General features: G+C 40.1%; 5 protein-coding genes across 11 annotated transcripts; 2 read left to right on the plus strand and 3 right to left on the minus strand.

Moving 5' to 3' along the window:
* Positions 1-8460: 8460 nt before the first annotated feature.
* On the minus strand, positions 8461-12038 carry LOC116061478 (neurogenic differentiation factor 2-like). Its single transcript, XM_031315708.2, has 2 exons — positions 11661-12038; positions 8461-9846 (listed from the first exon to the last, which is right to left on the minus strand). Exon 2 carries the CDS (start codon positions 9831-9833, stop codon positions 8742-8744), a length of 1092 nt encoding a protein of 363 aa, XP_031171568.2. The 5' UTR covers positions 9834-9846; positions 11661-12038; the 3' UTR covers positions 8461-8741.
* A 5055-nt stretch (positions 12039-17093) lies between these two features.
* On the plus strand, positions 17094-42383 carry LOC116061327 (protein phosphatase 1 regulatory subunit 1B-like). Of its 3 annotated transcripts, none has more exons than XM_035997446.1 (6): positions 17237-17563; positions 24331-24414; positions 26805-26880; positions 30054-30182; positions 30298-30544; positions 42345-42383. In XM_035997446.1, the coding sequence occupies exons 1-5, from the start codon at positions 17450-17452 to the stop codon at positions 30429-30431; spliced, it is 537 nt and encodes a 178-aa protein (XP_035853339.1). In that variant the 5' UTR covers positions 17237-17449; the 3' UTR covers positions 30432-30544; positions 42345-42383. The 3 variants fall into 3 exon arrangements, with proteins under 3 accessions (XP_035853340.1, XP_035853339.1, XP_035853338.1); XM_035997445.1 differs by lacking the exon at positions 42345-42383 and adding an exon at positions 30646-32199 and having other exon boundaries at positions 30298-30583; XM_035997447.1 differs by lacking the exons at positions 30054-30182; positions 30298-30544; positions 42345-42383 and adding an exon at positions 27187-27828 and having other exon boundaries at positions 17094-17563.
* LOC116061328 (phenylethanolamine N-methyltransferase-like) lies at positions 32675-35349 on the minus strand. The gene is made up of 3 exons (XM_031315462.2): positions 35086-35349; positions 33993-34203; positions 32675-33128 (listed from the first exon to the last, which is right to left on the minus strand). The coding sequence occupies exons 1-3, from the start codon at positions 35255-35257 to the stop codon at positions 32690-32692; spliced, it is 822 nt and encodes a 273-aa protein (XP_031171322.1). The 5' UTR covers positions 35258-35349; the 3' UTR covers positions 32675-32689.
* Positions 42384-44319: 1936 nt separating the features above from the next.
* On the minus strand, positions 44320-47384 carry LOC116061329 (phenylethanolamine N-methyltransferase-like). 2 transcript variants are annotated; one of them, XM_035997444.1, is made up of 4 exons: positions 47141-47384; positions 46032-46242; positions 44649-45110; positions 44320-44614 (listed from the first exon to the last, which is right to left on the minus strand). In XM_035997444.1, exons 1-3 carry the CDS (start codon positions 47310-47312, stop codon positions 44672-44674), a joined length of 822 nt encoding a protein of 273 aa, XP_035853337.1. In that variant the 5' UTR covers positions 47313-47384; the 3' UTR covers positions 44320-44614; positions 44649-44671. The 2 variants fall into 2 exon arrangements, with proteins under 2 accessions (XP_035853337.1, XP_035853336.1); XM_035997443.1 differs by having other exon boundaries at positions 44324-45110.
* Positions 47385-55375: 7991 nt separating this feature from the next.
* aldh18a1 (aldehyde dehydrogenase 18 family, member A1) lies at positions 55376-69818 on the plus strand. Of its 4 annotated transcripts, none has more exons than XM_031315534.2 (19): positions 55376-55802; positions 55990-56099; positions 57735-57886; positions 58675-58824; positions 60520-60624; positions 60761-60919; positions 61739-61829; positions 62572-62696; positions 63144-63288; positions 63775-63848; positions 64070-64169; positions 64516-64736; positions 64960-65097; positions 65272-65467; positions 65673-65794; positions 65929-66115; positions 68648-68743; positions 68947-69192; positions 69262-69818. In XM_031315534.2, the coding sequence occupies exons 2-18, from the start codon at positions 56009-56011 to the stop codon at positions 69141-69143; spliced, it is 2349 nt and encodes a 782-aa protein (XP_031171394.1). In that variant the 5' UTR covers positions 55376-55802; positions 55990-56008; the 3' UTR covers positions 69144-69192; positions 69262-69818. The 4 variants fall into 4 exon arrangements, with proteins under 4 accessions (XP_031171394.1, XP_031171396.1, XP_031171395.1 ...); XM_031315536.2 differs by having other exon boundaries at positions 60761-60913; XM_031315535.2 differs by having other exon boundaries at positions 55995-56099.
* The last annotated feature ends 1538 nt before the right edge of the window (positions 69819-71356 follow it).

The raw sequence follows: 71356 nt of genomic DNA on the forward strand, positions 1-71356 counted from the left end.
TCTAAGGGTTTGATGTCTTTAAAGTCAGTGCCGAAAAAGGAGATGCAGCAAATAATTTACGTTTAAGTTGCGAAATGAGCCCTGCCGTTTTCTGTGCACAATTTTGTTGTTTGGAAGTAGACACAAATATCTCTCTCTCTCTCTCTCTCTCTCTCTCTCTCTCTCTCTCTCTCTCTCTCTCTCTCTCTATATATATATATATATATATATATATATATATATATATATATCTAAAGTGAGCTTACAAACCTCTTGTAAATTGGTACTTGGATAACCAAAATATTTTACAAAAGTCCATTGCTTTCTTGGTTTTAATGGCTTGTAGTGGTGAATTTAGTAATGATTTTATGATGTGATACTGCTGTGCTCTCATAACAGTTAGATCAAACAGTTGGCTAAAGCTTTTAGAAATCGGCTAAATAAATCAAGTTGTAACATGACTCTCCATGACTCGCAACAAGAAATTCCAAAACTGATGTTACTGTAATGGAAAAAAACATTGGACATCTAATGAAAATATAGCTAGAATATTCATTGTTTACACACATTGTGTACATGATATGTGTACATGATGTAATTTATGTAATTTATCTCCAAATATAATGCTCATGATATGTACAGTTAATTAACAGGACCAGATCTAAAACTACATAAAAATTCTTTTTGAATTGCTACCATTCTCTGCCACTTTGTGATCAGAGACTACACACGTTAAATATGCACAAATACACACATGGTCAAATGCACACTTAGAGGTCAGACCTACACAAAGTCGAAACCTGTGGGTGGCTGCTAAGTCAAGGCCAGCGACTAAAGAGATGTGTGTGTGTGTGTGTGTGCGTGTGTGTGTGTGTGTGTGTGTGTGTGTGTGTGTTGTGAGCATCTGCATGTGTGAGGGACACTGTGGTAGTCTCTGTATGTGTGTGAGAGTGTTTAAATTCAGTGACAGCTGTTCATTAGACCATTACAACCCCACACTGCTGATTCCTCTAAGCAGCAGACACCAGCAGAAAGAGATGATGGCACGAACTCTACGGGAAGGACAAGACACATTTCATAGCTGCAGAAAAACAGTCAAGCTATTTTTTGTCCATCTTTATTCTACAGATTTTCATTTTTATTCAAATATTTATAAAAAAATGAAAATGTTTCATTATATGCAATCTAGTGTCAATTAAAATAATTGGAAGCCATTCCTGACCTTCTTATCCTTCTTCTATTCTTCTCACTATTACTTATTGTTTGCTGTGCAGTGTGCACATCTGTTGGCTGTCGGCTGTATGTGAGTGGGACATTATGGAAATGTAGCCAGCATATATTTCACTGAATTTTAAATGAAATCTTTACACCTGGTAGATACTTGTCTTACTGTACTTACAGTACAGTCCTGTTTATTTTTAATAGTTGCACTTCAATGTTTTCATATATGGGAATGTTTTACCTACATCGAGGAAAACAGTTGAAATTATTTTTTCTGGTGACCAAGCAGCAAGACAATATTAGTGTTGATGTGACACAGAAATGAATAAAAGAAAAACTATTTAGAAAGACAGCTTTTATCCTGTCTTTATTTTTTTTTACTTTCACCTCCATCAAATTCATATAAGAAAACTATTCCGGGAGTCAGAGCAATGCCAGTGAACATAATACTTCTACTGAATGTTAGAGACATTTTACTCTTTATGTGTAAATAACTGTATTTAACCCTGTTGACAGCTAACAGCAACTGTGAGGCATTTATATATTCTTCTTGTTTAACAGCCAGTAATATGTTTAATTAATTTTGTAAGTCACATTGTAGAAATTGTGGATATTTAACTTTAAATAAAATGCTTCATGTGGCTCCAGACTATTACAGTAAGCTCTTCTGATATTAATAGTTATATTATTTACACCATGGCCTCTTGGACGTCACTCTGTTATGTGTGAGGTACAGGAGCAGCTCGGCAAGTCAGGGCACTTTGCTGCTATTAGATGGATTCAGAGAAAATGATACTCATTTACTTTCCCAGATTTTCTCAGCTGGGAGGAGATTTAAACCCACAGTCCCCAGATCGCCTCTCTAATCTTAACAGCTATCACCTCTGTGCTTCACCTTTGAGAATGATAACACCACACTTGGCAGTGAGCCTGGAAATGCATAGGCTACATAATAAACCTAACAAAAACAGTATATGGCGACTACTTTACACTGTTTCATCAGCAGAAAGGTTGACGACAGCATCACAGAGCCATCCATGCTCAAAAATCATGTCCACGTTTTGTTCTCAGTTAACATCAGTCCCAGTTATAACGTGTTAAAAACACCTAAACAAAAAAAAATTAAACGAGCCATCCAGCTGTTTTTCCTGACCTTCTAACTTGACCTGCATTCACATCTGGCAAGAATTCTCTACCACATAATGCTTAAAAAAAAAAAAAAAAAAATAGAAATTCAACAGTCTGGACTGCAGTGTGTCTTCAATCAAGACTTTCTCGAAGATGGCAGACAGAGAGACACACAATTGCAGGGTTGGGAACTGTTCTGTGTGTCGGGAGAACCAAATTGCATGGGCTCTGTGTGTGTGTGTGTGTGTGTGTGTGTGTGTGTGTGTACGCGCGCGTTGGTGTGTGTGCGCGCGTTGGTGTGTGTGCGCGCGTTGGTGTGTGTGTGTGTGTGTGTGTGTGTGGGTGACCAGCGATGAAGGAGCCAGGCGAGGGTGTGATGTACTTTAAGAATTTGAACGTGTTATATAGAAGTGACCATGTGCCATGAGTGAGAAAAACTGGAGAGAAGAAAGTAAAGAGAACAGAAAGGTGAGGGGAAAAAGTGATATGCTGGGACTGTGAAAGTGCTGTGTGAGGAAATAAATAAGTGATCAGTGTGTGATGAAAGAAAAGAGGGAGTTAATGTAAGTTTTAGTGTGGGATGAAGCTGGGATGGGGAAAGGGGAGAGGAAGGGGGAACAAAAAGAAGCAAACATGCCATGCAGAGAAGGAGAGGAGACAGAGGGAAAGAGGGGAAAAAGGAGCAGAGGAGCGAGGGCAATGAGCTGGATTGAATACCATCTGACAGGTCCAGCTGGGAGTTTGCCCACCCCGCAGCACCGCAAAACCCCTCAATATGGAGGCCAATTACTGCTGCCCGCGTGACCGTGGCATGGCAGCATCAGAGACGTAACCCTCCTCCTCGCCTCTCCTTTCCCTTTTCCTCTGCCTCCCCCCTCTTCCTCCCCTCCTCATTTCCTCACACTCCCCAAAAAAATAAATAAAAAACACTCCCACCATCTGTGCAGAGTGACAACAACCTCTATACCCTACCATGCACAACACAGACTGTACACTGCACACACACACACACACACCTGGGGCAAACCCACACATCAAACATGACAAATCCTCACTCATGGGCTCTATGCTTTTATACTCGACAGCAAGTCTGTGGGTAGTTTGGTTTAGATGTGTGTTTGAGTGTGTGTGTGTGTGCGTGTGTGTGTGTGTGTGTGTGTGTGTGTGTGGGTGTGTGTGTGTGTGTGTGTGTCCAAAATAAACACAGTAAGGTCTGACTTTCATACCTTATGCATGTTTTTTTCTCCCTTGTAACAAACAAAGACAGTTAGCCACAAGCAGGGATGGACATTCACGGTGCACACTGTCCAATCTCACACACACACACACACACACACACACACACACACACACACACACACACACACACACACACACACACACACAACCATTGTTCCACAGATGCAGTGGAATTTCACCCTATGCCAGCCTCATCGCTCTACACAGAGCTGGGGCGTGGCGCTCAGGCTGGCAGGGTGGTGATGATGGTGGGAGGGTACAGGGTGGGTGAGCATGATGCAGTGGCACCCGATGCCCATTGCGGTGGAGGTTCGTTGGGAGGACTCCCAAATTTAGCCCTGTGTGCACCCAGACATGCTCGTCTAAGTGGTGTTTTTTGTTTTTGTTGCCCTCTCTTCAACTGGTGTGTGGAATAAAAGGGGAGTGGATGACACATAAAACATGTTGCATTTATATCATAGAGCTTTCAACTGTCACACACACCCACACACACACACACACACACACACACACACACACACACACACACACACAGACACACACACACACACACACTGCACGGACTGTGTCACTCATCTTTTAATATTAAAATTGTTGTTTTGAGGTTTATTTCTGGTTCCCACCTCTGCCACTGCCCTCTCAGAACGCTCTATGTTATGATTATGACACTGATTAGACCTGTGAAATATTTTTCGAGATTAATCCCAAAATAATTAATCCTGTAAATGTTAACCTAATCTGATAAATGGGAGTAAAACTCTCCAGATGGAGATTTATGAGTAGGCCTGGGCCTACTTTGTGTTGTGTTTCCAGTGCTGCGATTTTAGCGGATCAGTTGATCATTTTTAAAGCAGTTAAATGGAGCTCTGTGCGGGATTATTTAATTACAGTAATTGCATGGTATTTTATAAACATTCATTCGAACAATTACGTTTGAATAGGATCCCGATTAATTGATTTTATGGACTTTAGTTACGTCAGTTAAGCCCAATTTGTCATAGATATTATAACCATTACATTATGATGATGTCCGCCCACTTGGCTGTTGTGCATCTAGGCTACTATTAAACTCGGAAAAATATGAATAAACATAGGGTACATCATAATAAGGAATTAATGAAATAATCCGTTTAGCCTGAGATCCATACAGGTATTCAGTGATTAACAAGGGTTAATTCACGTCAATTCAAGTCGTTCTTTTCTGTAATAATAATACAAATTATCATAATAACAATAGCCTAATAATCATATGCGTTTTTATTGAATTAATCCCACTTAGAGTTTTGGGTAAAACTGAATTTTCTCAATGAGGCTAGACCCACAGGTGAGTTTTACGGGTTAAAAGTTATACGCAGTTTAAAAGTCTGCTGCAGAAGCGACTGACAGGATTTTTAAAACACAGTAGAGATATCCGATTAGTTTCTTAGTTTTTGCGTGACCGGTAAAAAGGTCTCTTTTTTTCCGGGGCGGCGCGTGGACACTCAGCCTCCTTTAACGGCGAGAATAATGAACAGATGCTGAGTGAATTAGGAAAGAAATACTGGGTCCCTCCCACAAGGGCCACATTGGCAGGGGCCGCCTGGCTGCCACGTGGCGCAGCTGGCACCGGGGTTGGTGATGGTGGGCTTTACTGGTCTCTGGCTTTACTGGTGCTCAGACATTTAGCGACTTGGCACCGCGATCCGCCATCAAATCCTCTGCCAGCCGTCGCCCCTCCTCACTAAAAAAACTATCTGAGAGGTTAGAGCAGAAAGTAAAATCAGAAAGCGGTCTCTCACCTTGTCCTCCGAGGCCTGCCTTTCACACGGGGCGGGAAACTAAAATGGACTAATCATGAAACAGAGGGATGCTGAGAAGAAACTACGGTAGTTTCAGTATTATTAAAAGTATTATATGGTGACCTAATTCTATCCGACACAAAACTCCAACATGATTACATATTCAAATGTCTGCACTCACTCGTACAAGTGTCTGAGGATTTTTCGTTTTGCATTTATTGAGTGAGTTATGATTTCATAAAAAAAAGTGAAAACACGTCCATCTAAGAAAGGAAATCTAAATAGTTCATTTTCAAGACTTGAATTTTACCATACCAAAGTGTCTACATACTGTATGATACCTGCGGCCTCCATGACCAAAATGATAAATGTCAACTACCTTTAAAAAAAATGGAAGGGGTAACCTTAAAGTAGTAAATACATTCTTAAATCTTAAGTCTCTAAAGTATTAATGTTCGTCAAATTGGACAACAGTAGGCTATATTCAAGTTACTAGTTTTTGTAGTGGAAAACGCCCTGATTTAATTTTAATATAAACTCGGCTAATTTCTATAAACAAAATCAAATTGTTAATGGATATCCTGTTAATGTTAGAGAAAAGCAAACCTGTTATATTTGAGAACAGAAAAAAGTTAGCTGCAATATATAACTATATATATATATATATATATATATATATATATATATATATATATATATATATATATATATATATATATATACAATCTCTTAAAAATAATTTTTTTAAAACATCCTTTTGCTTGTTGATCCTTGATCAGATTTGCAGCCTTTCCAATTATTACATCAGGCTTTCAAATTTGTTTATTTGTTTGTCTATTTATTTATTATTGGTGGTGGCAGTAACCATTTTGACTGTGTATATAATCTGTGGTGTGTAAAGTGTGTGTGTGTGTGTGTGTGTGTGTGTGTGTGTGTGTGTGTGTGTGTGTGTGTGTGTGTGTGTGTGTGTGTGTCCATTATGCCATCCCTGGGCTTCTTCATTTCAAACCAACGGACCATTGATTCACCTGATTTTGCACCTGCCCAACTCTTTCATTGATCTGGTGAGTCAGATGGGCTATTTAGACAACAAGGAAATCAAATAAAAAAATATTAAAATAAATGGATATTTTGAATATAACTCATTGCCATGTAGAATCTGCTTACATCTCTTCTGTTCCTTTTTTTTGGCCTGGGTCAGTGCTGGATGGGACAGTTTCCACCCTGCGGTGCCCGGTGCTGATTTCCCCTGGACGTCCGCAACAACATATGGGACCCAGGGCAGCGGTCCAAAGATGGAGCCTGCTCCCACTACTGATTTGAGAAATCACCAATGATGTGACCTAGCCTACATAAACTCAAAGTGTCAACTATTTAAACATTGTTTAAAATACCAGCAATGTCCATCTATTGCAATTTTAAACAGCCTGTATTTAATATTTTCAGAACTGCCAGTGAAAATATAAGCTTTTGCAGTAAGGCTTTTTTAAATTTTGGTAGGACAAAAAAATAAAAGGTTTATCAAGCAGTCCATTATTTATTCATTTTTTGGTTAGTGCTGATATGTTAATGAATTACTTGGAAATATGTGAGTTGTTAACAAGATAATTGCACTATTTACACTCACCTGGGGAGTCTTGACAGGTGCTTGGTAATCAAACCATGCTGATGTGACCAGGCCCACATGTGCTGAGCACTTACATCTAAAAATGCACTTTGTGTGTGCATTATGTCAAGTCTCAGTAGCTGAGAGTGTGGCTGAGGCCTTTTGCTCACTTTCTAACTCATCTATTATATTGCTGAATGTACTGAAGGCTTTGCGTCAAAGAACACACAAAATGGTAAAAAAATGTCTGTTTGCTTTTAATCGGTGTTCTAAGTCTCTATTGGCTTCAAAGAGCTCATTGTAGTTTAAAATCATCTGGTGTATGGGTCAGTTGCTGTTTTGTTGAGTGTATCAATGACTTGAAATGTTTTCTGTTAAAACAAGAAAAAGAAACTGCTACATGAAGATAGTTTGTTGTCATTATTTCCAAACTTCCCTGTTGCTAACCAACAATTTTGCAGATCAGGTCCATCTGATCTGAATAAGCACAGCATCTCAATCTCACTAATTCAATAATTATTAGCCCATGTTGATCTCTAAGGAAATGTACCTTTAGCACATTTGACAGGATAAGGTCCTTATGACTTGTAAGTCCAATTAAGGACACTTCCAAGTTCAAAGCTGCAGGATGTCCAAGCTGGAGTGTGAGAATAAAACAAAAAGTGGTCTAAAAAAAATACGGTCTATTTCTTTGTCTCAGGCTTTTCAGAGTTATTACCATTTGTAGTGTGTATTCTGCTTATTCTATCAATTTCTTGTTTATTTTCTGTATAATAACTGTCAAATATCCAGTGTTTTCTTGGATGATTTCAGTACAGGCATTTTGTCAAATTTAACTTCAATTATTAGTCAATACACCATTTCAGATTTGTTTGGCTGTCAGAGTTCTCTGGCCCTGTTCTTCAGATATTTTAGATGCTACAGGCCAAGGCATTTATTTTTACTTAAATTAATAATTGTGTACAATGTGCCTCTTGTCATTCATGACAATATTTTGTATTTAACCCAGCCTATACATTCTTAATTTGTAAAATTAAAATTAAGTTAAATCTCAGGATTTCACCTTTATGCACAGTAGACAGGGTGGTATTTTGGATTGAATTCAAATAGCTTTACCAGAAAGCCAAGCTAAGCAAGATCACTTTTATCATATTCTTGGCATTAATGATATAGACTGCACAATCTCGACAGCTAAACCCTTCGATTTCAATGTTTGATTTAAATAAACAAAAAAACATAAGTAACTCAAATATTTTTTGAAATTCCAGTTGAAACCAGTATCCATTTTGTTTTTGTCACTGACTTGCAGCCAAAGACTCTCAATTACATTATTTTGGACGAGTTTTTTATTTGTGTGGAAGCTTTTTTTGAACCTAAATTGTATTTTTAAACTAAGATTATTTCATGAAAACGCCAGAGCCACTTTCTGTCTACGTGTAAATATCCACACAGCCCGAGAGTTAAAGCCCCCCCTTACTGTATGTTGACAAGAAGAGTTGTTCGATCATATCAGACAGTTATAAAACATGTTTTTATTTTTGTTGTATGTGTCATAACATGTTTAGGCCTTTACATCTGTATGTCAATTGCACTCATTCTGGATACAGGATATTACTGGACACACTGATAGGATGTACAACAGTATAGGGATGACATCAGTAGAATACAGAAGGTAATCAGAGGACTTTTTCTTCCATCTCTCATCCTTTCAGAAGCTTCTCTTGTTTCCCAAACAATATTACACGTTATAAGATTGTCATTATAAGATCAATGCGTCCGATTGTAAGGGCTCAGTTGTGGAAAAAAGCATTGAGATCCTCATACGGCGGCGCCCTGTCATGGTGCAAGTGCACGTCGTGGAAAGGTGGAATGTTTTCCGAGTGCGCGCCGCCACTGCGCGGCGCTCCCGAGGGCCCATAAGGTATGCTGTGGCTGGGCCGAGACGTGGTCAGTCCGGAATAATGCATAGAGTAATGATAGTTCCTGTCTGCCTCAGAAGGCTCCTGCTGTCTTCCGGACAGTCCGCCATTCAGGCAGACGGGCGGGCTGTGCGGGGCCTCGTAGTCCGGGCTGCTATAGTCAGGGGACGTCCCACCCGGCGGGTACACGGCCTCGTACCCAGGAGCGTAGGAATGGCTCCGCACATTAAGCGCACTGCTTCCGGGCTGATAATGAGGACTGGAGATGCGAGAACACCGGTAGGAGTAGGGATGGACGGAGAAAGGAGAGCTGGGCATGTGGAAGCGGGCTCCATCTGAACACGGTTCAGTCAGGAAGTTTCTGGTATTGAGCTGCAGACAGCCTGCCACCAGGTTGGTAGTGGGCTGGGACAGGCCTTTACACAACATCTGCACGTAAGCCACCACATCTGGCCGTTTCCCATTGCGTAAAATCTCCCCAAGGGCTAATATATAATTCTTGGCGAGCCTCAGAGTCTCTATCTTGGAGAGTTTTTGGGTTTTGGAGTAGCATGGCACCACTTTACGCAGATTGTCCAGCGCAGAATTCAAGTCGTGCATGCGCGTGCGCTCCCGCGCATTTGCCTTCATTCGACGCACCTTGGAGCGCTCCACGCGCGCCGCTGTCATTTTGCGTTTCTTTGGGCCGCGCTTCTTGGGTTTGTCTCCACTGTTCTCACCGTCGCACTCCCCTTCCTCAGCCTCATCATCCTCATCATCGTCGCCGGCCATCTCAGACTCAGCTCGACTGCTGCCTTCCAGTGGCTCGTCCAGGTCGTCGTCGTCGTCGTCGTCGTCCTCGAGGTGACAAGGCTCGTGCTCTCCGTCCTTGTCCTTGCACTCGTCGTTCTCATTGTCCGCCACCCAGTCAGCTGCGAGCCTCTGGACGTCCGGCAGGACCTCGCTGAACAGACGGCTCAACATCGTGGCAAGCAACCTGCAAGAGACACAGTCGACACTTTATATGGACTGTTTTGCTCCCTGCTGTTGTTTACGCACCCATAGACGCGCTGTCTTAGTGAGCTCCCACAAGGCCGTAGGGTGTATATGTCCCGTACCCAAGGCAAATAGACTATACTTAGCCTACACAAATTAAACGGCCTGTGGTAGCCTATTTACCATCAAGTTTATAATTTGTTTTCATGTTATCCTATGATTCCAGTTAATTAATATAAGGTTGAACTGGGGAAATTGGGCCTTAATACAAATCTCAGTTTTAAAGGTTTGTTAATGATTTTAATGATCCCCATCTTTTTATTATAACAACGATTTGAGGGGAGGGAATAGTCTTTTAATTTGTATGTATTTTTTTTTAATCAAATGTGATTATTTTAATGGTGAAAAAGCAACAGTCTGGGCCACCCCTCGGCCTCCACATGTGCCTCGGTCTGTGCCCTCCAGCAGTCCGGCACAGGGAGCGGGGCTGGCCTGCTGCAGCAGGTCCCCCAGGGACGCATCCCCCGTCCTATAAATTACCAACCTGGAGGAATTCCAGCACAGCCGAGACTCACTGGACCACAGGGTCCCAAACATTTTTATGGCTCTGAATTAACAGGTTTTTTATACAATCCGCTTTAAAATGACTTCATCCAAAAGAGCGCCACTTGAGAAGATTTCTGTGATTAAAAAATACCCATAATTATATACGAATAGTCGCAAATATTTCATTAAGTGTAATAATAATAATAAAGATGTCTTTAGGACCAGAGCCTCTGCAGGTTCCTGAAGCCCATTTATCACTCTAGACCATGCAGTCCACACACAAAAAACCCAAGCTGACATTTTCCTTTGCTAAACTTTAGTCCGTATAGACTCGCAGTTACACGTCTGAAAGAAGGCGATGGAGTGGACTTTACATATTGATCTACTGCTTAATTAGAAAAGTAGATTATATGTTAATCAAAGCTATCTAAAGGGCCACAAGGCGAGGTATTATATGATATTTGATCATCATTCGTTTAAAAGCTTATATTTCCCCTATTCAGGATTAATGGTCACATTGACCAATCATTCAGGCTAAACAGACAAGTTACTTATAAAAGCAACATTTTATATATATATATATATATATATATATATATATATATATATATATATATATATATATAAAATAGCTGTAACATCCCAAATCGGATATTTCCAATATTCTGAGCTCAGCTGTGCTGTGGAGTCCATCTTTTTTCTTCTAATCTTGTAAGCACAATGTAATTAATGCAAACCAATACCTTGTCAATTAGCCTGTGTATCTCTATGGAGAATTCTACCCCCACAGTGCTCTGACGCGCGTCGTGTAGGAACACACACACACACACACACACACACACACACACACACACACACACACACACACACACACACACACACACACACACACACACACACCTAATGTTTTTATTCTACGATTTTCTAATGACATTTAATAAAATACACTCTCCAGTGCTCATAACGTAATCTATCTATCTCTAGAGATCAATGTGGATTCGTACATTTATGCAAACAAAATCTATCAAATTAAACGTAGTTGGGTGACTAATATTGATAAAACCGTCGATAAAGAGCCCGAAGAAGAGATTAAAAGCTATTGTCGTATGCGAGAAAAAGATGCGAGAGATGTCAGAAAAAAAAATGAGTCCCTTAATTTGATACTCTGCCACTCTAATTCCTCCCTCACAATACAACATGCACAAAGACGAAAACAAATCTTGATCCATATCTGATATGTCTCTTATTGATTTGAAATGTGCAACCTACCTCCGTGGTGGAGCTCAGTGACGGGGCAAAGCGGGTTTGTTTACACCATCTCTCTCCGGGTGGGCATCACATCCACACGCCCTGCACGGATGCTTCTGCAGGCGAGGCGCTGTGTTCTGCTCTCACACCTCTCTCTCCTCTCTTGCCGCCCTGCTCTGTCTGCTGCTGCTGCTATCCCCAGCCCAAACGCGTGGAGGGATCCGTGTGGCACCTCAGAGGCAGGACTGGGTGGGTTACATACCAGCTCTGATGCCAGGCCCATATGGCTGGCACGTCATTGGCAAGAGCCATCACATGAGAGCCGGTGATTGACATGCGGCCGCATTCACAGAGACTGGCTTCCCCTGGGGGAGAGGGACTCGCCATCTGTCACTGAGCTGAAAGAGAAAATGGAATAAGAAGTGAATGGCACAAAAAAACCGCACTGGATTCAAACAGCTTCTGTTAGCCTCCATCTTTGGGAAAAAACGGGGTTAATCTCGTATAGACGGTTTATGAAAACAATCCCCTTAGAGAAATAATTATAGCAATCCTATTATGATCAATTTTAGAATGATATCAGTAAAATAATTTTGGGTTGTTATAGGATTACTTATCGGCTACTGATTTTGTTGGATAGGGAAACCAAATAATCCCCATGAGCCCTATGGGAAAATGTATTAAATATTTTAATTTTACAATTAGAAGAATTAACAGGCCATAGGAACATTTAGATCCCCATATAAATGTTACAAGGGAAAGCCGAGTTTCCAACATAAGAGAGAAAACTGTCTTCACAAGGCCTGGAATAAATAAGGGACCCGCCATAAAGATCAGAGTCAGGGTGCAATTGCCTAAACGAGTCAATTGAACTGAGCCAAGCAGAGCGTCTTGGTTTGGGTTGCCAGGCCTGGCACAGGTGCTGGTGGGCGGGCTGGTGCCAAAGGTGGCAGAGGCACAGATTGCACAGAGAGGCCAGAAGATGGGGCAGGACAAGAGAGAGGGAGAAAATAAGAATGCATTTTTTTTTTTTTTTTTTTTTTTAGAAAAGGTAGGCTTATCATCACCATAATGTTGGTGAAGTACAGTTTATTGGCTCCTGTCACATTTTCAATGAAACAACGAAAAATGTTAGAATAATTAGGTCAATGTATTTCTGGTTATGGTTGTCCAGATGAAGAGCCAGGGTCACACCCTGACATGGTGCCCCTGTGTTATTATCCTGAGGGACACAAATGTAAAGACTTGTCATTGAATTTGACTAATTTATTAGTCCCAAAAAGCCCATCCTCTTTAGTCTTAGTCTTTTTTTCCAGGCTGTAATGAAATGTATTTCCAGAGAGGCATGTGTTCTTTTCTAAGTAACAATATAAAGACAATACTAACAAAACAGTTGGCATTTTGTTTCATGTAGAACATTATGTCATTACTAAAATGATACATATCAAATTGACTAATGAGGAGCTAAAGATGCACATCTGTTTCCCCATAAAATACTGATTTCATTATGATGATTTAGTTCTAGAATTGCAAGGTTTTCATGTTTTATGTTACAAACCATCATGCAATTACTTTCACAGCAAAGTGTGAATCCAATACTATACTGACCAAATTAGTTGTGCTGTTTTTACCAACCACGAATGACAAAAAACTGTGTTTTAACTTTAGAAAGAGCTTCAACAATTAAAACCTAGATATGAGTCTGTTTTATGGTTTCGTTTTACTCAGATTGGCTTTGAATGGTTCATTTCAAGAGGAACATGTTGAGGTCAAGAGATGTTTTGAGTTTAAAATTAAGTATAAAACTTCAACTTTGGGTCATAACCGCTCGGCCTTGGGTTTCATAAGTAACCTTGAAATAATAAAATGTACTTTACATTATCAGTCAATTGTATGGTTAAGCTCACACAGGAGCAGGGTCTCTCAGTAGATGTGCTTTTCTGTAATTACGTGTGGGGGACATCTACTGGTGGTAAAAGGTTAGTGCATGTCTGGGTAAAAAGTGATGTAATTCCCTTTGCTCAATATTAATAATGGTATGGAGTGAGGCCTTTGTATAGTAATGTGTCGCAGATATTATTTTGCTAATGATAAATGATAACTTTGTGAGTGTTTGACAACTATGTCTAAATATCAGATGTTGTCAACCTATTTCCTGTATTATTTTTTTTCAAACTTTTTTTATTTAAGTTTACATTTTTACAACAGGTGACCCATAGCACAGGTCATGGTGAACAAGGCATAGTGAAAACAGTGTGTAATTTCCCTACAAGTCCCCTACCCACCCACAAACCAACCCAGTTCAGGTCCAAAACAGACGGGGACACACAACACAGACCCATGCACACTGACAAACACACACCAGTAAGGGCACATAACATACAAACAATAAAAGTAAAAAAGATAGATATGGCGTCAAGTGGAGCGGTCCAGAAGGAGCTCAGTCCTCCAAGTCAGGAGATAAGCTGAGGGAGTCAACGAGTTCTATTTCCTGTATTTTGAGGAGCTTTTACAAATAATAGGATATTGTTATTTGAAATGTTAGGTATCTCAATTAAATACAAAACGTTATTCCAGCCTGTTTAATTTAGAAATAAATGCCACTGTTTTTTTCCAGAGTTGTCTGATATAATATTCTAAGATCATAGGCATTCCACAAAAACATCTGATCTTTATATACAATTGTGGAAAGAAAATCCAACTTCATCCAGAATGCCTTCCACCCCATCCACCAAAGCTTTGAGCTATTACCATCAGGAAGAAGGTTCAGAGTGCCTCTGGCTAAAAAGTCATTATACAACAAATCCTTCATTCCCAATGCAATACATATACAAAACTCATGCTACTGACACATCACACACACTCTGCCTTCAATCAAAAGAAAATGTTCTAACATGGCAACGTATTAGACAATAAAGCTTTTTGAATTTTGAATCTTGAAACATTTGAAAACAAAATGTCTTAATTACATAATATCCATACATCTTCTTCCGCTTATCCGGTAACGGGTCGCGGGGGTAGCAGCTCCAGCAGCTATAATATCCTCCAGAATATTCAGATCCTCTGCTATATTTTGATCATGAACGTTTGCAAAGTTCATATAGAAACCAGTCATTTCATAATCAATAATACCTTTTAAAATGTAATACCAGTGGTGGAAAGTACTTAAGTGTATTTACTCAAGTACTGTACTGTACAAATTTGAGGTACTTGTACTTTACTATTTTATGCTACTATTACTACTACTAATAATTCTACTTTACATTATGGAGGCTAATATTGTACTTTTTACTCCATTTATTTGAGAATTTTAGTTACTAGTTACTTTTGCAGATTTAGATTATTTCTACAAAATATAAATCAACTAATACATTATGATGCATTTTTATGGATTAATCTACCTAGCAGTACAGAAAGTACTTCAGCTCCAACTTTACCAGCTGTAACATTAAAGTGGTGATAATCCAAATATATATTAGCCTAAATAGTATTCTAAAATTGGCCATTCTGCACAATGAACACTTTTACTTATACTCTTAGTACATGTTGATACAAATACTTTTTTACTTTGACCACAGTAACATTTCTGAATACTTCTTCCACCACTGTTTAACAGCAGTAAATCATAAGGGACTGTTGTAAGTAGGTTGGCGCCTCCTAGTGGTGTAATGAAATAAGACACTGTGGCAGACAGCAATGCTCACCACTTTACTGAGTCACACTGATAGATTACACTTTACAGTTATCTTTTGCGGTTATACTACTATAATCCTGTATATTATTTATCTGCAGATCTGAACAGTTTAATGCTGTCTGAGTGATTGATAGTAACATGGAATGCTGTGTATTTAAGTACAGTATATGAAAACCTCTTGTTTTATTCATTCTTCATATCACACCTTGTTTCAGGTGAGGCAGCATTTACGTGTTGTAAATGCTCATAAACAGGACATATGTTTGTTTTTCAAGGACACCAGTTGGACTGAGAGTGAATTGAGCCACAGATGGGCTGTGTTTTTTGTTTTTTACATTTCCAAGGTGGAAGTTTTACTTTTCATCTAAGACCTTCCACAGCAAGTCTGAGTTTGCTGTCAGCAGCAACTCTCCCCGGAGCTGGCAGACATCCAGAGCCTTTCTCAAGTTCACTTTGGCACAGGGTGAACCTGTGGGTGGCTTAAAAGATGGGACACCCTGGTCACAGGATAGTCAGCTGCTTCTCCAATCTAACTGCATGAGATCTTACAGAGATGAAATTACACTTTTTCTTGCTTGCCATGTTTCTCTTCCTTTCACCTCTCCATCCTTGTGTCACTTCATCCTCTTAATTCAATTCAAAGGGGCTTTATTGGAAACAGATGTTTAGATTGCCAAAGCAAGTGTGAAATAAAAAACAAAAATGTACGTACAATAAGTAAAGATCTACCAGATTAAAGTTTAAACCAGACTCTGTAACATTGCAGCATTGGAATCACATATATAAATGAAATCAGGTCAATTTGAACTAATATATACAGGCCTATTTACAGTGTGGACATTGCAGTTAAAAAAAATATAAATACAAATAAGTGAGAACGGTAACACTGCAACATTTCCAAGGTATTTTGAGGTATCTGTTCTGTATGTAGCCTATTCTCTCTCCTCTCTCATCTTTAAATGCACAATGGATTTACAACACTATGAAGCATGTATTTGTATGTAAATGGTCAGGAACTGTCTGCTGTTATTGATATTAGCCTACATGAAAAGCAGACATCATTTGATAGTCAGAGCAAGTTGTCTGTTAACCTCCCTGCAGCAAACATAATGTTTCCCTTTCTCTCTTTTTGTTATTCATTAGCATAGGAATTTGTACTCTCTTACCTCAACTGTCTCTCCTTAAACTTACTCTTAATAACTCAAATAGTAACTCTGTGCAACTATTTAGTAACTAAATAGTCACCAACACATACAGACACACTGGCCTACACTTACTGACTGCCAACACTCCACACTGTGAAGAGAAGCTGTTGCCATGGCAATGAATTTTCCAACTGACTACATGTAATATAGCCTTGGAAAAAGTTATCATTGAGTCTATCTTGAGAACACACAAATAGCCTACTGTGTTTAAAGAATAGCAATGGTAGCAGTTTCTTGTCTTTTATAACTGAATAAAGTAGGTGTGTATTTTACATTGCAGACCCTTGTGGAGGCTGTAGCCTACTATTTAAAAAAAAAGAGAGGCTACATTCAACAAAAAAATTCATTATTTATATCCTCATATTTCAAAGAAGCGGTTTTGAACCTGGTATTGAAAGCATCTCGTTTTTAGAAACGTCTTATTCTCAGCTTGTGTCAAGGGAAATTAATTTGGGCCACTTTTGAATTGCAGTTGCTGCGAGTCTTTCCGACGGCAACTGAAAGCATCACAAAGCCTGAGCACGTTCTGCTGCACGCACCCTACACTCCTCTCCTGTCCTCATCACACACAAAACAGGTCCCTGCAGACACGGCGGGAGCGAGAGACTTACTGACAATGTGTGTGTGTGTGTGTGTGTGTGTGTGTGTGTGTGTGTGTGTGTGTGTGTGTGTGTGTGTGTGTGTGTGTGTGTGTGTGGGAGGGAGGGAGACAGAAAGAGAGGCGCGAGAGAGGAGGAAACAGGCAACGCTGTCAAACGCAACTCAAGAGTCCAAAGAGACCAGAGGACTGTTTGGACTTCAGTTGCAGTTTTGTCATTTGTGGAGTCATACAGAGCTTACACAGGAAGTTCAATCGAAACGGGACTTCTTCGTTGGACATCTTTGGCTGTGGAAGTGACCGGCTGGATGCGATGGACCCGCTGCTGCCCGCAGACACGGAGGAAGACAAGGATGCGAGGAGGAAGATCCAGTTCTCTGTGCCTTCCTCCGTGCCCACCCAGCTGGACCCGCGACAGGTGGAAATGGTGAGCCAGGGCGTGTGGTGATGATTGTGTGTGTGTGTGTGTGTGTGTGTGTGTGTGTGTGTGTGTGTGTGTGTGTGTGTGCGTGCGCGCGCGCGCGTGTGCGTGCGTGCGTGGAAGAATGAGGTCAAACTTGGGTCATATACCAAAACCTGTTTCAGTGCTTTGTGTCATTGTTGTGCAGCCTAAAACATCTGTAACAATCACATGTACACACTACTTTTAGACAGTTATGGTCAAGCTACCTGGCAAAAATAGATAAAAGTAATGATACAAATTTGAAACATGTCTGCTACTAACTTTCATCCTGACTTTTAAGAACACAAAGTGAGTGTCACCCTCTGTATAGCATCTGAAGCATCAGACCTGGCCACTGACAGACAGTTACATAACCAGTCTCTTTTGCAGAACTCTGTATTTTGACATTGGGTGTTACTCTGTCTGTGGGCAGCACTGGGATTAATGTGAGCTCTGCAGTCTCAGTTTTTGGAGCCCTTAAAAGTGATGAGGAATCTCTGCCCTTCAAAAGGAGCGGAGGAGGCGGAGGAGCAGGAAGTGAGGGATAAAGCACCGTTAGTTATATTAAAAATGAGATTATGTGCCTGAGCAATAATGCCCCTAGAACATCTGTGAAACAAATTCTAGAAGGTCACATTGTTAGTCTTATTTTACGAGGAGGTGGTAAGTGTAATATATGCTGAAGGATTACAAAGCAAATGCAGGTGAAACATGCTGACATCAGAAGCTATCTTGGAGAAATAGTGCAGTGTGAACAGGAATAATGTTGGCCTGTGCAGAATGGATGCAGACTAGTATTTAGTCCAGCAATAACAGCCCATAAAGGACATTCGTGTAACACTGAGATAACTTTTGGATACAATTCCTCCAGCAAATAAAAGGTTTGTCCATTTCTTCCGCTTTTGAGTCAAAAGCCGTTCATGCCTCTTGGACAGATAGCCCCGAGGGAAATATTATTAGAGACCAGGTGCAATATCCTCATTTCCTCCCAAGATTTTGAGATTTCACGGGGCATCTGCTTGGAGAGCTTGTTTCAGGCTGGAATGCAAAAATAAACTAATAAATCAATAATAGCTGGCACTCAAATATTTCTCACACATCTGTTGTTTACAGTTCAACTTGCAGTCTCTCTGGCTTTGGACTACTTTCTTTACCCCTTCATTTCTTCATTTGCTTATTTTAAGCAACCCAAATGTGTCACATCTGAACACTATATGGGTTAAACCAACTGTTACTAATGTGTTGATTTAATAATCCAATGGAAATTTATCATTGTACTGGAACAAACTAACCGGGAAGGTTTTACATTAAAAGTGTTGCTCCTTACTTCCATAGTCTTCGATTATTAAGACCCTTTTCTACATACATTTAAACCCGTAAATGCTCATTGACAGCATCATTTGAGCTGAGTCAGTCCTTTATCTATAAGACGTTCTGGCAATTTGGCGTCTCAGGAAGATTACTGCAAATCTTCTGGCACGGATATAATGGGAATAAAAGCAATAGCATTCCCTGATAAAGCACGCAAAAGGTTCTTACGTCATTATACATCTTAGGATACATCTTCTTATCGTCACCAAAGCGACCCTAACTCTCCTTATAGGATCACCTGTTGCTGAAAATCCTAGTGGAGAAAAATCTGCTGCCGATTTGAGGAATTTCCTCAATGCTCAACATACCAGAAATCCAGCTGAGGGAATGATTCAGCTGCAAATTCATTTTGATAATGCATGATTTAGGCTGCCTGCATGATAACCCCTGTTTATTGTTTCTCTTTCTTATTTCCCCACTCACCATTGCAGTGCAGGCTGCCACCCTAACTGCCTAATGGTCATATCATGTGGGATGAGACTCAACTGTACTTGAGATGTGTCTGAAGGTTCTCATTTCAAAGGACTTTGACAGTAGCTGACCAGATGCATTTCTTCATTTTTTTCCAAACCACACTGGAGATTTAACTTTCACAAATGCACATGTCACTTGCCACCTGTCTTGTAATCTAATCTACGTTTTGATTCTGAGGATTTGATTAATGAATAATCAAGCTGGACTGCTCAAGAGTCTACAAAGTTGCCAAGAAGGTCGTTTTCAAATCAATAGTCTTCTCATGCAACCCTGTGAGGTTTGCTCAATGGTATCCTGTCCTTTTGTCCTTATCAAAGGCTGACCCTGCTGCACATTCCCACTGATAGTGACTGAAACCAGCCAGCAGAAGGCTATATGGGATATATGTGAGGGTCAGATGAGTTCTTGTGTGCAACATTTCCAAAACATAGCCATAAAATTAGCATTGAAATAGCAAGCAGTAGCATGGGAACAGAGACAGGTAGAGAGATAAGTGGAAAGAGCGGGAATGTATAAATAAAGCAAAGTGTTGGGGACAAGAGTGAGGGGAAATAGAGAAAGATGACAGAGGGCACGTAAGAAAAGGGAAGAGAGAATAAACATCAGCCAAGGAAATTACTAATTAAAACCAAAGGGATTAGCTGTGGATGACTGAGGCCTGAGGGCAAGGACAGCTAATGATAAGAACATGTTTTCACTGCAGCACAACCAAGAGCTCTAAAGTCCAGTAGGGTCTTTTCCACCCAACCAAACATACTTCATTCTGCTCTGTTAGTCCTATTTACAAGGAACCAGACCAGCTGAGAATGTCTGGCTAGCTGGAAACAGGAAATAACATATTTGCTTTCCATTGAATAGGACACTGTAACTCCAGCTAAATGTAGATACTTGCAATGGGAAGTTTCCAATTCCAGTTGTAGAGTGTGTGTATATATGCAGCCCTTCTGCCTGGTTGATAAGGGTTAAAAATCAGGGGTAATGTTCTTTAATCAACTCTCGTCTATTTTTTATTTCTTTTAGAAATTCCTCACTGGAAAACAAATCAAATGGCAACAGTCTATCTCATTATGTTTTCTTGAACATCAAATCAAGCTCTACACAGGATTATTCACAGAATAAATTGAAAGCATTGTATAAAATAAATACTGCAAGGGATTTATGTTTCACTGCATGGTCTTAATTGTTAAGTGGATAGGTTGTTTCTCTATGAAGGGCTCTTCAGGACACTGTACCCACCCAGTGCTGCCATTGTGCATTATAAACTACAAGATTAATGCATTGAAATTGAACATTATGTAACCACGAAGGTCATCCTACCTACCCAAAATAAGGTGGGGGATTAATGATTTATGATGCGGGCACTACATTGAAGTGACAGTGGGGTTGTAGCTGCTACATTTCTAACTTTTGCTGGATAGTTTTCAAAAACTGCAGAAAATTAGAACAGAAAATGCATTAACACATCAGACGTGCACAGTTGGAGTAGTGTTTCGTCCAGCTGTCCTCACTGTCACTGGCCACGGCATGGTGTTGTGTGACTGCTTGCACCAAAATGAATTACTTGATATGCCTAACTTTACATCAAAGTTTTATTTACCAGATGTTCTTTGTTAAATAGCCTTTAACAACACAATGATGGTGTGTAAAACCTTGAATGATATTTCAGTGAATGCACAGATACTCTGTGCTACTAACAGTATAAAATATTAGGGCTGTTTTTAAAGTTCAGTATTTTACTGTAATGATGTATGAAAAGCATTTTTAGTGGGTTTAAATAGTTTTTTAAACGCACCTAGTCTCACATTTCCTGACCTTCCTCCACAGCTCTGTAGAGGAAGGTCTGGCTAGTTCACACAGCATTCCGGGATGGGAGAAAAATGTGCTCTGGTTTATTGGCATTTCTTTACACCAATCACAATCATGTTGGGCGCCGGACACAATAACGGTACCTCAGCAAAATAACCTCAGGAAGGAACTTGTTTTGGTGGAACATGTGCTTGTTCAAAAGTTGTTGAAGTTGTTTTAGTTGTGCAACAGAAAACTCAGATTGGACAGATAGTCTAGCTAGCTGTCTGGATTTACCCTGCAGAGATCTGAGGAGCAGATAACCATAGTCCTCATAAATCAACTGGAGTTTAGAATGCCAACACAAAGAAGGCGTAAGGTGAGGGACATCCGGCTGAAAAATGAGGGACATCCGGTGGATCTTCTGGCTGCACCGGAGCAATCCCCTAAATGAATCGTTGATATAGACTAAAACGCACCACACTGCCAATTTTGTGGTAAAAGACCATTGAAACAGACATGTTAATAGATGTTTTTGTACACAGCTATTTGAGTAGAGACCGTTGCGAACTCAAATACCTAAAAACAAGTTTCTGTGATCCCTTAACTTGTTAAAATAGCTTGTAAAGCCATCTACATCATATATTTTGTGAGCCATCATCCTAAACCAAACTCAATGATTGAAACATTATTGGGGCAGTAATAATATCTGTGTAACAAATCGTGATGACACGTTCAATATATGTATAAAAGTAAAAGAAAACTAACTCAACTCTGAACAAAACAAATCCCCAATAGTAGCTTATTTCTACAATGCAGGAGGTTACTGCTGACTTGGCTATATGATAGAGTTATATCATCACATTTAGCCTATTCAAGCAAAAGAGTGCCCTAAATAAACACAAAACCAGGGAATTGAATCTATACCAGCTAGCTGTATGTGCTAATAAATGTGCAGTGCAGCTTCACTGAGCTGGCACAAGTATTACTGTAATATGCATTTCAGACATGCAGGGCGACAACCTGATGAAAATACCGTGTTCCCTGTAGGTGCTTGACCTTCTGGCAACCATGTTAACAAAACACTCAGAAAAGGTCACTGTGTCTGAAAAGGCTCTCAGACAGGGGCTTACCTTTGACTGCACATGTTTTTTTTCCTGAGAGATATGTGTGTGTGTGTGTGTGTGTGTGTGTGTGTGTGTGTGTGTGTGTGTGTGTGTGTGTGTGTGTGTGTGTGTGTGTGTGTGTGTGTGTGTGTGTTCCTGCACGACGCACGTCAGAGCACTGTGTGTCTATATGTGTTTGTACTGAGTACTGCATTTGAATTTTTATGTTGACACATTTTAAACCTCTAATTGGATGCCTTGTAATTCATATTTAAATGTGTTCCCCCACAACAGGCAGCATATTTAATTCCAGTATCTGAATAATGAATATGTATGATTTCAGCACGCAAAATGAGGCAGATGCAGGAAGTTAGCGAGTTACTCCAGAGTCAACCAAAGCTGCCCACACATTTTATTCCTACACTCTCAGCTGGGATTGGCTTGGCAGCCCCTTGTATCTCACAACGATCTTATTACCATAACACGTTACAAAATAGAGAGAGAGTGATGCATCTATTGTATATTTCATAACACTTAGTTATTGTTAGCCAGAAGGAGGTGTTTTATTATTGTTTATCATTGTACTATGAATAATCAAGGGTTGGCGTCGCTTGGACTTAAATCATAACAATAGGTGAAAATAACATTTTCAGAAAATAACTGAAGTATTGGCAACAAAATGTACTTAAAAGTAAAAGTACTTAGTATGCAGAATGTCTCCTGTAGTGTTATATTATTGATGCATTAACATATAAGGAGTACTTTAATGTTGTAGCTGGTCAAGGTGGAGCTAGTTGTAAGTATTGTATGTGCTTCTGTGTAGTTTAATCAGTAACAATGCATTATATTCTATAAACTGATAATAATTTCTGCATTCAAAATCTCAATCTGAAAAGTTATGAGTAACAATAGCTGTAAAATAAATGTAGTGCAGTAAGTACAATATTTCCCCCTAATATGGATGGAATAGAAGTAGCATAAAAATGAAAATACTTGAATAAAGTACATACAAATGTGTTTAGGTGCAATTTAAAAAAAACATTCAGATTGAATTCCTGAATTTTGAATCATTGAATTTTATATTCCATATTATTGTAAAGTTGTGTTATGTAACTGTCTTCTCATATCAGACTGAAACTGATGACATTTTAAAGTTACATTTCATTTCAGTTGCATAACTGCTGGGTTATCACTCACTCTGCTTCACACATACAATACGTGAAGATGAGGGAGCAACAGGAATGCAGAATATCTGTTTCTTGAGCCCACAGTTTATGACCTGAGAGGAGACATCAGGTTGTATCCAACAAGTGCAGTAGTATAATACATCAGTACTAGTAACAATAGCTGGAGATCATTATATATTTTGACCCCTGCTTGATGTTAAATTTACTTAAATAGTAACTGAAAATTGCTTTAGTTGGAAAGAAAAAAAACTTTCCACCAATAAGTGATGTTGAATGACATAAAACCTAAAAAAACCAGAACACCTATATTTAAACTGTGAACCACCCACCGCCAATCAGTGAAGGGAAGAGGGCTATTATTATTTGGCAGTATGATGCAAGATTGTTCAAGGCAGTTTAAGTAGAAGTGGACATGCATTTGATGGTGAAATAACACACTGGACAGAATAATTGAAAAACCTAAATGATTACGACCAAGTGATGGGAACATGCAGTGTAATACTGCACACATTTAAATAATCCAGGCAGCCGCCATCTATAACAAGATGTAATCCACATTCAGGAACAATCTGGGCAACAATCTTTTAAATGTTGTTACGCAATGATATGCATTTTCTCATTGCATAGTTGTCACAGAAAAAAATCCTCTGGAGACATTACGTAACATCAAGAACCACAAGGCTACATAAAAGTCTGTTGGTATCAGTCTGACCTTGTTCCTATGGATGGGGCTGTTTGTGTTAGGGGTTTGCTTAGCACACACATATGCAAATATACACAAATTCACACAGCATGGTTTGATAGACTCTCTCGTTCTCTCTTTGCTAAGATTCGACGTCGGAGGCCGACACCAGCCACACTCTTCAGATTGACAGAACCACCATCACCAGAGGAAGACATCGGCCCTCACCAGGTAGACCAGATGGTGTGCACTATTTGGGACTTAAAATCCACCAGAATTAAAGACCAAAGGCTAAAGTCACTCACCATTTTCCATCAAATTTCAATGATTTTAAAAGGAGGCCGAGACACTCATTTGTTCACTCTCAGTAGTCTTAATACACCAGAACACAATGCTAGTTTGTTTGTTGAGTAATGTTTGTGAGTGACTCTTTATGTTTTCAAGCTCTAAATATATGTACGCAAAGTGAATGCAGCACTCTCAGGTTTGTTTTGTGGGGGTTTTAGGAAGGCATTCTGGGAAATGTTGCATGTTTGCATTGGAGGCAGGAGTATATTAGGTGGGATGAGAGAGAGAATGGGTGCACACCAAAAGTAAATTCGATCTGTATCTGTCAAGTGTGTATGTATATATGTGTGTGTGTGTGTGTGTGTGTGTGTGTGTGTGCGCGCGTGTACAAGGTAATAGGATTGAGGACCCAAATGAAGACAAACACATATGCAAGGCAAGAAATTTAGGATGAAGGAAATATTACTAAAGGCAATGGTCCGGAAATGTACAGGTGGATGTGGGAGTCAGGTGAACAGGATTGGTGGGCAAGTACAAGAGCATTTAGGTGGAGAATGGCATGTCTGGGAAGTTCCTCATAAATGCATGGCCCTGGGGGAAGTGAGAAGTGGCTAGGGACAGGGACAAAGGGGAAGACAGAGCAAAATAAAAACAGCTGAGACAGCCATGGTGACAGTATCACAATATCATAAATGACTGTGTGACAATCTGGTTGAGACTCCAAAACCAAATTTTTCCTCTTTCCTTCAAAAATGTCTGACAGTCAAATTAATTTGTTTTATTTCTCTTGTATTGCAGTTTTTCATCTTGGAGGAATGTCTCATCTTTACTTCCTTTCTACTATAATGTTAACAATTCAAAAAATAATGAAATAATAACAATTTACTATAGTCCGAGATGTATCTGAGGCTACAGCACTGTGGGGTAGTGTTGGGTATTTTCCACTGAAATATGGCTAAAACATTTACTGTACATTAGAGGTCGACCGATAGTGGATTTTACCGATAATGATAGCTAGGTTGGGCCGTATTTGCCGATAACCGATTAATCGACCGATAGTATTTATAACTTATACAGTTGACAAAATACATACATTGTTTCAAAAAAAGTCCAGACGCTTTTGCCAATAATCATAGTCATATTTATTGATATTACACCCACAGCAATGCTACACAAGCATGTGTGTTGTCTAAAACAGTTCTCCTACATATTTGGAGTCATCCAGTGCAAAAATAAACATAATGAGCATTATAATTCATATAAAGGACAAACAATCTCAAAACAGTGATGCCATTCTTCTCTGTAGAACAGTTTAGAACGGTAACAGACGATCTCTGACCTGGAGGGATCTATCTTTCCCACTTTATACTCTTTGTTCTCGCTTGGATGCCCATATAAGGCGTAATGTGTGACGGACCTGCCTTCCCATTGGTTGAAAACATAAACAAAGGCATCATGGGAGATCCCCTTGTCGGTAGCACCTACTGTCTATGGGTAGAGTTAGCGGCAGAAATGACCGAAAACGTGATGAATTATGGCCATCAAGTGGATAAATCTTGGATGTAACAGTTTGGATTTAATGCTCAACAACCCCGAAAAAAGGCACAAGTTCCAGGCTGGATAGAAAATCACCTGTAAAGGCTAGAAAGACACCAAAGACACCCCCGTGACGGCTAACTCCTTAGCTTTTAGCTGCAGCAATCAGTAATTATTAATTAAATAGTAGTTATTAAATTATCTAAATATGAATCAGAGGTGTGTTTGGGATCGTGGACGATCCTTTAGGGTTCTGATTCTGACATTTGGGTCGGACTTACGTTTATTTTTGTCAGTGTTTTAACCGCTTGAGGTAAGTTAGCTTCTACTAACGTTTAGCGTCATCTCAGCCTCGAAAGCAAACAAACATACTGTTGTGCTGTTCTTTCTCTACTAATGCAGCATCTATTCAACAAATTAATATGTACTGTATACATACCTTTTTGCTGTCGATGCTTTAAACGCGCATCTGATGTCAGCCTTCTCTGCACATCATGTGCTCTCCGTGCAGCGCGCAGTAACACGTGTCGAAAATAAACAACACGAGGCATCAGTTTTTATTTCGCCTCTAGAGGCTGCTATTGTAATGCATGATGCCAGCAGACCCTTCTCATCTCTCGCGTACTGTGTAATGAATGACAGCGCGCGCTTCTCAGCCGCTCCAGCAACGGACGCAACCATCGGTATGGATTTTTGCCGATAACGATAGTTCCACCAATCAACTATCGGCAGTCGACCTCTACTGTACATATATCCGATAATCTGTAAACCGTGATTTGGATGCTTTACTTCTGCAGTGGGTTCTGGGGGAAAATGGAGCCTTGAAAGCCAACCTGGTTCACACGTCAACCTACCAGCCACCCTCACTTAAAGGTAAACGCACGTTTTGAATATATTTAAATGTGTGTTTGAATTCATGTAACAAATGACACAAAATAAAATATTAATAATTAATATATAATAAAAAACTAATTCTGCTGTAGCATCTGCCTTGTGGTTTATATCTGTTTGGAATATGTGTATCCAAAAAACACGGTGAGGTGTGTGTGTGTGTGTGTGTGTGTGTGTGTGTGTGTGTGTGTGTGTGTGTGTGTGTGTGTGTGTCTGTCTGTCTGTCTGTGTGTGTGTGTGTGTGTGTGTGTGTGTGTGTGTGTGTGTGTGTGTGTTATGTGAGATTAGGAGCAGAGACAGCTGTGAGTCTGTTCTGGATCATCCTGGATTATAGGATAGGCACACAGCTGCAACATGGTGTCACACATACATGGATACACCCAGAGTCACACAAATATAAACACACAAAAACATCGTTATTTGACCCTTACGATCAATGTCTACATTGTTTTACTGAAAGTGTATTTGTGTGATAAATTGCATTTTAACAACATGCCTACACATTTGTATATAAACACAATCTCTTCATTTCAGAAGTGACAATACTAGATATCACCCACTAATTATCAACTTTAACTTCTCACCTTGCAGCAGTGTTACTCGACTCCATGTCATCACTGTTGGGTGTGGTTACAGGTGCAACAAAGTACACTTCTGACCACACCCAACCACATCCATCAGTGATATTTTCAACAGAGTGGAATGGCCTGTTCAAAGTTCTACCAAGATTTAGTTTGGGTTTTGGGAGAAAATATTATTAAAAGAGTAAAACTACTATAAGGTAAGCAAGTGGCAGAGGTAATAACTAATACTATAGGTCCAGAGCCCCTTATCACCACTCCTTTTTTATTATTTTTTATTGAACCACTGGCTCAATCCATTATAGCTCATGCTTTAATCATATGTACAGTATAACAATGATACGAACATCTCTATATGCAGTAGAGCTGTCAGTCTTCCTCTATAATACCATTCAAATTTCATTTTTTTTTTTTTTTAATATTCAAATAATATTTGAATATTTAATGATCATATGCAGCCTGTTATAAATATGTACTACACTACTCAGGCATATGCATTGTCAATGCCACTATAAGCATGTGGTTGTTGTTACTAGTGTTGGATACCGAACCCGGTACTTTACCCGGTACCGACCGAATCACGTTGGTACTACCGAGTATTGGTTCACGTAAAATCAAACGGTGCCAAATTTCGGTACCTGAGAGTAAGCGCAAGCTTATCTGTCCTCTCTGCATATTGACAGAGAGCAGAGGTCCGACACAGACACACACACACACACACACACACACACACACACACGCACACACACACACACACACACACACACACACACACACACACACACACACACACACACACACACACGCACGCACGCAGAGGTGCGGACGGAGCAAACTACGTAAGTCACAGTGAGTCACGGCAATGCCGATAAAGTGGTTTCAAGTGTGGTTACAGTTTTTCAAAACTTCATGCAGACGCCTTTCACTGTGATATGATATTAATGGCGAGGCAAAAGCGGTCGCAGTGCTGTTGACATTACACTTCCTGTGAGACGAGCAGGCACAACAGGCTGAGGTTTTAAGGCAAGGCAACTTTATTTCTATAGCACCTTTCAGCAACAAGGCAATTCAAAGTGCTTTACATGAAACATTAAAAAGCAATTAAAAACGGTCATGATGAAAATAAAACAGGCTAAAAAAGAATAATATACAAATACAAGAATACAAGTTGAATAATTCAATTTAATAGGTTGTAGGGACGGGTTTGGGAGGAGAGAGGGAGGGTTTTATTATTGTTTTTGTTTAATTTCTGTCAAAATTTCTGTGTAAAATATTCTAAATAAATAACATAATGTTATAAGTAAATAGGTTTGGAATTTTTACAACTGAAATAATTTTTTTGTAATGTTGGGTACCGGGAACCGAATTCCAGGTACCAGTATCGATAGTGGTATTGGTTCAGATACGAAAGGTACCCAACCCTAGTTGTTACACGTTCTGTCCACTAGAGGTACTTCCAACATCAGCCTGGCCTTGAAGGGGATCTACGTCATGCTGCATTGCATTTCTTTTTAAAGAGTAAAGATGATTTTATTTGGGGTATTTTTAGCCTTTATTTTTGACAGGACAGCTGAAGACATGAAAGCAACCTGTTTCTTGCAGATTGTCATGATACTGAGAATACAGCTGTTAGAAGGTAATCTATGAAGTCAAAGCTAACTCTGACAGCTGTAGGGCAGCTAACATAAACTTTAGCTGTCTCCATGAAGCTCTCAGCTAAGCTCCTATAACTCAAGAAGCAGTTAGGAAACCAGAATGAGCTAACTATTGATAACATAAGCATTTTGGCTCGGTGGATGTCGATTTTAAAGTTATGTTAAAATTAGTTCCCATCCTTCTTCCGATTTCCAGCCACAGCCTGTCACTCCCCCCTGTACTAACGTTACTCGGTACGTAACGTTAGCTCACAATGCCTTGTGTTTCTCACTCCTGTAACTTATTGTTCATCAGACATGACATGAGAAGAGGGAGATTAGCTAACGTTAGCCAACCTATTTATAAAAATCACATTCGAATAGTAATTTCGAATTGTATTGATTATTTTACTGTTTGAATTATATTCGACTTTTGGAATTCGTACCAACAGCCCTAATATGCAGATGACATTGTCCTATTTTCAAAGAACGTATCATGGTCCTTTCATGCACTTACTAAATTATCAGAAATTATATGGAACATTTTCTGGTTACAAAATAAATCATGCTAAATCTAATGCTCTTTATTTTACTCAGTCTGAAAGAGTGATGAAAGCTTGAAACACCACCAGAAACACTCAAAATGAATGATAATTTTTCCTGCTGGATGTGTAAATAAGCAAGTGTTTGCTAAAAGGTTTGTCATATCAACTGAAAATGTGATGATATGTCAATGTTGTGTTTACAACTTGTTTTTGTCGCCCCCAAGTGGGCAAGAAAAACAGTTATTGCAGATTTGAAACACAAAAAGAATATTGAAACAAAAACATGAATTATCTCTTCCATACATTCATCCATCCATCATCTGTCCATTAACTGATTTTTATGTGTAAAATTGGTGCAGTGCTCCTTTATTCTATATCCGGTTTTGTATTTTCAGCTGTCCAGAAGATGTGCCAGGCCCACCTGGCCTCCCTAGACATGTCTTCTGTGGACAAAGAGGATCCCTCTTCTGGGGAGGAAGAGGAGGAACGTGAGAAGGAGAGCCAGCAGACAGCCTCAGCTACAGGTGGGTCAGACTGGACGTTCTTTCACAATATGCCATTTTTCTATTCTATGCCATATACTGGCATTTGTGCCACAGATAGACATTGCTTACACTTTTGAAATCCCTTTCTTGTCAGATATAAGGGAAGAAAGCAAACCTCTCAGGGATCAGTGTGCTCCACCGGACAGTTTGACAGGAAGTGCTCATCTCAGCCGTCACCACAGAGACAAAGAGGAGGCCAAAGAAAGAGAGGATGTAAAAGGAGAATGACAAAAGAATAGGGCTCCAATGGAGATCGAGTGTAAGTGTGGAACAGTGTTGCATTGCACACGTATGGGCCATGTGTGTGTGCCTGCATGGGTGTGTGTTATTTGGGTCTGTGAGTGTGTGCATGCATGCGACAAAAGAGTTGAATGTGGAAAAGAGAGAGAGAAAGAGAGAGAGAATGAGAGAGAGAGAGAGAGAGAGAGAGAGAGAGAGAGAGAGAGAGAGAGAGAGAGAGAGAGAGAGAGAGAGAGAGGAAAACAGACAGACATTGAAGAAGGTCAGAATATTAATGAGCAGGTATATGGAAAAGTTTAACCTGAAATCACGTCTGGCCAGGGCTGAAATTCAAGTCAGCCAAGGACAATGTACAAGAAATATGAGAACTGCATTTACTCAAGCAAATACATGTTTTTTTTAGGTTCAGGATTCCACAGCATTCTGGGACTTTGGGTAGTTTTTCCAGAAAACTATATCCATGTGTGAAAAATCTGATTTTGAATCACCTTCATTCACATCATGTACAGGGCATGCCAAATAATGATACTGGTCCTAAAACACACATCTCAAGAACAATTGGAAAGAGCAGATGATGCACACAGCACAAGATGAGATAAAATACCATATTAACCATCTAATGCATATTTTACAAACATGTAAGATTCTATTTTATCTGTAGTATCTGAAGTTCTAGGGTCGTTATGAGGTTATTTTATATTATGTCTCACACAGTTCGACCAGACATTATGAATAAGGTCCAGAGGCTATTGTGTATGATACACAGACATGGTACACTATATTACATGATATACTACAGTGTGATAAGTATACAGTACACAGTTATATTGCAGAGCCAATCCCTATTGGAATTTAACCAAGGAAATGTAGGGCTGCTTCCAAAGTTAGAACACAACTTTTTTCAGTTTGCTATCCTCAACTTTGTAGACATTTGCGTCCAAGATCAAGGAAATCAGAGTATGGCTTACAGACGTTTTGAGCGCAGTCACAGCCACATCAGACCAGATTAAATCATATCAGACTAATCCAACTAGTCACGAAAATGCAGCAGTTTTTACGGTTTCATATTATGAACAGGCTTTTTTGTAACACGGCGATTAGCAAGCATGATCTGTTTGTGATGGCAGAGATGATCGGTGGGGACTGAAAGAAGACCTATTATTTATTTTTTTTAAACAATATATATGATGAGTGCAAAGGTTCATTATTAACCTTGAATATAAATGTTTTTTTTGTTTTGGTTGCTAATCAAACAATTATAATGGGTTGTTGTTGGTATTTGTGTGATTGTATGTCTGTAAAAGGAATCTGTAGGAATGTAAAATGCTCCAGTCATATTTCTTTTCTAAGAAAAGAAAGACAAAAGGCTTCATATGGCATTTTAGTCAACACATGGAGTCAACATGTAATTTGAACGTGTGATAAATGTGTTTGGATATTGCAAATGACAGCAGACATTGAGATTGATTAAATGAAGACCCTGAACACCTTTTTGCACTTTTATGATCTTTGTTCTTGTCCATTTGTAAGCAGCCTCGGATGTTTACAGACTATATATGTGTTCTTTACCACGGCTATTAGCAACAAGTATTAGTGAAATCAGAAAACATTTACACATTTTTGGCTTGATATTTGAGGAGAAACTCAAGATGGCAGAGTAATGACACCTGGTGTTCAGTACTTCTAATTACACAATCATATTCTCAGATGCATATCTAAATTTGATCATTTAAAATAAAGCAATTTTTTAGCTGTATTATCAACTTTATATTGCTTCCACTAATCTCTGCCACCATCTTTTTTTAATATCAACAATAAGTTTAGATCAATATAATGCTGTTATGCAATATAAGTCTGAGATAAGAAAACATTAAATACAAATTGTTTTAGCATCTTTATTCATATTATCAGAAATTACAAATCATACCACACAACTCATCAAAAAATGGAAGCATTACATTCTTGATGCTGTAGTTGCTGTGTTTGAACTGCAGGGGGCAATGTGTAATTACATTTCTAACAGAAAGAAAAATCAAATCAAAGCAACCTCTCATCCCGAAAAAAAAAAATTGTTTATATATATTATTATTATTATATTATTATTAGCATCACTAGTAGCCCATTTTCTCATTGTCTAATGTGCTAAACCTTGCATTTACCTCAGCCTAATCTATAATATTTTCATCAGGATACTTACTTTCTCACTTTCATCTTTAATAGCATTTATCTATCCTCTTTTCTCACACTTACTCCTTCATTGCCTTTACAAAAAACACCCCAGACACGTCATCAACCCCCACCCTCATGTCCTGAGGCAATGTGTAAACCTCCAGCCTGATCAGGGTGTAGCCGCTCTCCTTCAAACTAGCACAGACCTGGGCCTCATTCAGTGGGACCACAGGGATCTTTACCCCAGGCCCCCCAAAATAGTAGCTCTCTCCCAGAGCTCCGATGAGCAGGAGGTGGCCACCGGGCCGCAGGAGCCTCCCAATGTTGCCCAGGGCCCTGGTGAAGGCAGCCAGGTCAGGGCTAACACTCTCCAGACAGAAGCAGGACACGAGACAGTCGGCCCCTGCTGAAGGAAGGGCGTCAAGGGCCAGAGGCTGAGGGCAGTGCACATCAATGTGGACAATGTCCATGATGACCTGACGTAGCTTGGCAGCCTTCTCTGTCCATGCTGAGGGCCTGTTAGAGACAATGAATCACCAAATTAGATAAAAAACAGCTATTGTAAATGCACACAGCATGTATCTGCACTAGTTATGTAATTCATACTGTGTGTTGACCCAGAAGCACACTGCATTGCATGATAGTGATTTAGGTGTTCATTAGCTATGGGCATAACTTTAGGGATGACATTGAAGGTCTGTTGGTCACTCGGTCCACCACTTTGGTCCTGATTGAAATATCTTAGCAACTTTTGCATGATTTGCCATGGAATTTTGTACAGACATACATGGTCCCCAGAGGATGAATCATAAGAGCTGTATGATCCCCTGACCTCTCATCCAGTGCCACCAGCAGTTCAAAGCTCTCACTTATGCTGTGAAATATTTCTACATCTACTGGGTGAATTGGTCCAACATTTGGTACAGACATTCGTGGTTCCCAAATCATGTATCCTACTGACTTCCTACTCTGACTTTTCATCTACAGTAGCACCAGATCAAACATCTAAATGTGTCCATAACTACAGTTCAAGGATGACTCATAGCTCAAAAAGAGAGCCAGAATAAAATGTGAGATCTTGTGACCCTTGAAAGAAGATGACAGATTAGAATTGTGGAACCAATTATGAGGGAAAATGGTCTTACCACAAGGAGGGAGAAAGTAAAAAAAGGAACTCTAGAATGATCTAGAATGCTATGTAAAAATCGATGTAAAGTGAAAAGAGTAGCATTCTTATTTTCTCTCTATAGAACACCATACATTACAAATATAAACCATTTCCTGATGATGATACTAGTTTAATGTTGAGTCGTTCATTATGAGTGATATTTCAAGATATCTCAGGTCTTTAAAACTGAGTTTATAGGGATCTGGTCGTACCGTCGTCCCTCCAGCTTGCAGACGTGCTGCAGGAATGGTGTCCAGTCCAGGCTGCAGCCTCCCTCGTCCTGGAGCCAGCCCCTCAGCTCCTGTCTGTTGACCTCCAGGAAATCTGTGAGGAGCACCTTGTTGAAAACCTCACAGCCACTCAGCACCTGGTACAAGGTGGGACCCGAACCTATGTCCACCAGCAGCTCACCACTCACATCACCTGGAAAGGTAAGAGAGAGGAGAAGTAAGACTCTGAGAAAGAGCTAATTGAGAGTTCTTTACCAAAATGCCTTGATTAATATGCTGCTTCTAGTCAGATATCTCAACAGAGTTATTGTATGATCATAGCTTCCGAATATTAATAAAATGAAAATGATTTCAGGGAAGAGTGCTTGGATTATAAAGAAAGATTGCAAAGAGGAAGAGAAAGGACAGGCAAATGTTGTGAAAACTTCAAAAGGTATCTGGTATTAGCATCTGTTAGGTATAACAGATGCTAAATAAAAAATAAAAAAAATCCTTCACACTGTTATAACTACAGACAGTGTCACATACTGTATTCTGGAATCACTTGTTGCACCAATTTGCTGAGATTATATCAAATTTCTGAATGAAGAACTTAAATCCAGATCACATTTTTGATTTATTTGACATTTTATACAGTTGTCCCTTTAATTCAGCCTGACATGTTTGGTATGTTTGGAAATCTTGAGTTCTAGAAAAACAAAGATCTTTGGGTTTGAACAGTGTTTGGACCCAACTTAAATCTATATAATAAATAGAATAAAGGTATATTCACAGACTTTTGTGTGTTTTCATAAAAAAGAGTGAGAATAATGGAGAAGAAACAAAGTGTCTCCAAAAATGCCCAACATCTGAAACATTTGCCTCTGACAGAAATCAAATTATTAATTTATTTATTATGAATTAAACATGCTCATATATTATTATTGCAACCAATGACCCATTTTAATAAACACCAGCAACGTAAGAGATTATCATCGTAATCAGGCAATATGTTTAACTCAATTTAAAAGCTATTTATTGAGCATAAACTGATTTTGGAATGAAGTTTACATGACCCATCACCCTGTCTCCTTACCTTCAGTGAAAGCTCTATGCAGGCATGCCAGTTTCCACGGTACAATGCTGTCCTTTCTTTCAAAATCAGCCCGTGGTGGAGTGTAGTTATACTGCAGATACGCTGCAGGATCAAATCTCTGGTAGCAGGCTGCCATGGCTGCCACTCCATTCTCTGCTCCCTTTTCTGCCATCCTCCTGTTGTCTTTGTGACTCTACCTAACACCTCTGTTTAGTGGTCAGCCTTCAGGTGCTTATATACCTGTGTATATCTGGGTGTGTTTGTGTCATTTTGTGTGTGTCTTTGCTTTGGGCTACTCTGAGTTTCATGGGCAGAGATAGCAATCCTGTTTTTGGGCCAGTGTTGCACACCGATAGCATTTGTTCTGTTCATGTTCCCTGCCCTGAGGCGCTGATACCATCAGATCAGGGGGGCTTCCTCCAACACTAGACCCATTTATGGACTCCTCACATGGCTTTAAGGTCTCTCAGATGCCCGCCGTATCGCCACCATCCATCCATTCATCTTCGTCCGCTTATCCGGTAACGGGTCGCGGGGGTGGCAGCTCCAGCAGGGGGCCCCAAACTTCCCTTTCCCGAGCCACATTAACCAGCTCCGACTGGGGGATCCCGAGGCGTTCCCAGGCCAGGTTGGAGATATAATCCCTCCACCTAGTCCTGGGTCTTCCCCGAGGCCTCCTCCCAGCTGGACGTGCCTGGAACACCTCCCTAGGGAGGCGCCCAGGAGGCAGCCTTACCAGATGCCCGAACCACCTCAACTGGCTCCTTTCGACGCGAAGGAGCAGCGGCTCTACTCCGAGCTCCTCACGGATGACTGAGCTTCTCACCCTATCTCTAAGGGAGACACCAGCCACCCTCCTGAGGAAACCCATTTTGGCCGCTTGTACCCTGGATCTTGTTCTTTCGGTCATGACCCAGCCTTCATGACCATAGGTGAGGGTAGGAACGAAAACTGACCGGTAGATTGAGAGCTTTGCCTTTTGGCTCAGCTCTCTTTTCGTCACAACGGTGCGATTAATTGAATGTAATACCGCACCCGCTGCGCCGATTCTCCGACCAATCTCCCGCTCCATTGTCCCCTCACTCACGAACAAGACTCCAAGGTACTTGAACTAGTTCACTTGGGGTAAGGACTCATTCCCTACCTGGAGAAGGCACTCCATCGGTTTCCTGCTGAGAACCATGGCCTCAAATTTAGAGGTGCTGATCCTCATCCCAGCCGCTTCACACTCGGTTGCGAACCGATCCAGTGAGTGCTGAAGGTCACAGGCCGACGATGCCATCAGGACCACACCATCTGCAAAAAGCAGTGATGAGATCCCAAGCCCACCAAACTGCATCCCCTCCCCACCCCGACTACGCCTCGATATCCTGTCCATAAATACTACAAACAGGATTGGTGACAAAGCGCAGCCCTGGCGGAGGCCAACTCTCACCTGAAACGAGTCCGACTTACTGCCGAGAACCTGGACACAGCTCTCGCTTTGGTCATACAGAGATTGGATGGCCCTGAGAAGGGACCCCCTCACCCCATACTCCCGCAGCACCTCCCACAGTATCTCCCGGGGGACCCGGTCATACGCCTTCTCCAGATCCACAAAGCACATGTAGACCGGTTGGGCATACTCCCAGGCTCCCTCCAGGATCCTTGCGAGAGTAAAGATCTGGTCCGTTGTTCCACGACCAGGACGGAATCCGCATTGTTCCTCTTCAACCTGAGGTTCGACTATCGGCCGAACCCTCCTTTCCAGCACCTTGGAGTAGACTTTACTGGGGAGGCTGAGAAGTGTGATACCCCTGTAATTGGCACACACCCTCTGGTCCCCCTTTTTGAACAGGGGAACCACGACCCCGGTCTGCTACTCCTAAGGCACCGTCCCAGACTTCCACACAATTTTGAAGAGGCGTGTCAACCAAGACAACCCCTCCACACCCAGAGCTTTAAGCATTTCTGGACGGATCTCATCAATTCCTGGGGCTTTGCCACTGTGGAGTTGTTTAACTACCTCAGCGACTTCCAGCGATTTAGGAATTCCTCAAAGTGCTCCTTCCACCGCCCTATTACCTCCTCAGTTGAGGTCAACAGCGTCCCATCCTTACTGGACACAGCTTGGATGGTTCCCTGCTTCCCCCTCCTGAGGTGGCGAACGGTTTTCCAGAAGCACCTTGGTGCCGACCGAAAGTCCTTCTCCATGTCTTCTCCAAACTTCTCCCACACCCGCTGCTTTGCCTCTTTCACGGCAGAGGCTGCAGCCCTTCGGGCCCTTCGGTACCTTGCAACTGCCTCCGGAGTCCTCTGGGATAACATATCCCGGAAAGACTCCTTCTTCAGTCGGACGGCTTCCCTGACCACCGGTGTCCACCACGGCGTTCGAGGGTTACCGGCCCTTGAGGCACCTAAGACCCTAAGACCACAGCTCCCCGACACATGTACATGCAGACGTGTGCACACACAGCTGAGACCTGCAATATATCACACTATTGTGCTTTCCTGACATAAAAATGCACACACATAAGTGTGAGCGCACGCACACACACACACGCACACACACACACACACACACACACACACACACACACACACACACACACACACACACACACAAACACACACACAAATACAAACATACAGACACAACTTCAAACTACAGCTTTGTAAACTTGTTGTCATAACACCTTTGATGTGTCTTTTCCTAAATGGGGACAAGACAATTTTCCGTAAATTAGTTTTGTCCTTTTCGTTAGCTCTCCGTTGTTTGTGAATACAATTGCATCAGTTAATTTTGACCTGGGGATATCCTGGCTAATAATTGTCACATACCAGCCATTAATCCAAAACAACTAATGATTTACCTTTATTTTACTCAGAAATTAGGTCTAATTTCATGTAAATGAGGTCTGTTGACCATTAATGAAAAAAATAAGTGTAAAACTAATTGTGATGAGTTGGAATGAAGTTGGATAAAAGTGGTAACAGAATTGAGTGATAAAGTATAATTGTCTATGCTTTATAACCCTTGTGTTATCTTTAAAGTAGTGTTTACAAGGTCGTTAGAATAGACACTGTCTTCTGACGTGTACGTGCGTGTGTGTGTGTGGTACGTGCGTGTGTGTGAGAGTGGGGTGTGTGTCACATCATCTCACACAGCAGATGTATCCTAAAGGGCCAGAGAGAGAGAGAGAGAGAGAGAGAGAGAGAGAGACAGAGAGAGAGAGACAGAGAGAGAGAGAGATTATCTATTGATTGATGGAATAGCTGGCAGTATAACGCCTTTGCATCTTGAGCAAAGTCACACTTGGCCATTGGCTGCATCCTTTGGTTTTATTCAGAATGCATGCAATTAACAACTGCATGTTTTTCACTTCACCTTTTCACATTTTAATAGCAAAGTTCTTGTTGTTTATTTTCAGGCTGGAGGCAATTCCAGGTTGACATAATCATGATGAGTGACAAGTTTTCCAAGCAGGACACCGAGAAGGGTGCAACTCCCAATACAGTTTTGTTTGCAGAGTAAAGTTGAAGCTCAAACAGAATATGTCAGAGGCCATTTCCCCTGCAGGGGAACACTTAGTGCCCATGTAACTCAATCCACTATTAGTTTACTGTTATCTGTAAGTGTAATAAGCTGGTCTAACAACATCCCTGTGTTGCTCCTCCAAGAAGCCACAGGCAAAACTGTAACTACAGTCTGCACACACTGTGGACATACAGCACTTTGTTCAAATGTTAACACACTGCTGGCAAACGGTTAATCAGCCTAAAACTACGAATTGTAGAGTTTTCGTTAGCTTAGAATGAGCCCTTCATAGCTACATTGGGAGCGGGTCCTCTTTCACAGAGCCAGCCATGTTGCACCGTCATGTGTAATTATTTCTTAGAGTTACTGCATATATGCATTTTGGAGACAAATTAAGGTTCAGGTTAAGGTTAAGGTTTTAGATTAACTGAAGAGATTTCGGAATTTAAATAGTATTTTACCTGTCCTTGCAAAGAAGATTTAAACATTAAAGCAGATGGAGAGTGACCACAATATACAGCAACTGACAGCCATTGATACTGATATTCTATGGCATTGGATGTCTGATCACAAATGTAACTGTTGTCGTGCTTTTCCAACCTTGACCACCACAGAATGAGGAAGATTAAATACATTTTCTATGGGGTGCCTGGTTAGCTCACCTGGTACAGCGTGTGTCCATATACAGAGGTTTACTCCTCAATGCAGAGGCTGTAGTGGCAAAATTATATTTAAGCATGATTCTTTATATTCTTGTCTTATTTCTGTTTTACTTTGTCTCACAATGGTAAAAGTGAGTTTTTCTTATTCTCACATGTTGAAAGTAAGAGTCACAAAGTCTGGGAACGTAATGTGTATGCTGAACAGATAGGGACTACAAGGTCACCCTAAACTATCTGTTATTTCTCCCTGGATAGTTGAGGCTTCTCACATAGTTGAGATAAACGGGATGTCTAAATCTTGGGGTAGAAAGTGGTACAGAGGGGAAGAAGTGAAGTGGCTCCTGAATGTCTGACTATGTTTGATTGTAAGAAATGTGTGAGTCATGTTTAGAAAGAGGGGCATGCCTTTTTTATCTCACTGGAGATGCATATATACTGTGTGCTTTTTCTTATTCGTTGAAGAGACCTTTCACACCAGCGCTGCGTGCCTTTTGTGAACCGTGTGCTTCCTGCATTTGCAAATGTAAATAAATACTCAAAGACCAAACTTTGGTTTAATCCTCCTTATTTGTTTCATCTGGTGTTTTTGATACGCACTCCTGCTGCTAACAAGAAAAACTTCCACTACAAGGCCACAGGTTCAACTCCAACCTGTGGCCCGTTGCTGCATGTCATTCCCCTCTCTCTCCCCTTTCATGTCTTCAGCTGTCCTATAAATAAAGGCCTAACATGCACAAAAAATAAACTTCAAGTTTTTTCAAGAAGTTCTTATGTTAAAAGGATATAGTAGATGATTACAAAGTCAGAGGTTGTCGTACAGGGCGCAGAGAGAACCCGTATTTCGAGTATCAATACATTTTAAAATATAAATGGATTCACGAAGTCCATCAAAAAGGAACAAGATGATAGTCAAGAGAAAAAATAAGCAAAGATAGATGTAGGAAAAAAGCTAATTTGAAAGCTTTAAAATGGACACAGAGTTGCAGCACTTTTTCTTTAGATTTTAAAGGACCAGTGTGTAGGATTTATGGGGATCTATTGGCAGGAATTATATAATAATTATGTTTTCATTTGTGTATAATCACCTGAAACTAAGAATTGTTGTGTTATTGTTAGCTTAGAATGAGCCCTTCATATCTACATAGAGAGCGGGTCCTCTTTCACAGAGCCAGCCATGTTGCACCGCCATGTGTAATTATTTCTTAGAGTTACTGCATATATGCATTTTGGAGACAAATTAAGGTTCAGGTTTACAGAAGATTAACTGTAAGATATGGTGGCCGAGACGGTTCAACACAAATACAAAAGCCACAACACAAACACAAAAGCTACAACACACACACACAAAAGCTAAAACACAAATACAAAAGCTACAACACACACACACAAAAGCCACAACACAAACACAAAAGCTACAACACACACACACACACAAGCCACAACACAAACACAAAAGCTAAAACACAAATACAAAAGCTACAACACAAAATTAGCTTTTGTATTTGTGTTGTAGCTTTTGTATTTGTGTTTTTAAATAGTATTTCACCTGTCCACGAAAAAAAAAAAGTTTTAAACATTAAAGCAGATGGTGAGTGACCACAATATACAGCAGCTGACAGTCATTGATACTGATATTCTATGGGATTGGATGTCTGATCACAAATGTAATGTTGTTTAGTTTTAGTTTTAATTAAAATTTGGATATTTGGAGATTACAATTAGAGTCAGACTAGAGTCAAAAAGGGATCAAGAGTTTATTTTCCAGAAGAATGTGAATGCAGAGCATATTAAATTCTCTTTGGTTCCTTTTGTCAGTGTTTATGCTCTTTGGACAGAAAAGGGATTGTAAAAGCTGCTGAATGTTCCTATTTGCAAATACAACTCAAGGAAGAAATAAAAGCTTATTTAGAAACATAGACATAATATAATTATATATTTTATTAGAGTACATATCTGAAAAGTGATTAATTAAAATCCACATGAAATACATGAACATTCTATTTTAACCTCAGTATTCTCTTAGTGTCCAAATGTCTATACAAAATCTATTTTGACACAAATATAATGGAAATACAACTGTCATGATAAAAAAAAATGTATAACCTGAAAGGACCAACAACATTACCCTTTGTGAGCATTGATCTTAAATCTGTAATGATTATATCCCAATGTGACAGTTAAAAAAAGGCATTTCTCATTAACAAAAATCAAACATATTAGCCAATCATAATATTAGCCAAGAAAATAAATTACATTATAAAAAGAATCTAGTTTTATTACAAATAAAAAAATTATCAAGAACAAAAGGTGTAGCCCAGGAACATTGGCAACTTTGCCATTTTCACCAAGGTCGTCCTCTCATTCGTCTCTAACACACCTCTCTTTGCTGTCGTGGTCCCACAGCATTCTTCCTTCTGGATATGAGCTGGCCTTGTTGCACCTTCGGCCCCATGGCAGAGGGGTCGGACATATGCTGATGGGGTCGTCTGGTTGATTGTGTTTTGAGATGTGGGTAATTCTTGCTGATGGCCCCCGAGAGGAATCGCTGGAGGAGCATCCTGGCCTCCCAGTGTTTTCCTGAGCGCTCTCCCTCCATCACTGTCGGCCTGTAAGACGGTCAGAAGCCAAACTCACATACAAACTGTATTTCTTTCTCATTAAGTGTCATCACAAACATTCTCGCCCCTATCACTGCATGTACCCTTGCGTTGTTTTTAAATAATGTTCAGTTGGAATGTGGAAGAGATTGTCCCTGACCTGTGGTGATGCTGCGGTACGAGGGTGAGGCTGTGACAGTGAGCCATGTAGCTCTGTCCTGTCTGCCAGTCCTCCTCTAGGACGTTACACTCCAGCTCAGCTCTACCTGCACCACCATAGCAGATTTAAATAGCAAAAAGAAAATCAAAACAAAAACATAAATTATCTCTTCCATACATTCATCCATCCATCATCTGTCCATTAACTGATTGTTATGTGTAAAATCAGCGAAGTGCTCCTTTATTCTATATTCAGTTTTGTATTTTCAGCTGTCCAGAGGATGTGTTAGGCCCACCTGGCCTCCAGCTGTGTGTGTCATTTGGGTGTGTGAGTGTGTGCATGCATGTGACAAAAGAGTTGAATGTGGAAAAGAGAGAGACAGAGAGAGAGGGGTAGAGAGAGAGCGAGAGAGAGAGAGAGAGAGAAGAGAGAGAGAGAGAGAGAGAGAGAGAGAGAGAGAGAGAGAGAGAGAGAGAGGAAAACAGACAGACATTGAAGAAGGTCAGAATATTAATGAGCAGGTATATGGAAAAGTTTAACCTGAAATCACGTCTGGCCAGGGCTGAAATTCAAGTCAGCCAAGGACAATGTACAAGAAATATGAGAACTGCATTTTCTCAAACAAATTTTTTAGGTTCAGGATTCCACAGCATTCTGGGACTTTGGGTAGTTTTTCCAGAAAACTATATCCATGTGTGAAAAATCTGATTTTGAATCACCTTCATTCACATCATGTAACAGGGCATGCCAAATAATGATACTGGTCCTAAAACACACATCTCAACAACAATTAGAAAGAGCAGATGATGCACACAGCTCAAGATAAAATAACATATAAATCATCTTATGCATATTTTACAAACATGTACGATTCTATTTTATATTTAGTGTGATGGTCAAAGTGCAAAAAAGTTTTAGGGCCGTTATGAGGTTATTTTGTATTATGTCTCACACAGTTTGACCAGACATTGTGAATAAGGTCCCATGGTCCCCTATTGTATATGATAGATATGCTACACTATATTACATGATATACTACAGTGTGATAAGTATACAGTACACAGTTATATTGCAGAGCCAATCCCTATTGGAATTTAACCAAGGAACTGTAGGGCTGCTTCCAAAGTTAGTACACAACTCTTTTCAGTTTGCTATCCTCAACTTTGTAGACATTTGTGTCCAAGATCAAGGAAATCAGAGTATGGCTTACAGACGTTTTGAGCGCAGTCACAGCCACAGCAGACCAGATTAAATCATATCAGAATAATCCAACTAATCACCAAAATGCAGCACAGTGTTTACGGTTTCATATTATGAACAGGCTTTTTTAGCAAGCATGATCAGTTTGTGACGGCAGAGATGATCAGTGGGGACTGAAAGAAGTGATCGTATGTCTGTAAAAGTAATCTGTAGGAGTGTTAAACGCTCCAGTCATATTTCTTTTCTGAAAAAAGAAAGACAAAAGGCTTAATTTGGCATTTTAGTTAACACATGGAGTCGACATGTAATTTGGACGTGTGTTATGTGTTTGGATATTGCAAATGACAGCAGACATTGAGATTTATTAAATGAAGACCCTGAACACCTTTTTACACTTTTATGATCTTTGTTCTTGTCCATTTGTAAGCAGCCTCACATGTTTACAGACTATATATGTAGCATAATCTGGACCGGTAAGAACTTTAATTTTTGCCATTTCTTAATTTCCACTGTCTTAAGTTGAATGATGTGTGATATGTGCCTCTTTGTTTTTTCCCATATGTGTGTATGAGGACTCTACTGCAAACAAAATCTACCTCTGGGTACAAATAAAGTAACTTGAACTTGAACTATGTGTTCTTTACCACGGCTATTAGCAACAAGCATTAGTGAAATCAGAAAACATTTGCACATTTTTGGCTTGATATTTGAGGAGCAGCTCTAGATGGCAGAGTAATGACACCTGGTGTTCAGAACTTCTAATGACACAATCATATTCTCAGACGCATATCTAAATTTGATCATTTAAAATAAAGCAACTTTTTAGCTGTATTATCAAATTTATACTGCTTCCACTAATCTCTGCCCCATCTTTTTTAATATCAACAATAAGTTTGGATCAATATAATGCTGTTATGAAATATAGGTCTGAGATAAGAAAACATGAAATACAAATTGTTTTAGCATCTTTATTCATATTATCAGAAATTACAAAACATAACGCGCAACTCATCATCAAAATGGAAGCGTTACATTCTTGATGCTGTAGTTGCTGTGTTTGTACTGCAGGGGGCAATGTGTGATTACATTTCTAACAGAAAGACAAAGGAACCGTCTCCTTATTCACCCTCAGAAAAGACATTCACTGGACCAAGGAAATGAAGTGAATATTTCATTTAAAAATCATTTTTTGTCTTTGCATTTTTTTCCATTAAGAGTCAGTTCGAAAAACAATTTAAACGACTGAAGATCAGAATGAAAGCAACCTCTCATCCCCAAAAAAACAAATATGTGTGAATATTATTATTAGCATCACCAGTAGCCCATTTCCTCATTGTCTAATGTGCTAAACCTTGCATTTACCTCGGCCTAATATGTAATATTTTCATCTGGATACTTACTTTCTCACTTTCATCTTTAATAGCCTTTATCTATCCTCTTTTTCTCACACTTACTCCTTCATTGCCTTTACAAAAAACACCCCATACGCATCATCAGTCCCCACATTCATGTCCTGAGGCACTGTGTAAACCTCAAGCCTGATCAGGGTGTAGCCGCTCTCCTTCAAACTAGCACAGACCTGGGCCTCATTCACTGGGACCGTAGGGATCTTTACCCCATCCCCCGCCATATAGTAAGTAATTCCCAGAGCTCCAATGAGCAGGAGGTGGCCACCGGGCCGCAGGAGCCTCCCAATGTGGCCCAGGGCCCTGGTGAAGGCAGCCAGGTCAGGGCTGGCACTCTCCAGACAGAAGGCGGACACGAGACAGTCGGCCCCTGCTGAAGGAAGGGCGTCATGGGCCAGAGGCTGAGGGCGGTTCACGTCAATGGGGACAATGTCCACGATGACCTGACGTAGCCTGGCAGCCTTCTCTGTCCATGCTGAGGGCCTGTTAGAGACAATGAATCACCAAATTAGATTAAAAAAACAGCTATTGTAAATGCACACAGCATTTATCTGCACTAGTCATGTAATTTATACTGTGTGTTGACTCAGAAGCACACTGCATTGCATGATAGTGATTTAGGTGTTCATTAGCTATGGGCATAGCTCTAGGGATGACATTGAAGGTCTGTTGGTCACTCGGTCCACCACTTTGGTCCTGATTGAAATATCTTAGCAACTTTTGCATGATTTGCCATGGAATTTTGTACAGGCATACATGGTCCCCAGAGGATGAATCATAGGAGCTGAATGATCCCCTGACCTCTCATCTAGTGCCACCAGCAGTTTAAAGCTTTCACTTATGCTGTGAAATATTTCTACATCTACTGGATGAATTGGTCCAACATTTGGTACAGACATTCATGGTTCCCAAATCATGTCTCCTACTTTTCATCTACAGTAGCACCAGGTCAAAAATCTAAATGTGTCCATAACTTACTGCTTGATGACCAAATACTTACAAAACTAATGCTATTGTCATCAGCCTCAGCTGTACTTTGCACTTGTATTATTGTCACAGTAGGCACAGTACGAGGATGACTCATAGCTCCAAAAGAGGGCCAGAATAAAACGTGAGATCTTGTGACCCTTGAAAGAAGATGACGGATTCATTTTTAGAATTATGAAACCAATGATGGTGTTACCACAAGGAGGGAGAACGCAGAAAAAGGAACTCTACAATGCTAAAAATCTATGTAAAGTGAAAAGAGTAGCATTCTTATTTTCTCTCTATAGAACACCTTACATTACAAATATAAACCGTTTCCTGATGATGATACTAGTTAAACACTGAGTCATTCGTAGTGAGTGATATCTCAAGATATCTCAAGTCTTTAAAACAGAGTTTCTAGGGATCTGGTCGTACCGTCGTCCCTCCAGCTTGCAGACGTGCTGCAGGAATGGTGTCCAGTCCAGGCTGCAGCCGCCCTCGTCCTGGAGCCAGCTCCTCAGCTCCTGCCTGTTGACCTCCAGGAAATCTGTGAGGAGCACCTTGTTGAAAACCTCACAGCCACTCATCACCTGGTACAAGGTGGGACCTGAACCTATGTCCACCAGCAGCTCACCACTCACATCACCTGGAAAGGTAAGAGAGAGAGAGAGAGGAGAAGGAAGACTCTGAGAAAGAGCTAATTGAGAGTTCTTGTATGATCATAGCTTCAGAATATTAATAAAATGAAAATGATTTTAGGGAAGAGTGCTTGGATTATGAAGAAAGATTGCAAAGAGGAAGAGAAAGGACAGGCAAATGTTTTATGTGAAAACGTCAAAAGGTATCTGGTATTAGCATCTGTTAGGTCTACTCACACTGTTGTCCTTTATTCTACTGCATCACCTTCATTCTTCAACAATTTCATTAAAGTTAAATAAAAAATAAAATCCTTCACACTGTTATAACTACGGACAGTGTCACATACTGTATTCTGGAATCACTTGTTGCACCAATTTGCTGAGATTATATCAAATTTCTGAATGAAGAACTTTTTCTGATGGCACCACATTCTAAATGAATACATTTATTTGACATTTTATACAGTTGTCCCTTTAATTGAGCCTGACATGTTTGGTATGTTTGGAAATCTTGAGTTCTAGAAAAACAAAGATCTTTGGGTTTGAACAGTGTTTGGACCCACCTTTAATCTATATAATAAATAGAATTAAGGTGTATTCACCGACTTTTGAGTGTTTTCAGAAAAAAAGAGTGAGAATAACAGAGAAGAAACAAAGTGTTTGTCTCCAAAAATGCCCAACATCTGAAACATTTTCCTCTGACAGAAATCAAATTATTAGTGTTGAATTAAACATACACATATATTATTATTGCAACCAATGACCTATTTTAATAAACACCAGCGACATAAGAGATTATCATCGTAATCAGGCAATATGTTTAACTCAATTTAAGAGCTTTTTATTGAGCATCAACTGTTTCTGGAATGAAGTTGATGACGATGAGCCACCACCCCGTCTCCTTACCTTCAGTGAAAGCTCTATGCAGGCATGCCAGTTCCCACGACGAAATGCTGTCCTTTCTTTGAAAATCAGCCCGTGGTGGAGTGTAGTTATACTGCAGATAGGCTGCAGGATCAAATCCCTGGTAGCAGGCTGCCGTGGACGCCACTCCATTCTCTGCTCCCTTTTCTTCCATCCTCCTGTCGTCTTTGTGACTCTACCTAACACCTCTGTTTAGTGGTCAGCCTTCAGGTGCATATATACCTGTGTATATCTGGGTGTGTTTGTGTCATTTTGTGTGTGTCTTTGCTTTGGGCTACTCTGAGTTTCATGGGCAGAGATAGCAATCCTGTTTTTGGGCCAGTGTTGCACTCCGAAAGCATTTGTTCTGTTCATGTTCCCTGCCCTGAGGTGCTGATACCATCAGATCAGGGGGGCTTCCTCCAACACTAGACCCACTAATGGACTCCTCACATGGCTTTCAGGTCTTCCACCCACCTCTCAGATGCCCGCCATATCTCCACAATCATTCTAAAGGGCTTTTACACGCAAACAATAGACCAGTTTTGTCTCAGGAAGCCCTGTTTGAAGAGGTTTGTCTCCATCTCCATGTCGCCATTTTACTTTAATGATGTTGAGTGGCGGAGAGATGGGGATTTGTGAGTAGTAGCAAGGGAAAGGAGAAGTTTCTTATGTTGACAGGATATAGTAGATGATTACAAAGTCAGAGGTTGTCGTACAGGGCGCAGAGAGAAGCCGTATTTTGAGTATCAATACATTTTAAAACATAAATGGATTCACGAAGTCCATCAAAAAGGAACAAGATGATAGTCAAGAGAAAAAACAAGCAAAGATAGATGTAGGAAAAAAGCTAATTTGAAAGCTTTAAAATGGACACAGAGTTGCAGCACATTTTCTTTAGATTTTAAAGGACCAGTGTGTAGGATTTATGGGGATCTATTGGCAGGAATTATATAATAATTATGTTTTCATTTGTGTATAATCACCTGAAACTAAGAATTGTTGTGTTATTGTTAGCTCAGAATGAGCCCTTCATATCTACATAGGGAGCGGGTCGTCTTTCGCAGAGCCAGCCATGTTGCACCGCCATGTGTAATTATTTCTCAGAGTTACTGCATATATGCATTTTGGAAACAAATTAAGGTTCAGGTTTACAGAAGATTAACTGTAAGCAATTCAGGAATTTAAATAGTATTTTACCTGTCCACGCAAAGAAGATTTAAACATTAAAGCAGATGGTGAGTGACCACAATATACAGCAACTGACAGTCATTAATACTGATATTCTATGGGATTGGATGTCTGATCACAAATGTAACTGTTGTCGTGCATTTCCAACCTTGACCACCACAGAATAAGAAAGATTAAATAGATTTTCTATGGGGTGCCTGGGTAGCTCACCTGGTAGAGCGTTCGTCAGTATACGGAGATTTACTCCTTGACGCAGCAGCCAAGGGCTCGACTCCAACCTGTGGCACTAAATGCTGCACTAAATACATTATCAAGGACTTATTGTTGACTTCAATCACAGAACCTTGTAAAAATAATAAAGACTTCTGCTGTTGGTGCACTGTTGGTTTACAGATGCAGTGTTTTATTTGCTCTCCTACATGAAGTGTTAGTGCCTTAGTGCATTAGTGCCTCACATGACATACATTTTCAGTTTGAGCAGACTAAGAATGTCAACAAACAAACTCATCTCACTTCACTGTAGATTTTCAGTATTGTGGTTATTTTGTGCCAGGGAATAGGACAAAGCTTATTTATTGCTCCATTAAAATAGCTTACTAAATTTTAAAGTGACCATATTGTGCTCATCTTCAGATTCATAATTGTAATTTGAGATTGTATTAGAATATGTTTACATGGTTTAATTTTCAAAAAACACCATATTTTTGTTGTACTGCCCATTGCTGTAGATCCTCTTTTCACCCTGTGTCAGGTCTCTGATTTAGCTACAGAGTGAGACCTCTCAACTTCTGTAAGATCTTTGTTGGCAGTCGCACATGCGCAGTAGCTAGGTAAGCTCACAATTGCTAGCTAACTATTTCTCCAACTTCGCCCTGTACAAGGTAGGATTAGCCGGGAGACGTCTTCTAAACAAGGGCGCACTTCCAACTTTGCATGGAATACCTGCAGAACAGGGACATGTAGTTCTATACAATTTATTTTGTAGATTAGGGTGAATTTGTGTGTGTTGTAGCAGTGTTTTGCCATTGAGAACGAGCTAGCATGCTAACGGTTAGCCCCCTAGGCCCCTCGTCTCGGCTAGTTACGTAGAAAGCCGTGCAGATTTTGAAGAGCTCACCCGGCGACTGAAGGCAGGACACATTCAGAAACCCGTATCTCACTCAAAACAGCATGGATGTTTTTTTTTTCAAAGTTTGTATGCGTGTGGAATCACCAGAGACACAACATAACACCCCAAATCACAGAAAAAGTGATTTTTTCATAATATGGGCACTTTAAAACCACTAGCCACAGCAGCCAGCTGACTAAACAGGGAACTCATCCCCTGATTCAATTAATTTTCTGTCTATTCCCAGCGTATCCCAAAGCAGCAGCTGAACCAATGTGGAACATGGCCATGTAGTAATCAAAACGTATTGTCCCCAGGAGTCTCTTAACACCTCGCTCATCCCTGGCAGCTGAACCAGAATACACACACACACACATATTCGCGCACACCCTGACCCTCTTCCCCAAAAATATTATATTGAATAGTGTCCAATGGAGACAAGGTATTTTGGATGTGGAATTCTGCCAGGTGATCTGGTAAAAAAAATAGGATATTTGGAGATTACAATTAGAGTCAGACTAGAGTCAAAAAGGGGTCAAGAGTTTTCTTTTCCAGGAGAATGTGAATGCAGAGCATATTAAATTCCCTTTGGCAAGACTTCTGAGTGTGCAAACAGTCAGCGTTTATGCTCTTTGGACAGAAAAGGGATTGTAAAAGCTGCTGAATGTTCCCATTTGCAAATACAACTCAAGGAAGAAATAAAAGCTTATTGAGGAACATAGACATAATATAATTATATATTTTATTAGAGTACATTAATCAGCTGTTGAAAGAAATACTGAAATGTATTCATTGATGTTTAGATTATTAGAAAAGTGATTAATTAAAATCCACATGAAATACATGAACATTCTATTTTAACCTCAGTCTTCACTTAGTGTCCAAATGTCTATACAAAATCTATTTTGACACAAATATAATGAAAATACAACTGATAAAAACAACATATATCCTGAAAGGACCAACAACATTACCCTTTGTGAGCATTAATCTAAAATCTGTTATGATTATATCCCAATGTGACAGTTAAAAAAAGCCATTTATAATTAAAGGAGTTTGCACACAGCTCCAACAAATACCAACAAACTCCAACATTCTAAAGTTGACACTGTTGGCAATTGTCTTTAGAATGTTCATAAAACCAACTGCCAGTCCACACTGCCCAGACAGTAACAGACAAGACTGACTTTTGTCACCTAGTCCTACCTTTTCTTATTTGAGTTTTGGTTTAAAGCAGCCATATTATGCTCATTTTCAGGTTCTTTATTGTATTTTAATGTTGCACCAGAATAGGTTTACATGGTTTAATTTTCAAAAAACACCATATTTTTGTTGTACTGCAGTGCTCTCTCTCACTGCTGCAGATCCTCTTTTCAGCTGGTCTCTGTTTTAGCTACAGAGTGAGACCTCTTTTCTTCTTCTTCTTCTTCTGTACCATCTTTGATTGCACTGCACATGCCCAGTAGCTCAGATGTAGATCATGTCAGCTAGCTAGCTCCATAGACAGTAAAAGAAAGGCTGTTTCTACAACTTTGGTCAGTTACAAGGCAGGATTAGCTGGGAGACTTCTAAATGAGGGCGCACATGTAAGTAGTTCTTTTGTAGATTATGGTGAACTTGTGTGGTGTTGTAGCAGTGCTTTGCTACTGAGAACGAGGTAGCATGCTAGCGTTAGCGTTAGCATGCTAACGCTAACGCTACGAGCTAATGGTTGCGGTTAGCCTGCTCGTTTCGGCTTGTGACGTCACAAGCCGTGCCGATTTTGAACAGCTCACCCAGAGACTGAAGGCAGGACACATTCAGAAACCGTATCTCACTCTAAACAGCATGGATGGATTTTTTTCAAAGTTTGTATGTGTGTGGAAGCACCAGAGACACAACATAACACCCCAAATCCCAGAAAAAAGTGATTTTTTCATAATATGGGCACTTTAATAAAACATGGATGAAGTGGAGACCTTGTTGAATGTGGCCAAAGTAGTTATGGTCTACCTAGCCTGTAAAGCTGCTAGCCGTGTACAGGAGAGACGGCAATCAAGACGAGCCAGCAGGAGACTGTGGTGTAAACCTTGGATATTGCGACATGCAAAACAGGGTGTCTATCCTAACTTGTGTCAAGAACTTCGCTCGGAAGATACTCCAGATTTTGCCTGTTTTGCTCCTCAAGCTTTTGAGGAATTACTCACTGGTTACTCCACTAATTGCCAGAAAAAAACACTCATTTAGACAGCAATTTGAGTTAGAATGTTGCCGTTTGTTGGAAAATGGGCTACATTGGTCCGACATTCTCCAACTCCACCAGACCAGACTGGACATGTCAAACTCTAACAACTCCATCCAACAAACGCCAACAAACACAGACAGCTGGCCCACACTGACCCAACTGTTGGTGTTTGTTGGAGTTTGTTGGCGTTTGTTGGCGTTTGTTGGCGTTTGTTGGAGCAGTGTGCAAGCTAGTATGATGTAAGTAAATAAGTATGTAAGTAAGAAATATCATACATATTATTTTTAAGTCATAATATTAGCAAAACAAATTACAAATCACAACAAAATCAAACAAATTACATTATAACAAGAATCTCGTTTTATTACAAACATAAACATCATAATTAGCCTAATTAAGCCGAAAACAAAAATACAGTTGTATAATATAATAATTTGCATTTGTTGAATTATTGAATATTTTTATCAAGAGCAAAAGGTGTAGCCCAGGAACTTTGGCAACTTTGCCATTTTCACCAAGGTCGTCCTCTCATTCGTCTCTAACACACCTCTCTTTGCTGTCGTGGTCCCACAGCATTCTTCCTTCTGGATATGAGCTGGCCTTGTTGCACCTTCGGCCCCATGGCAGAGGGGTCGGACATATGCTGATGGGGTCGTCTGGTTGATTGTGTTTTGAGATGTGGGTAATTCTTGCTGATGGCCCCTGAGAGGAATTGCTGGAGGAGCATCCTGGCCTCCCAGTGTTTTCCTGAGCGCTCTCCCTCCATCACTGTCGGCCTGTAAGACGGTCAGTAGCCAAACTCACATACAAACTGTATTTCTTTCTCATTAAGTGTCATCACAAACATGCTCGCCCCTATCACTGCATGTACCCTTGCTTCATTTTTAAAGAATGTTCAGTTAAAGTGTGTGAATCTGTTGATGTGGAGGAGATTGTCCCTAACCGGCATGCTGCGGTACGAGGGTGAGGCTGTGCCAGTGAGCCATGTAGCTCTGTCCTGTCTGCCAGTCCTCCTCCAGGACGTTACACTCCAGCTCAGCTCTACCTGCACCACCCACACTGCACATCCCTGATGCTGCCTACTCCAACCAAACCAACCACCAATCCTGTCTGGATCGGATCAGTCTGGATAAAAGAGGTCAGACAATTCTCAGATTAAATCTACAGAGAGGAGCTCACAAAGTGTGTATTGCCTCTAAATTGAGGACATAGCAGCATTTGGAGTTCTTATCACATTCAGACGTACCTTGGCCACACAATATTTTCATGACTGACAAACATGACGAACTGAAAAATATATAGTTGTAGCTAAAAAGTGATATATGTTGTACCATTACTGTCCAGTTAATTTGGATGAATTGTTGCAATGTTAGTTTTTCAGGACACTATCGTGCTCATAAGTAAGTCATCATCATAAGTCCATTCAATTTCCTTTTATCCTTTTTATCTTATTTTTGCCACAATCGTCTCCTTTTTGACAGTTTTCCTGCTGTGTTCTTATGTTTTGTGCTGTAAGAAAATCTTCAATTCTAAAGGAATCCAACACATGTTCTGTGAAATTTGGTCCATTTGCATACAATATGAAATCTAGTCTAGAGGCTACAAATCATCTTGCTGACAATGTCATTGGTTTATTGTAACATTACAGTATAATGTTTTTCAGTCATTTAAGATGCAATTTGTGGCATTTCATATAATGAAAGTATTAAAAATGAAAAAATAAAGTCATCAAAATTTTGTTGTTGAATTTTGCATTGTAAAATGGCAATGCAACTTACTTTTACCACTGATCCTTTTCTCTTCACTCACTCTTTAGGTTGCTACTTTTCTGTTTCCTTCTGACAACCTTTCCCTTTGAAGTTTGTCTTTTTCAGAACTTTTCCACATTTAAATTCTGATCTTCAATGGAAACAGTACAGCTCCTCTGATCTGCTTTACAACTGGTCAGCTTGACTATGTGGGGTTGGGTATTAGGGGGGTTATATAGTTGTGTATCTGCATCTATTTTAGACATGGCTCTGCTACCACCGAGACATGCTGATATTAGAAACAATCCATGAGCTGCCACTTTGACCATGGAGATAAGGAGTTGAGGCACAATGAATGAAGCACACACACACACACACACACACACACACACACACACACACACAACATAACCCAATTACTGTATCACTGCATAAAGACCTCCAAAGAACCCTCAACCTCGACTCGACACGTTGTTTACCTGTCCCACTTTAACAGGTTACATCCACACTCTCTGCCTCAGCCCACTGGGCCAAAGTCATAAGCAAACTGTCTGAGAGTCTCTTTTTGGATATCTTCTGTAATCCCATTATTTAACTGCTTGGAGACAACATCTGTTTTACTAATCCCATGCCATTACCATTACAACTGCCATTCAAGTCAAGTCAATCATTTTTTTATTCAGCCCAATATCACAAATTTGTCTCAAGGGGCTTTAAAATCTGGACACCCCCTCACCTTTGACAACAACAACAACAACAACAACAACAACAACAACCTTTAACTTCGGAATAGTCAACATGCTAAGCAAATATGTACCCGTTTACATTAGTTTAGCCTGTTAGCATGCTAACATTTGCTAATGAGCAATAAGGACAAAGTACAGCTGAGAATGATAGGAATGTCATTAGACAAAGTATTAAACAAAGTGTTTTTTAACCAGAGATGGTGCTAGATGAAAAATCAGGGGATCACCAACATTATTACTCACATCCTGAGAGGGAAATGAATGTCTGTACCTAATGTCATCGCAATCCATGCAAAACATATTTTTAACAGAGGTGCTATTTGTAAAGTGATATTATGATGTGTTGCAATCTGATATGATATTAGGGTTTATGTTACTGTTAGAATGGGAATATGTGATACGTTCCTTTCTGATAAAATGTCACTGTCTTCTGTCAATGTTTTATTAATTTTGGTCAGTTATTTTTTTTATGTTACAAAATTAATATGGGGTTTAGGTTTAACCATTACACTGTTTGTTTCAGTAGGAAATATTAGTACTTCTACCAATTCTCGGGGATAAAAATTAACAGACCTGCAATAAGTTAAACACACACACACACACACACACACACACACACACACACACACACACACACACACACACACAGATATATAGTAGTTAGTGGATTAGTGGAGCCAGAAGTAAGGTAAGGGTCAGTTTCTTCCCCTGAGTCAGATGGACAGATAAAAGGAGTTGGAACACAGAGAACAGATAAAGGGCAAGAGCAGACAACAGAGAGATGAACAGGACATATATAATGGAATAATACACAATTAAGCCAGAGCTACAGGAACCAATTTAGTTATCTATGGTCCTAGGGGCAGTGGGAGTCCCACAGTGTCAGTCAAATCTGCTTTGGGTTACTTTTCATTTCGTCACAGCAGGATGCAAGTACAGAAAACTTTCATCTCTACTGCAGTCCTGTGATTTCTCCACCACATGAAATTTAGCTTTATGAATATGACCCTAATAAGATAAAAAAAAAGTTAACATTAGGGTACATAAACTGTAATCATTACATTCCAAATAAGTGATATACATGTTTTACCTTCAATAATAATTTAATGTATTGTTTTGCACAATATACAATTCTCAATATAAAGGGCAACAATATATGCAACCCTATGGGGCAACCATAAAAATGAACTGTACTTTCTTGGTTAGTACTACATTTTGTCTCTTATGTTGAAATGTGAGACTTAAGGTCACTTCCGTTCGTTTTCCGTATTTCGCCGGCCGGCTTGACGGTACATCCTGCCACTTCACTGCTAATTTAAGAAGCGTTCTCTGTTGAATAGCCATATTTTTGTTTTAATGTCAACGCGACCATGAGTAATAAATTATTCGTTAGTCCTTTAACTGCAGCGGAAATTAATTTACAGGCGCCGTGGTAACGTTAGCGAAACGGCCGGTTTACACATGATGCAAACTGCAGTGACAGCTTCATCAGCCAGGGGAGGAGTCGTGCAGACGCAGAGTCCACCTCTGTTGTGTGATAAATGAAGGAAAACAGGTTAAAGATGAACAAAACTCAATAGAAGACGTTACACCACGCAGGTAACGTTACATGCACAGGACAAGCTAAACTGGGACTTCAGGAGGTTAAGTAAGAACACACGCTCTTTACCATCTAGCGAACCAGGAGGGTAACGTTAATTATATTTTGACTGTACATTAGGGGTTACTTTTTATGTTACCATTTAAATTAGATATAATACTCACATCTAATTTATCTCTGTAATATCACAGTTTAATGCATTTGATGGTGATATATTTCTCACTCTCTGTGATAGTAAAGTCATTAAAGTGACAATGCTGCTACGAAGGCTGACCCTGTGTTCAAGGATCCCGCTGGATTACCCGAGACACGTATGCCGGTTGCTCGCCAGACCACTGACACAAGGCAAGCCACGCTGCAGAGCTACATTGTGATACAGTTTATTCCATGTAAACACTGTATAGTATAGATCAGGGGTGTAACTTTGGTTTGAGAAATGGAAGGGATGCAAAACAGGGGGTCTGGGGTTCCTCAGCCAAATTTTTTTTTTTTCAATTTGAATCCCATTTCCTGCATTTCTACATACATTTAGTGACTATGGTGATACAAAATCCAGTTGGTCATAATGATAAATTATGCCAGAAAGAATAGTAGGCTACTAAACTCTGTATAAGAAAAATATGTCTTACTTTCTTTATTGTTTAAAATAGGGGACGATCACGATAACACTTAATAATGTGTGTGTGTGTGTGTGTGTGTGTGTGTGTGTGTTTGTGTGTGTGTGTGTGTGTGTGTGTGTGTGTGGGAGGGGGTTCGGTTTCTCGGTTTCTTGATTAGTCAATTGACCGAATAATAAAATTATTCTGATATGTGATTAATCATTGAATTTTTCAAGCCAAAATGCTAAACATTTGTTACAAGTTGTAGCTTCTCAGGTCTGCATTTCATTATTAATTGGACAGTCAACTGAATTGTTTATGTTTTTAAATGTTTTCGACAAAACAAGCAATTTTAAGACATAACCTTGGGCTTTAGTGACCTGTGATGGAAAATGCTCACTATTTTCTGACATTCTATAGACCCATATGAAATAATCAACAGATTAATCAATACTAAAACAATTGTTAGTCACAGCCCTAAAATTAAGTTTTCATAATTTATTAAGCCATATATCATCAGTGTTCTGTTGTATATTATTGTACATTTTTAAAAAAGAAAAAGGTTTTTGACTGTTGCTCTGAAGAAAAAAACAATTTGAAGAGGTCACCTCAGGCACTGGGAAATTGATAGAGTGATAGAGTCTTGGTTTTCTACTGTTAATGATTGAGTCAATATCAACATAATAGTCAATACAGTATCTGCAGGCAGATATGGTGAAATCCAGATGTGCATTGTGCACCTAACATACTTTGTTTTCTGACCTACTCTAGTGTGAACAAGATGTCATCTCTCTCTCTCTCTCTCTCTCTCTCTCTCTCTCTCTCTCTCTCTCTCTCATGCGCTTCATTACTCCAGAGAGATGTGTAATGTCAGCACAGGCTTTTCTGCTTGCCCTGCTGATGTGGCAGTTTGAAGGCTGTGATTATCTGTTTCCCAGGTTACAGATGAATGTAGGCAAGGCTTCACTCGGTTTGTCTCTGTCATGTAATCCAATCAAACCAGCAAAACATGCTTGTTTGCACATTGATGTAATGTTTGTATAAGGTGCCGCCTACAGCACTGCTTTGTTTTTTTTTCTTATTTTGCTCTCTGATTAAATTGTCTGTAGATTGGTATTAAAATGTATGTAAATTACATGAAATCTAAGGTGAATTTTCAAGTTTTTTGCAAGTCTGCCCTTAACTTTTGATTAATGAATCACAACAAAGTAGTTCTGATTTTTCATCATTGGCTGGTCTATCTTTATCTATTTAGGCATCATTCCATTGTTGCTCAAAATTACTTCTCCTTGTGTTTTCCAATAAGTAACATTGAAATAAGTGATAAAACACATTCTCTTTCACCAGGTATGTAAAAATAACATCTTCTCCCTCTTTACAGTTCCCCAGGGGAGGGCACATGGCAGCTCCTTTGCACACCGCGGTGAACTGCGTAGGGCCAAGAGGATCGTAGTCAAGCTCGGCAGTGCTGTGGTCACCCGTGGGGATGAATGTGGCCTGGCTCTGGGGAGGCTGGCCTCCATTGTCGAGCAGGTGAGAGGCCAAAAACCAGCACAGACTATACTTTAATGAAGTATAAAATAACTTTGAAGTCCTATCTTGATGGGGGGAAAAAAGGAAGTACAAGCTTTGACATCATCTGTTTCAAGTTTTATGAGATGTAAATCATCAGTGTTCATGGTTTTTCTTTCCACTGCAGTTTATGTTTATGTGTTGACCAGCTCACTAACATTCATTCATTTATCTACATAAATATGCTTTTCTTCTGATTCTAACTTATTTTATGTTTTTGTTAATTATTTGGTCGTGGTTACATCTTCAATTAAATGTTTCTCTTTGTACTTTCTCCTTTACTACCCATCTATGAGATGTAGTGGTAACCTTTCATTATTAGAAACTCTTGAAAAAGAGATCTCAATCTCTGCAAGACTATCTGAATAAATGCACTTTATATGAAAAGAAAATGTAGGACCGTTAACCGAAAAACATTTTCTCACTTATCTTCGATGGTTTCAGTAGTTTCCCAGGTATTGCTTTATCTTTACACAACAGTACAGTAGGTAAGGAAAGACAGACACATTGCATTTAGTTTTTAAATATAACTTTTCTGCTTTGAGCACCACAAGCATAATTCCATTCACCCCTTTGTATTGGAGTAGATGCAGAAATGTCAGGGACAAATATCTCAAAACATTGAAAGACAATTAAACAAAAAAATAACATCATGGTTAGTTACCACGAGGGGTCAGTAAGAAAACATGTATTTTTGTAATGGGCCCAGCTGTGTTGTATGAGTCGTAATTTGGTGTATTGTTGTCCAGGTGGCCATGTTGCAGAATCAAGGCAGGGAGATGATGATTGTCACCAGTGGAGCAGTGGCCTTTGGCAAGCAAAGATTAAGACATGAGATCCTTCTGTCCCAGAGTGTCCGACAGGCGCTGCACTCAGGACACAATCAGCTCAAAGATATGGTAAGAAAAGGTGGAGGAATGTGTTGAGGCTTAAGGCAATGTTAAAGTGTAAAACAACACTGATTCAAATAAATAAGAAATTACTGCTGCTGCTGCTGCTCCTCTCTGTGGGTTGAAACTTTCAGTAAGTTGAGGTAACATCAATGATTTGTTGCCATAGTAAATCACATGAAAACAAACACCAAATGCTTTTTTTCTTGAAAGTAAATAGACGCAGTGCTGGTGACATCTGTCCAATATAATGCAATACAGTACAATAGCGTGCAATAAATATTACCTTTGTGTAGTTTAATATTCAGTGTTTCTTGAGACTGTCAAATCGTTGTCGATCCACCTCTGTAATAAGTAGTTTATCCTATGATGCCATTGATTATCGTTTGCCTTGCAATGTAAGTGCATGCAAGTGTTCTATTACAGCTCATTCTACTAAACATATCGTACATTTCTCTACAAAATTGCATGTTAGCTATTAATACCATCATCTGGCAGGCCAGCTTTTAGATTACAACAGCTGTTATGTAAGATATTATAGACTATTCTTTAACTCTGTTACATACAATATTTCCTGTGTATACATGATGCCCCCACAGTCAGGTTATATGAATAAATGTTGTTTTGTGACACACCAGCTTACCTGAGGCCTGTACTATGAATCAAGATCAACATGCCCTGGATTTATTTCAGTTACCCGGCTTCACCTAACCTAACAACCGCGGTCCTGCATAACCTGTGTCACGACGGTGGTTATCAACTAGTTCAGTCAACCCAGGGTTTCCCAATCCAGCAACGCGCGCGTTCACATAAAAGAGGCGGTGTTTGCACAGCACGACCAATCGCAAACATCTACCAGAGCCTCATATTTTATATAAGAAGAGCAAACTATAATTCTACATAAATATGAAGAATACAGACACGGTTTAACAGGCAAAACGCATTACAGTCGCTGCTTCCTAAAACAGGAAGGAAAGCTGGCAAAAAAAAATAGCCGACGCTGTAAATACGTAAATCACAACGCTTATCAATATCACTTCCCTATCAGTTAGGCACAAGATCTGACCATAATTACACTTGTTGCTTTAGCCTATTATTCCAGTTGCAACCTGGCAGTGGTAAGTGATCGTGAGAGCAAATAAAAAATATAAAAACATAAGCAAACAAATAGCCTTTACGTAATTCCCTCTGCTGAAAATCTATATCTTTCATAAAAATACCCATCAGGGAATGTTAACGGGGTTGTCGGTCTCTAAATGTTTTAACTTTAATGAGCTCACCTCTCTCTCGCTGCGCACCGAGCTCCACCTGATCTTCTAAGAACAGTGACGCCGTTATCAATCGAGTACTGATTGGTCAGTAGGCGGTGCTTTTACACCGGTTGATCTCTAATCTCCAACATAACCTGCTCCCAAGCAGGTTAGGTGTTCAGCATAAGTTACCATAGCGAGTTAACCCGGTAACAACTGATCCACCATGGTGATACACAAAACCCTGGGTTGAACCTGAAGTTACCTCGTTAAAGCCAAATCTTGCTTCGTAGTACAGGCCTCTGGCCAGACCCTACTGATAACCGAGAGAACACCTGCACTGGCATGGCATGGTTTGATTGGAGCCTTTCTCTGAGCAGCCAAAAAACTGTCGAGATAATCTGTTCACTAAGAGAAGCAATGTAACCAGACGTTTACTGCATTTGTGTTGCAGTCTATGCCAGTGCTGGAGGCTCGGGCCTGTGCTGCGGCCGGACAGAGTGGCCTGATGGCCCTGTATGAGGCTATGTTCACCCAGTACAGCACTTGCACTGCACAGGTACTTGTATACTTCATAAGAAAATAATCCCTTTGAAATGCTCAAGAAGCATATGTATTATGCAGAGTGATGTTTTTTTTTTCTCCTTTTAAATCTTTCTCTCTCACTCTCTGCTCTTTATTAACTCTGCTGTCAGGTCCTGGTGACGAATCTGGATTTCCACGATGACCAAAAGAGGCAGAATCTGAACAGCACACTGCAGGAGCTGCTGCGTATGAACATTGTGCCCATCATCAACACTAATGACGCTGTGGTGCCCCCGCCGGAGCCCAACAGTGACCTGCTGGGGGTAAATGTGGGTATAGTTAGCATGGGGGCGACGCTGGTAGTGATGGCAGTGGCAGCAGGGGTGCTGAAGTGGTTGGTAGAGACAGTGTTCATATAGTGTAGACAGTCCCTGTTCATTAGCTAGAGTATTTTCTGTCATCTACACACACACGCTGAAACACCTCTGCCACCCTGATTCACCTCACCAGCTCTGCCCTCTATCATGAAGGCATGTGCATGCAAGGAGGGGATGGATGGCAGTGCATGCCGTCACTGGGGAGGAGGTGCGGTCAGAAGGGCCCGGGACTAACTTCTGTAGGTAGACACCTCCTTTACCTGTTCTCCTGCAGAAATAACTAACACATCTTTTTCTTGGAGATAATTCTACCTCACTCTCTTTCTCTCTATCTCTCTCTGTCATTACACAGGTAAAATAAATGCCCATCGGAAAAAAACAACAATATTATGAAAATGTAAACGGTTTGCAAATTTTGGGCCACCTCAACTTATGTGCTCTACATAATCATTTTCAAAACTTACATGGACTTGGTTGTGGCTGTTTGAGGTATTTACTCAAGCATCTAGGAAAGAAATTGCACTTTCATTAAGTTGGTCGCTGATAATTTCACTTTTTCACTGTCACGGCCCCTAAGACTTGCCCTGATAATCTAGCAGAGTGACATTTTGGTAATAATAGAATACTTTGCACAGTTTTAAACGTGTTTAGCTATTTGTTTCTATTCATCAGCTTGCCTCTAGGCCTTAAGAAAAGGCTCAGATGAGTAAATGGCAGATGGTGGACTTTCTGTCTTGAGAAGCTTACATCAGCAATTTTCTGGCCTTGTAGGTGATCAGCATTAAGGACAACGACAGTCTGGCGGCGCGGCTAGCTGTAGAGATGAAGGCCGACCTCCTCATCGCGCTGTCTGACGTGGAAGGTATGTGCATTACCACAACAACAGTCTGGGTCAGCTGTTAGGTAACAACACCATCTGTCTGCACTCTTCACCGGGAAAAAAAAACGCCCTTCTCAGGGTCAACTGAGAGTTATATGAGAGAGACAAACACATACCTTCTGCCTTCATGTTTGAAATTGATGCTGATGGGGTTGCCTTAAGGTGTGTGTGTGTGTGTGTGTGTGTGTGTGTGTGTGTGTGTGTGTGTGTGTGTGTGTGTGTGTGTGTGTGTGCAAACTCCAGACAACAATTAGTAAGTGCAAGTACATTAGCTTTAAATAAGCAAAACTACAACGAGCCATATGAAAGTGCAGCTTCAAAATATACAGTACATATACTGTGTGTGTATATATATATATATATATATATATATATTATTTATTTATTTTTAATTAGAATTTTTTTTTTTATCCGAGGTGCATTCGGAAGAGATGTGTTTTTAGCCTTCGGCGGAAGATGCGTAGGCTTTCAGCCGTCCTGATGTCAATAGGGAGCTACTTAATTGATAGCAGTATCAATTAAGTAGATTTAAAAGGTTGACTGAGAATCATTAATGTTATCAAATTTATTTATGATCAGTTTGTTTATTTATTTATTTGCCTGTTGAATGACGCAGGCACTAGTATACTGTACTTGTTAGTTTAAGGTTGTGTGTCATACTGCATTGTGTATTTTAGACCCATGCGTGAGCAGATAAGTTTTGTAAGAATTGTTGATTTCTTAGGACTGTACAACAGCCCCCCTGGAACAGATGACGCAAAGCTCATTGACATCTTCTACCCTGGAGACCAGCAGTCCATCACCTACGGTACAAAGTCCAGAGTTGGTATTGGAGGCATGGAGGCCAAGGTATGAAAGTCCTTAATCACTGTTGTTAAATGATTGTATTTAAATCCTAGTTAAAAGCCTCATCTTAGTGGGTATTTATCAGATGGGCAAAGTGCAAAGCTTCTTGTACTATGGATTTTTACTCTACTTCAATCATCTACTACTCTTCTCCTCATGTTTAGAGATAAAGATTATATTCCCAGGCCTGTTATTGAGATGTTAATACATTGTAATAATGTATCATTCACCGTGACTTGCACTCCACTGGTACTTTGACTTCAGTAAACAGCCTGAGTTCTTCTTCCACCGCTGCTTACAATTCCTAAATTGTCAGCTATGCTGTAAAGTGTGCATGTGGCCGTTTCTTGACAGTTGCCTGTGTTCAAAGTGAGACAACAAAAAATGTATAGAATATTGCCCTGCTTCTGTAACATGTGGTTTTGACATTTGTGCTGTGTTTTTGTGCAGGTCAAGGCTGCCCTCTGGGCCCTGCAAGGTGGCACCTCAGTGGTCATTGCAAATGGTACCCACCCCAAAGTAACAGGTCATGTCATCACTGACATTGTGGAGGGCAAGAAGGTGGGAACCTTCTTCTCTGAGATCAAACCTGCTGGTGAGTTCACCGGGGCTTATTGCTTTCTCTTTCAACCACTTCTCACATTAGTATTATTTCAGCAGTACACTTGGCTAAAATGAACCCAGTCTAATAGTTATAATGTTCAGTCTTTGTTGAACATGAAAGAGGTGTTGATTAAATTTTATGATGATTTTGGAGGCTGAAGTTTGTCATGCTGCCGAGTTATTTTGCATCATACTAAGAAGTGTGTTTCTAATATTTTGTCTATGTTTATATTATTAAGGGTAGACTTAATATTAGAACCCCCTCTCTATAACCGATAGAGTTCAACAGCACCACACACTAAAGTTGAGTCAACACCTCTATAAAACAGTTTCTCAACAAAAACTGAACATTATAACCTGTATGAAGGTAGGATTTATTATAGGGCTGTTGTAGTAGTAGGTTTAGCTATTTGTAGATAATAAACTAGCAACCAAGTGTATTTTGAGTGAATCTGTCCTGTCCCTGATCCTTCACCAGGCCCAACTGTGGAGCATCAGACAGAAATGGCACGCAACTCTGGAAGAACCCTGGCATCTCTGCACCCAGACCAGGTGCCACATTGTTTTTAATAAGAACAAATATCTTTTCTTCAGTTAACATCATTAGTTGTGTTAAAAGATTTCACTTTATTCTTGAAAATGTTACTATAGGTTATAAACACGTACAATTTAAAGCTTAGTCCTGACCTTACCTGTTATCAGATACAGAGAAACACTGCCCTCGTGTGGATAGATGTACTACATGCTCATCCTGCCTCTATTTTGTTTGTCAGAGGAGTGAGATCATCTGCCATTTAGCAGAGCTGTTGACCGAAAGGAAGGAAGAGATTCTGGCTGCCAACAAGATGGACATAGACCTGGCTGTAAATGCAGGTAACAGAGGCCCCCATTGAGTCAATTTGTCAGGTTTAGAGAGGATGTAGTATACCTGGCAATGTTTGCAACAGTGTCCATAGAATTTACTTTATATAAGCTCATGTATCCACAAACAGGTTTTTAATCAACAGATTCTTCACTGGCAGGAAATAATCAAATATAATTATAATCATAATATTGCAACAGAAACTTACCTAAGAGATATATCATTTTGTAAATATTTCCAATTGGGCAGTTGAATTAATTTCTCTCCACCAGAGGGCTCTCTATGGTTTGCCTCAGTTAATGAAAGTTCGATCCCATATCACCTAAAAGCAAAGTGTAACCTCCATTCTTTCTGCAGGCCATTTGCCACCAGCCATGCTGAAGCGTCTGAGCTTGTCACCTGCCAAACTTAACAACTTGGCCATAGGTCTGCGCCAGATCGCTGTGGCCGCCCAGGACAGTGTGGGTCGTGTGCTGCGCAGGACCAGGGTGGCTCACAACCTGGAGCTGGAGCAGATCGCTGTGCCCATTGGAGTTCTTCTTGTCATCTTTGAGGCCCGACCTGACTGCCTGCCACAGGTATCCAGGCAGAGCTGCCGTAACACAAACAGATCTGGCAGTTTGAGTTTGTCTTGGAAAATGCAAACAACATAAATACATTACTAAGATGTCACACCGAAAACACTTTTTGTTTGGAAATGTAATATACATTGCAACAAATTTATCTAGATTCTCGTTCATTTTTTTGGCTAGACTTTCTTGAAACAACTACAGTAATATCACAAACGCTGTGTGTTTCCAGGTGTCAGCATTGGCCATAGCCAGTGGCAACGCCCTCTTGCTGAAGGGAGGCAAGGAGGCAGCCAACACCAACCGTGTCCTCCACCAGCTCACCCAGGAAGCCCTTTCCATGCACGGAGTCAGAGAGGCAGTGCAGCTGGTAAAATACGTTTCCTATACATTTGTTACAAGGCAATACAAACCTTTTATATAGCACATTAGATGTACTGAGAGAACTCTGGATGAAAATGCATCACCTCAGTCATTAGAAATCTGCCCAAGCAAGGCTGTAGCATGTAGCTGCTGTGGTTGACAAACCTGTATTTGTTACAAGGTGAGCACTCGTGAGGAGGTGGAGGATCTATGCCGACTGGACAAGATGATCGACTTGATTATCCCTCGAGGTTCATCCCAGCTGGTGAGGAACATTCAGCGGGCGGCCAAGGGCATCCCGGTGCTGGGTCACAGCGAGGGAATCTGCCACGTCTACGTCGATGCAGAAGCCAGCGTTGACAAAGTCATCAAAATTGGTCAGCATATATAAATCTCCCTGCTGACTTGTAGTGTAGACGTTCGTGTGTACATTTCTACTGGATTAGTAGTTAATGTCTACTGTATTAGTAAATAGGTAGGCTATTTCTGCCAGACATGTATGTTAGGGGGTACTTTACTTAACCCTACTTTAACCAACTATGAATTACGGATCAGTAATTGACTGATATTTTCCCGTTCCAGTCAGAGACTCCAAGTGTGACTACCCAGCTGCATGTAATGCCATGGAAACTCTGCTGATCCACAGGGACATCCTCAGGACCCCACTGTTTGACCAGATCATTGACATGTTGCGTGCTGAACGGGTAAAGCATTGAAATTCTTTACTAGTATCCCAACGTAGGATAATTTAGTAATAAAAAAACTTAATTTGAATATATATGTTTCTACAAGAGGACTTGTTATCTTATTTATCTTTTAATCTGTGTGGTGTCACTAGGTGAAGATTCATGCAGGCCCTCAGTTTGCCTCCTTCCTGACATTCAGCCCATCAGCGGTAAAGTCTATGCGGACTGAGTACGGTGATCTGGAGTGCTGCATAGAGGTGGTGGACAGCATGCAGGAGGCTGTAGACCATATTCACAAGTATGGCAGCTCCCATACAGATGTTATCATCACAGAAAATGGTAGGTGGCCCACTGTGTTCGTGCTAGTATTTTCTTGTTGTCTCTCGACCAGTTTGCATTATTTTGTTCTAATCTAAACAGCACTTGTTAGTCTTGGTCAATCTTGTATTGCTCCATGTCTCTTTATGTGTCTGATATTCATCAAGTTCTCCTGCTCACTCTCTTGATTCACTTTCCCCATTCATCTCACTTTCTGTCACAGTGGCTAATGAGCAGTGACACTATGTTGTCAGGATGAGTGCACAGCCTCCTGTGTTACTCCAATGTCGGGGGCAGAGCCCATTTAAAATGTAGAGCAGATGCTAAAACACAGTTTAAAAGAGTTGTCCCTGTCATGACTTTGGGCCATGTTTAAACACATTTTTGTTTTTTTCAAGTGAGCCATCACACCGCATCTTCCTGACTCATGTTGATTGAAACCATTCTGTGCAGTGTCCAGAGTATTTCCCAATTTCAAAGGCTGTGGCCATATTGCTTGCAGACAGTGTTGAAGACTAACATATTGCCATTTTTATGATGTGTTCATTTGTCGAGGCAATTTCTGGGAATATCGTGAACTCTTGATGCGAAGTAAAGGTGTCTCATGAATAGCTGCGTTTGTAACATGGATAGACTGCATCAAAAGGAATCATTCTAAGAAAAATCCTGTACATAAATGCACAGAGGTGCATTTCCCTTATAGATGGTTGGAATACAAATACGCAGAATATTTCACACGTTTCTTCGGGTGATCGGAATAAAAGTGAGCAGCATTGTAAAAAGATTCAAGAGAAAGGAAAAAGTTCACATTTCTACATTGAGGAGTATTCTCATGTGCAGTGAAGGATGTGCTGCTGCCATCTGGTGACCACAGAAGGTACCTCAATGAATTAACATGCTCAGTTGTTGATGTCAGAGATACAATATATAAATAGATACACTGGATAGAATGTAGACATAGATAGATAAATACATAGAAAGATAGAGACAGACACACACTTGTTGATAGATTATCTAGGTATACAAGTACAATATTAACACGCACTGACGGACATATTAGTGGATTGGTAGATAATCTGTGACGTCATCAAGAGAAAAACCTGCCTTGCCTTCTTGTGCAAAAATGTCAACCTAATTTAATTCACTAATACATAATTTGCTGAGTATTTACATCTAAATGAGTTGGATTTATTTTTAAAACCATATGGCAACTCAAGGATTTCTCCTGATGACATTTGGACCTATAGAGTTGTCCAAATCATCCTGTCTGATATGATAGAATTATATGTAGGTTGTGTTTTTTGGGGTGTTAGTCACAGTTTACATGATTTAAGATCTTATACAGAGGCGAAACCCCTCCCCTTCCGGTGGACCTCATGGGACCTTAATCTGGAAAAAAATATACATGGTAGTGAACGGGGCGAGACAAATAATTTTTTGATCCTGTTTGAATGAAGCAAAAGAACAAGCAAGATCCTCTGCTTGTGTGGAGTAACGTTACATCCCGGTACGATACACACAGACATCGTAGCTTCAGCAAGATGTCATCCATCCAACTTTGAAGTGTGTTGTCTTTATAATTACGTTTTCTCACAGTCTTATACTTTAACAGTTTGACAATGAACTGAGACTTTCTTGACTTACAAAATTATCTTTTAAAGTGACGAACATCATATGTGTAATTCATTGCTCAATTCAAACGGGATCAAAAAATAATTTGTCGTTCCCCATTCACTACCGTTCATATATTTTCCTAATTAAGGTCCCATGGCGGTCCACCGGAAGGGGAGGGACTTCGCCTCTCTATAGCACTGGCCTGGGTTGTGTACTAAAAAAACATTGGGTAACAGAGATATTTGCGATTGCAGTGGCCTCAATGAATACCTGTAGTTATGTTTTTCCAGTGCTTTAAAGTGCTCATATTATGCTTTTGGCTTTTTCCCTTTCCTTTATTGTGTTATATATCATTTTTGTGCACGTTATATGTTTACAAAGTGAAAAAGCCCAAAGTCCCCCCCAAAGGGACTTACCATCTCCAACAGAAAACACTGTTCACAAACTGCTCCAAACAGCTCTATTGTAGTCCAGCCTTTACTTCCGTGACGAACGTGTGTCACTTTGTAACACGTTAAAATGCTCGCCTAGCTGCTAGCGTGGCACACCCTCATACTCTGCTTCTGACTGGCTGGTAGTCCTAACCTAGCTCCTGCGCATGTGCGACTCCCAGCAAAGATGGAATAGAAGTGTGATGCCTCACTCTGTAGCTAAAACAGAGAGCTCAACACACAGGGTGAAAAAAGTTGCTGCAGCAATGTGCAGTACAACAAAAATATGGTTTTTTGAAAATTAAACCATGTAAACCTATTCTGATATAACCTCTAAATACAGTTATGAACCTGAAAATGAGCATAATATGAGCACTTAAACTCAATTTCAATGGCATAGCGATAAATAGTTATCCTCATATACTTCATGTCTATGCCTGAAAGGGTGTTGGATCAGAGATAAAAGGTTGTGAGCTAGTGGCGCCAAAAAGCTGTCTTTCTCTTACAGAGAACACAGCGGAGCAGTTCCTTCAGCAGCTGGACAGCGCTTGTGTTTTCTGGAACGCGAGCTCACGTTTCGCTGATGGCTACCGCTTTGGTCTAGGTATGTGGAGGATGTGTGTCATCACCATATCATTTGTCTTTTGTTGCCTCTTTTCCTGTGAAATATTTTTCAACAGTCTAACGAGTCTTACTTATATTCATTTGTTATTCTCTCTCTCAAACAACTGCAGACTATTTTACAACAGACAGGATACGATGTTAACCATTCTCACTTGCTGTCTTTCTTCCTCTTCCTGTCTATAGGAGCAGAGGTAGGTATTAGCACGGCTCGTATTCATGCCCGGGGCCCCGTCGGCCTAGAGGGGCTGCTCACCACCAAGTGGGTCCTGAGAGGTGCAGGGCACACAGCAGCCGACTTCTCTGAGCAGGGTACCATGAAGTACCTCCATGAAAACCTGCCTGTCGAGCAGCCTCTTGCTGTGCAGAGGGACAGCAACTAGACCAGAGACTTTTTACAACACTCACTTGGCATTAACATTGGTCAAAATGGTTTGCATTGCTCACCAGCAGCTCCCTCTGGGGTCAAATTTCCAGATCACTTTTTTTAAACCTCTGAAGCACACCGCATGGAGAGAGAAGCTTAACGCTCCAATGGTCCATTTTATCAGCACAACCTGAACGATGTCCCCTGTTTAGACTTCAGACTGTTACTCAGAGTTTACAAATGTTTTGAATTCTACCTCATCTTATGATTCTTTTATATGAGTTAGGTAAGTTACACTAATAGGATCCTGCAGGAGGTATTATATATATATATAATAATACATTAATTGGAGAAACTGTGAACAAGAAGGGAGTTAACTAAGATGACTTTTATTTAAGACAAAGGAAATACACAATGTCAAAGAAAACTGAAGTGCTTGAAATTATTTTTTTAATAATACAATCTCAGGACATGATTTTGAAAGTGACTTATTCACAGAGACATTATTTAATTTACACATAAAATGTGTACGAGAAAGGCAGAAAAATGTCAAAACATTCTTAATCATTAGTACCAACATGTTCTTACTTTGCCAGTTTTATTGTGTAAAGCCTCGCAAACGGTAGTGTATCTGTGGTCAACGGTCAGCACAGATGGTAACTCACTAGTCAATAAAAACCCAGTATTATGACAATAGGCATGTTGTATCTTTATCTAAAACTGTATATTATAGTCTATTCTCACAGAAACATCAAGTTCCTGCTGTAACTGTCCATAATCTGTTAGGCCCAAGTTTATTTTAGCTGGTTGCATTTGCTCATAATTACCCACAAGGTTCATACTGATTAAGTGCTTTCTTTGTTAATGTTATGTTTTTTCTTTTCTTGCTGTAATTCCAGGTTGAATTTTCTGTATGTTTCTGAATGTACAGGTATTTTGATTAGGTGAGGGTCTAGGTAATTTCAGTAATGGAACTAATAAGGTTGGCATTTGATAGTAGTAGAGGATTTTTCTTTCTCTGTTTAACATAAACCGGGTGAGTTACAGATTAAGATTTCCTGTATTAAAACTTAAATAAGAATTTATTATTTTACAAAAGTATCAGAATTTTACCAGTTTTGTTTTATTGCTATGTAAGTTAGAATACTTGTATGCATCCATTTTATTTACTTTTTTATTTTTTTTTATTTGATCTTTGTTACAAGTTGTGCTCATTCTTCCATGCTTTGCTGCTTTCCTGCTTGTTCATTGTGGCGCCCAAAGCCTTTGTCAGAGCAGGAACTGTAATTGACAAGCTGCCTCCTTCAAGCTGGAGGGGAGAACGCGACTGCTTTTAAATTAAGCTTTGTACCATTCCAGCTGCTGAGCTCCTATCTGATGTCTTGCAATGCACACTTAAGGATTGGTTTGGGTTGTATAATAGCAGTACTGTAGAATATAAAAAAAAATGTTGAAAAAGAATATTTGGATATTTTTTTTTACTTTCTTTGATTTTTGCAGTTGAAGTGTAGAGGACTGAGGATGAGCATGTGTGTTCATTTCTGTCCTGGCACTAGTCTTTCTACTTTCACAAAGAACACAAATTAATAGGGGGAAAAAATGGTGCCGATCTGAAAAACAGATGTCTAAAAAGGGCCTTTTTATAAGTTGCCCATAGGGGAATTCGCATTGCTGGAAGTGGGGCAAGGAAGATGGAAGACAATACTGTAGAGGTTTAATTATCCAGCCATCAGAAATGAAAAGAGGGAGAAGGAGAACTGAGACTAATAATGGAATCATAGGCTTGTGTTCTCTGTTTCTCTGTTTCTTTCGTTTTCTTTCTCTTTTCCAGCATCTAAAGAATTCATTCTCTAGAACGCACTACTTACCCTTCAATCAGCTTCCCATCACCAAGTCCAAAGGGTTCAAAGATGAAGAGGGAGACAAAACTCGGATCTCACTCTTTTGTCCTTTTCATGTGTGAAGCGATTGAAAATATCATCTAAATGACTTGAGGTAGAGGAGGAACAATCGAGGGACATTAAGTATCGCCTGTTTGATGCGTAGTGTTTTATAGAAGTGTATTTTACAATAGCACGTGCATCAAAGGTGTTTGCTACAGTAACGGTAGCTATTCAGGTGTACAGTAAGTATGTATACCCAGTTTCTGCATTAATACCAGTTTTCTACTTAATAACAGGACACAGTGTTTTGTTGTGATATGGAAGGCTTCCATTCTTAGGTTACTGA

This window comes from Sander lucioperca, chromosome 22 (assembly GCF_008315115.2).
Source record: "Sander lucioperca isolate FBNREF2018 chromosome 22, SLUC_FBN_1.2, whole genome shotgun sequence".
NCBI lineage: Eukaryota > Metazoa > Chordata > Actinopteri > Perciformes > Percidae > Sander > Sander lucioperca.

Coding starts and splice junctions, on each gene's coding strand:
- LOC116061478 (XM_031315708.2), bottom strand. CDS start 9,833: ATGTTGAGCCGTCTGTTCAGCGAGGTCCTGCCGGACGTCCAGAGGCTC.
- LOC116061327 (XM_035997446.1), top strand. CDS start 17,450: ATGGACCCGCTGCTGCCCGCAGACACGGAGGAAGACAAGGATGCGAGG. Junction 26,881..30,053: donor CCAGCCACCCTCACTTAAAG/GTAAACGCACGT, acceptor TTGTATTTTCAG/CTGTCCAGAAGATGTGCCAG. Junction 30,183..30,297: donor GCAGACAGCCTCAGCTACAG/GTGGGTCAGACT, acceptor CTTTCTTGTCAG/ATATAAGGGAAGAAAGCAAA.
- LOC116061328 (XM_031315462.2), bottom strand. CDS start 35,257: ATGGCAGAAAAGGGAGCAGAGAATGGAGTGGCAGCCATGGCAGCCTGC. Junction 34,204..35,085: donor GCATAGAGCTTTCACTGAAG/GTAAGGAGACAG, acceptor TTACCTTTCCAG/GTGATGTGAGTGGTGAGCTG. Junction 33,129..33,992: donor TGCAAGCTGGAGGGACGACG/GTACGACCAGAT, acceptor TGTCTCTAACAG/GCCCTCAGCATGGACAGAGA.
- LOC116061329 (XM_035997444.1), bottom strand. CDS start 47,312: ATGGAAGAAAAGGGAGCAGAGAATGGAGTGGCGTCCACGGCAGCCTGC. Junction 46,243..47,140: donor GCATAGAGCTTTCACTGAAG/GTAAGGAGACGG, acceptor TTACCTTTCCAG/GTGATGTGAGTGGTGAGCTG. Junction 45,111..46,031: donor TGCAAGCTGGAGGGACGACG/GTACGACCAGAT, acceptor TGTCTCTAACAG/GCCCTCAGCATGGACAGAGA.
- aldh18a1 (XM_031315534.2), top strand. CDS start 56,009: ATGCTGCTACGAAGGCTGACCCTGTGTTCAAGGATCCCGCTGGATTAC. Junction 58,825..60,519: donor ACAATCAGCTCAAAGATATG/GTAAGAAAAGGT, acceptor TTTGTGTTGCAG/TCTATGCCAGTGCTGGAGGC. Junction 63,289..63,774: donor CTCTGAGATCAAACCTGCTG/GTGAGTTCACCG, acceptor ATCCTTCACCAG/GCCCAACTGTGGAGCATCAG.